Here is a 60,948-nt window from a genome sequence, read left to right as displayed (position 1 = left end):
TAAATAAGAACAACTTAAAGACGTCTTGCTGCAGGTTGACTACTTCTAGCCTTACCAGGAGTAACTTTTAGGTCTAAGAAGGAAGTCTTTTGGCTAAAGAACAATAGAGTGACCTTTGATGAGATTATTAGGCTCCCTAAAAATGAAAGGCATTATATAATTTAAAACTAGCACCAACTAGAGATTTTAATCTCAAAGGTATAAATTAGACTATGGTTAAAACAGAAAAAAAAGACTCAACAGTAAGATTCAAGTTTCATCTTGGGTGACTAGACAGGTCACAGGTCACTAACTCTGTGATCTAACAAGGAGGTTATCTATGCTTCAGTTTCCTCCTCTGGGAGGCAGATTTATGTATGCATGTTTGTTTGCTTTGGAGATGGAGCCTCCCTCTGTCACCCAGGCTGGAGTGCAGTGGCACGATGGCTCACTGCAACCTCTGTTTGAGGCAGATTTATGATGATACTTTACCACTTTGGAGGTTACTGAAAATAATACAATATTTGTGGATTATCTCTTAAATTTATAGGTTGAAAATGGAAAAGTATTAGCATATTCTCATAATTAGGATTCCATAAGTCTTACATTTCAGATATAGGAGGGGCGATCCTAAGTGGCCACACTGAAACCAGTAATATTAATATATACCAACCTCAGGGAAATGCTCCGCTTCCCCTAAACTGCTTATGAATGCTATTAAGATATTAAAACTACTGAAGTTTCACTCATTAAACCAATCCTGAAATCTACCTTACGGTGACATTTTTCCTAGGGAAGAGACTGCTACCTGTGGGCACAAATACCAGTGTTCTCACAGGCACACAGCTAGATTCCATCTCCCGGCCTCCCTTGCAGATGTGGTCATGTAACTCAATGGAATTGGGAGTGGAAATGATAGTGTGCTACTTTCACGCCACACTTTTAAAAGGAGGCATGTTTCCTTCTTACTCTCTTCTACAGGGGCTTAGCTATATGGTCATACTCTGCTTAACAACAGGGATACAGTCTGAGAAATGCATTGTTAGGCTATTTTGTCATTTGCGAGCACTGTACAGTGCACGTATACACACCTACATGGTATACCCTGCTCCACACCTAGGCTATACGGTATAGCCTGTTGTCCCTAGGCTACAAATCTGTACAGCATGGTACTATACTGAATACTGTAGGCAACTGGAACATAATGCTAAGTATTTGTGTAATTCAACACATCGAAACACAAAGGTACAGTAAAAATACAGTATTATAATCTTATGGTGCTTAAACTTCATTATCTGGCACATGGCTATAAATAACCACAAGGCCCTAGGACAGCCCTTGTCAAATAGGGTTCCAAGTGAGATAATAAAGCTCCACTGCCCTAAGGCCTCCTCCACTGTATGTACTAAATGTGAAAACAGTCACCCAAACCATTTACCGTAGGCTTATTCCTTTAGTGAACTCGGGAAGAAAAGTTTGTCCTCCAGGATGACAGAGCTACATGATTAATGGAACCTGGGTCCTTGCATAACTATGGAGAAATCCTTACATAATAAATGAAAAATGTGTCATTATGGTTTTGAGGTCTATTTGTTACAGCAGCTAATATTACTCCAACAAAGTGATCACTCTAAATTGACTCTTCCTTAAGGTAAATTTGTTCTTTGTACCCACCTTTCGGTGATTAAAAAGAAGCACACAAATCAAAATAGCCACATTTTTTTTTTTTAAGATGGAGTTTCGCTCTTGTTGCCCAGGCTGGAGTATAGCGGTGTGATCTTGGCTCATTGCAATCTCCGCCTCCTGAGTTCAAGCAATTCTTCTGGCTCAGCCTCCTGAGTAGCTGGGATTACAGGTGTCTGCCACCATGCCTGGCTAATTTTTTGTATTTTTAGTTAAAATGGGGTTTCACCATGTTGTCCAGACTGGTCTCAAACTCCTTACATCAGGTGATCCACCCACCTTGGCCTCCCAAGTGCTGGGATTACAGGTGTGAGCCACCACACCTGGCCCAAATATCCACTTTTTTTTTTTTTTTTTTTTTTTTTTTTTTGAGACAGAGTCTCACTCTGTCGCCCAGCCTGGAATGCAATGGCGTGATCTCAGCTCACTGCAAACTCCACCTCCTGGGTTCAAGCGAGTCTCCTGGCTCAGCCCCCTAAGTAGTTAAGACTACAGGTGCATGCCACCACGCCCAGCTAATTTTTTGCATTTTTAGTGGAGATGGAGTTGCACCATGTTAGCCTGGATGGTCTTAATCTCCTGACCTTGTGATCTGCCCCCCTCAGCCTCCCAGGCGGGCACCACTACACTCGGCCGACATTTGTTTTCCTCTACAAAATACAAATGGGCAATTCTGATTTGATGGTGATTTTATAATCAATCAACACAAAGTCTGACATCTTTACATTTAATGAAGAAGTAGATTATTTGAAAAGTACAAATTCAATTACAATTTCAAGAAAAAAGATGTATTAATATACCATAAATATGCAAAAATTGGACTTTGAAGCCCTAATACTTCAAAAGCATTCATCCTATTCCATGCAAACCTAGTATCATTCAGCAACAGTACTACTGATTTAAAAATAGCAAGCGAATATATCTTCAAATGTAGTTTTTTGTCTTTAACTTGTACAACTCACCAAGGTTATTTTCATCCTTAGCACCCTGGGTTCACGAGGGTGTGATCCAAAGTAAACCAGCATAGATTTTTAACAGAAAACCTTTTCCAGGAACTTCATGACCTATATTTTCCTCTCCTATGAAGAAGCTGTCCCCCCTCGCATGATTCTGAACAGTGTGTTGATGTTATTGCTTCGAATTGCATCCCGACAAGCAGTGATCACCTGGTTCTTTGGTTTTCCGACTGCATGAGAAGAAACATCAGAAAGTGAAAGATTATTAGACATGAAATTATAAAATTAGAGGCCAGTTTTAAAACAACATAAAACCAGGAGAGAAAAGAGTTATATGTGAAATATAACTAATTTATCTTACCACTCCCTAAAAAAGATAACTTGGTAAAGGAATTTATTTAAAAAACTGACTTAGAGACCAACTCAAACCTAGACATCAAAAGTCAGTTTTACAGAAAAGGATCAAAGTTCATATTCACCTGGCAAAGATTATTTCTAAAAAGGTCAAAGCATTGACCTAAAACAGCAGAATTCGGGTATAAATCTCTGGCTATATTTCTGCATCCTTGGGTTTATCCTATTGTTCTTTTTCTAAATTTTTAAGTTAGACACTTAGCATTAATTGAGTCTCTTTTTTGCTAATTGGGCCTTGATGGTTATATATATAACCATAAATATATACTACATATACCTATATGCTATATATACCTACTATATATACCCCAAAGGAAATATATAAACATAAATATATATTTATATATAATTGCAAACTTCTTAGACAAACATATATTTATGTTTATATATTTCCTTTGGGGTGTATATAGTAGGTTTTTCTTTAGAGGATGCAGGAAGATGTAGGAAAAGAAGCTGCAGGTTTTCTTTTCCTTTGAAGTCTAGAGACTAAAGCCAAACACCAGGCTGACTGAAACACAAGTGACTGGTGCCAGCTCTGGAGTGTGAAAGGTATGCTACTTTCAGCCCCAATATGAATTATTGAATGCTACCACCATCTTCAATGAGTTCCACCAGAAACATTAAAGATAAAAGTGCAGTGTTATGAAAAGAGACTTACCCCGCAGACGACCTGCTCTTTGAATTGCTTGATTTACTGCTTTGAGGTTTCCCAACAGTTCTGTGTGATTGTTACAGCGAATTTTATAACCATTTAGCAAGTCTCTATTAAGGTCATAGAGTTCCATATAACGACTCTTCATTGTTTTCCTGTGCAAATCAGTAGAAATTTGACATCATTTCATCTTGATGTGGCAAGCTTAAGAAAAACTTGCAAACTTCTTAGACATATAAAGAAAAGAAGACACCATTTTTAAAGCTATATTTTCATTAAAATGGAGTAACTGCTTGTTTGCTCTGAAAACATATTTAAGTTCCATAAAAATATTCTATTCCTTCCAAATAAACAAAAGACAAGTGGCCTTCCTTGGTTACTGGTCAATAGTTAGTTTTGATTTAGGTGGTTAAGAATGCTCAAGCCTGGCCAGGCACGGTGGCTCATGCCTGTAATCCCAGCACTTTGGGAGGCCAAGGCAGGCAGATCACCTGTGGTCAGGAGTTCGAGACCAGCCAGGACAACATGGTGAAACCCTGTCTCTGTTAAAAAAAAAAAAAAAAAAAAAAAAAAAAAAAAAAAAAGAATGCTTAAGCCCACTGTGCTGGGAGTAGGGACAAGTGAGCAAGGTGACAGCCCACCTTCCAAGTTTCAGATCAATATTCATTAAACTAAAGTGGCCTGGTCTTAAAGTATTTTTAGACAACCCAGCCTTGTATTTTATCGAAGTTTAAAAAACAGTCATAAAATTAAAATTAAAATGAGATCTATACTACACAACAATGAAAATGACTAAAGAAAGAGAGAGTTGAAGATGCCAAATGCTAGCAAAGACTTGGGGCAACTAGAATTCTCATGCATTGTGGACAGAAATGCAAAATGCTGCATCTACTTTGATAAGTGATTTGGCAGTTTCATACAAAGTTAACACACCCTGAATAACACAGCAATCCCATTGTAAGGTAAAACCCAAGAGAAATGAAAACATGTATCTGCAAAAAACTTGTATGCAAGTATTTATAGCAGCTTTATTCTACAAACCAAAGTCTGGAAACAACCCAATTATTCTCAACTGGTGAACAGATAAATATCGTATATCTCCATACAGTGGAGTACTACTCAGCAACAAAAAAGAAACAAACTACAGATACATGCAACAATATGGATGAATCTCAGAAACATTATGTAAGTGAAAGAGGCCAGACTCAAAAGGATATATAGATATAGTTTGATTCTATTTATATGGTATTTTGAAAAAGGTAAAACTATAGGAAAAGAAATAAGATGAGTGGTTGCCAGGAACTGGAGGTTAGGAGAGGTACCGATACAAACAGCCACAGAGTGACAGAAACATTCTTTTTTTTTTTTTTTTTTTGTTTTTTTGAGACAAAGTTTCACTCTTGTTGCCGAGGCTGGAGTGCACTGGCACGATCTCGGCTCACTGCAACCTCCACCTCCTGGGTTCAAATGATTCTCCTGCCTCAGCCTTTTGAATAGCTGGGATTACAGCTATTCACCTGCCACCACACCTGGGTAATTTTCTGTATTTTTAGTAGAGACGGAGTTTCACCATGCTGGCCAAGTTGGTTTCAAACTTGTGGCTTCAAGTGATCTGCCCACCTTGGCCTCCCAAAGTGCTGGGATTACAAGCATGAGCCCGGCCAGTGATAGAAATATTCTATATCTCAATTGCTGTTGCAGCAACATGATTACATAAGTTTCTCAAAACTGATCAAACTGTAAACCTAAAAAGGGGAAATTTTCTGCATGTATGAGTTATATATCAATTAATTTGATTTAAAAAATAAAAATAAATATTGACATTTTGCAATCAAATGCCTAAAGCCAGTAACCCTTTTTGACTTAAGAGAGAGATGGCCCTAGAGATAGTTGGCCAAAAAGAGCAAATATCTATCTCAGTTTACAGATGATACAAAAATATATCAGAAAAACTATAAGCTAATTAGTAAAGGGCATGTTATCAAATCAACAGATAAAAATAAACCATTCATATTTACAAACACAAAACCATAATTATAGAATAAGAGATAATGTAAAAGATATTTACACTTGTAAACATCTTGTAATTGTCTAAAAATACAGAAAATACCAAAGCATAAACTTAAGAAACATCCAGTATCTATAAGAGGAACCCATTAACGCACTCCAAAAACACACAAAACATGACTTGAACAAATATAAAAGACATGCCATGTTCTTAGACAGCAAGAGTGAACATCACTGCACTGGGGTCAGTTCTGCCTAATACATTTCACATCATCTCAATTATAACATCAATTTTTGTTGCAGAGCTATAACAATTCATGATGAAATTCATTGGAAAGAATAAACAAGCACAAGTAGCTAGGAAAAACCATGAAAAAGAAAAGCAAGAGGAGTTGGGGACAGGGGCACCTACCCACACCAGATATTGAAAGATACAAAACATCCATAAATGAAAGAATGGCACTATCAATGGTAACTGCCAGGGCTAAAGGTAAGGAAGAATGGGTAGTTACTGTTTAATGGGTACAGAGTTTCAGGTTTAAGAGATAAAGAATTATGGAGATGCTGGTGGCGGTAACACACTTTTTTTTTTTTTTTTGAGACAGAGTCTCACTCTGTCACCCAGGCTAGAGTGCAGTGGTGTGATCTCGGCTCACTGAAACCTCCGCCTCCCAGGTTCAAGCAATTCTCCTGCCTCAGCCTCCTGAGTAGCTGGGATTACAGGTGTGTGCCACCACACCCAGATAATTTTTGCATTTTTAGTAGAGACAGGTTTCACCATGTTGGCCAGGCTGGTCTTGAACTCCTGACCTCCCGCCTCGGCCTCCCAAAGAGCTGGGATTACAGGTGTGAGCCATCACACCCAGCATTGTACACATTATGAATGTATTTAATACCACTGAACTGCACACTAAAAGTAGTGTATGGTAGTTAAGATGGTAAATTTCACATTATGCGTATTTTACCATGAGTGGAAAAAAAACCAAACTGTTTCCTCTCTGCTCCCACACCACAACAATCAACACAGAACACTTCTGTGACCAACTGTGGAGATTTTTCCCACACACCAAGAAAACAATCAATTCTGTAGCAGACACCAGCTGGGTGTCCTCCAATTCTGTTCGACATTATTCACCTGGAGTCAGTGTCAGATCCCACAGATTGAGGGTTCAGTCCCACAAGACTGCTCTGACTTCAGACAAACGTCACAAGTTCAGGCTGCCAGAACTTCAGACTGACCTGCTTCAAGCTGGGGTTCCCACGATCCCCTCTCTGGGTTTGATTAATTTGCTAGATCAGTTCACAGAACTCAGGGAAGCTTAATGGTACTTACTAGTTTATTATAAAGGATATTACAAAGGATACAGATGAAGAGATCCAAAGAACCAAGTATTAGGGAAGGCACTTGGAGCTTCTATGCCTTCCCTAGGTACATCAACCTTCAGGAACTTCTATCTGTTCTGGTGTTCAGAAACTCCCCGAATGCTACCCTTTGGGTTTTTATGGAATCTCCGTTATTTAGGCATGACTGACTAAACCACTGGCCATAAGTGATCAGCTTAATTCTCGATCTGTCTCCGCTCCCTAGAGGTTGGGAAAGAGGTGGGCAGAAAGTCCCAATCCTCTAATCCTGCCTTGGTTGTTCCAGTGACTGACTCCTATCCTGAAGCTACCTAGGAGCTGCCAGCTGTAAGTCAATCATTAGCATACAAAAAGACATCACTTTGGAGATTCTAAGGTTTTTAGGAGTTACTATGTCAGGAAACAGGGTTGAAGATCAAATATATATTTTACAGTATCACATATCACAATTAAATTTCTATTTTCTTTTTTAGAGACGAGGTCTTGCTATGTTGTCCAGGCTGGTCTTGAGCTCCTGGCCTCAAGCCATTCTCCTGCCCTGACCTCCTAAAGCACTGGGATTATAGGCATAAGCTACTGCACCCAGGCAAAAATTTTTTTAATAAAAAAGAATGGCTGGGGCAGGAGGAGAGCTTGAGCTCAGGAGTTCAAGACCAGCCTGGGCAATATAGTGAGACCCTGTCTCTACCAAAAATTAAAAAAAAATTAGCTGGGTGTGGTGGTGCATGCCTGTAGTCCCAGCTACTCAGGAGGCTGAGGTCGGAGGATCCCTTGTACCTGGGAGGCTGAGGCTGCAGTGAGTTGTGATGACACCACTGCACTCCAGCCTGGCTGGGCAACAGAGCAAGATTCTGTCTCAAAATAATTTTATTTTTTAAAAAAAGAATACTATTGTCAAATGAAGAGACAAGACAGATCAATGGAATAGTACAGAAAATCCATAAATAGTTTCAACTGTGTACAGAAATATCATATATAATAAAGGCAGTATCTGAAATCATTGTGAGCATGATGAACTTTAAAAGAAGCAGTATTAAAATAATGCAACATGGCCAGGTGTAGTGGCCGACGCCTGTAATCCCAGCACTTTGAGAGGCCAAGGTGGCCAGATCACTTGAGCCCAGGAGTTCAAGATCTGTCTGGGCAACATAGCGAGACCCTGGATCTACAAAAAAACACAAAAATTAGCTGGGTATGGTGGCACACACTTGTTGTCCCAGCTACTCCAGAGACAGAGGTGGGAGGATCACCTGAGCCAGGAGATCGAGGCTGCTGTGAGCTGTGATCTTGCCTCTGCACTCCAGCCTGGGTGACACAGTAAGACTCACTCTCTCTCTCTCTCTCTCTCTCACACACACACACACACATACACACACACAAATAATAATAATAATGTGATAGTCATATGGAAAATGATAAAACAAACTTATATGAACACCAGGATAAACTCCAACTGGAACAGAGACTTAATGTAAAAAAGGAAAATGTACAAGTACTAAAGGAAAACAGGTAAATTTACTGTATACCCTGAGGGTAAAGAAAACTTTTCTAACTGTAACTCAAACTGTAAAAATATTAAGAAAATGTGGCTGGGCTCGGTGGCTCACACCTGTAATCCCACCACTTTGGTAGGCTGAGGCAGGCAGACCACCTGAGGTCAATAATTTGAGACCAGCCTGGCCAACAAGGTGAAACCCCATCTCTACTAAGAATATAAAAATTAGCCAGGCGTGGTGGCATGCACCTGTAGTCCCAGCTACTCAGGAGACTGAGGCAGGAGAATCACTTGAACCTGGGAGGTGGATGTTGCATGAGCTGAGATTGTGCCATGGCACTCCAGGTTGGGCAACAGAGCAAGACTGTCTCAAAAAATATATAAATAAATTAAAAAGTATTAAGAAAATGAGTGATCAATTTTACTACATACAAATTTTTAAAAGCTTTTACAAGGCAAAACCAACATTAAAGCAAAAATTTTTTAAAATCTAAGCAAAGGGAAAATCCAGATGACAAATTCAGAAAAACATATTTGCAACTCATATCACACATTTAATATACCCACTATGGTTTGGATGTGGTTTGTCCCCGCCAAAACTGATATTGAAGTTTAAACGCCAGGGCAGCAGGTTTGGAAGGTAGGCCTAGTAGAGGGTGTTTGGGTCATGGGGGCAGATCCCTCATTAATAGATTAATGCCATCTCTCAGGAGTGGGTTCTTGCTCATGCAGGAATGAACTAGTTCTCAAAAGAGTGGGTTGCTATACAGCGAGGCTACCCCTCAGGCTTTGTCTCTCTGCACATGTCTGTCCCCTTCTCCTTTGACCTTTTCTGCCATGTTTTGATGTCGTGCATGGCCCTCAACAAAAGTCAAGCGGACACCAGTGTCACGTTTCTTGAACAACCCAGTGCGGTGGCTGGTATATATAAGTCATTATATTCAACTACTTTTGTATGTGTTTGAAATTTTCAACAATACAATTACTTTAAAAACCATTTACTTCTGAGCAAAACCATTATCATTATTTGCCAACAATTCAGGCCTCTCACGAAAAAACACAAGCAGCACTTTGGGTAAACTGTCGCCCCTAATATATACATATAAATTTCATCTATCACTTGTTAACTATTTTACTGAATTTTTCCAGTACATTTTATTGGAAAGGTAAATTTGGCATCCTAGCAAGCACCAAGGAAGACCTGCACATACTTAACTTTTTTATTGTAAAATGTTACATATTCAGAAAAATTCAAAGAATACTTAATGAAGTCAAACAAAACATCAAGACACAAGTTTCCCAATGTATTTTTTCTGTACATAGTCCCTTCTTCTCTAGGAGAAAATACTATCTTATATGAGAATCTCTTCCCTGAATTTATTTACATTTGTACTTATTGCATGTTTCCCAAACTATATAGTTTACTCTTTTCTCTACCTATACACATGGATGCATTTAATCCAGTCTTTTAAGTCTGTCTTCTTTCAGTGTCCTTTATGCTTATCAGATTTTTTCTTGCTCTTACGTGTCATGGAGATTCATGCACTCTCACTGCTGTGTAGTATTCCACTGGATGAATATATCACAATTCATCCACTATCACTACACTGTTAATGCTAATTTGGATTGTTTCCACTTTGAGATTTTTATAAACAATGCCTTTACAAACATTCTTTTACAAATATCCTAGTTTACATGCATACATATAACTAAGCTATAACTTTCTCTAAGCTACAAACCAGGAATAGAATCGCTGGGTCATACAGGACATGCATTTTCAACTTTACTAGTAATGCCAACTTATTTTCCAAAGTCACTGTAACAAATTACACTTCCACTGGTAACATCTGAGAGTTGCTATTCCATACTGCTCACATTTTTAACCTTGCACCTGTACTAACCATGGTAAATACTCACATGTCCCTCATCAGACGAGCATCCTCAGCTCTGACCAGCAAACTTCGGATCAGATTAGAATGATCAGCCATGTCAGCACTGAGCTTCTGATGCACTGAATGATGTTCGTCCACCTGGAGACCATGGACACTCAGGAATTAAAAAGGCCTCACAAACTTCTTGAAACTAGACAGATGAAAAGACACTACTTACCAGATACAGAGACTCCCTTCTTTCCCCCGTTCACTTATGCCAATTAAGCTACTTCCTGTTATTTCAACTCTTTCTCAACAAGTTAATTCATCTGGGCTGCCTCCAATTTCAACAGGACACACCATGTGAATCCTCCACATGCTTTAGCACCAGGAGCCCCCACAACACACATAGTAATATTTTAGGGATTTGCAGTGGGAAGATTGTATACTTTGGGGCCAATCACAATCCTCTTTATTTTGCTCTTTTATTTTGAATTTGGGTTTCTGGAAAGACCTAAACTGAAGACCAAAGCAGATACTACAAATAAGATGAACAGCCAATAAAGGAAAATATTCATTTATAAATGTAACACCTTAAACCAAACAAAGCAAGCATGGTTCTCGAGAGCTAAACACTTCCTTTTATAGAAGAAATCCTCTAAGTAATAAACTTTCCAATACTCGTTCAATTTTTATTTCAAGAATTGCAAACATTCTTGAAAATATCACTATAACATAAGTTCATCAGCAGTACCATTAATCTCCTCAAACATTATTAGACTACCACATTCTCACAAATGCATCTACCGAGTGCCCTCACCTTCACTAGCACCTTTCTTAATTCCTCAAAGTAGACAGGAAAATCCGCTTCTACTTGAAGGTCTTCAATAGCAAAAAATGATGCCATTGACTGGATGACATCGCCAGCCAAATCAATATCATCAGTATTTATAGTGATCTACCCAGAGAAAAAATAGACAAGTTTAGCATCCTCAGATATTAGACAAACTTAGCTGAAATAGTACCTGAATTTCCCTACACTCAACAAAATTACTGAGCATATATTTATATGCAGTGTAGAATAAGGTAAGTTTAGCTCTCAAAAAAAATAAAAACTGCATTCTTTCCAGCAGCTAGCTAAAAGGCAAATCCTCTAGGCTCAGAAATTAAATGACAAACAATGAAAATGTTTTTGTTGACCTCTGTATTCCCAATCCTTTCCCAATTAGACAAGGAAGAGAGGAAGGGAAGGAGGCAGAAAACATCTATTCCAGATTCTACTCCAGTGTCTAAGATGGTGACAGTAACAGACCAAGTTAAAACATGTGAATAAAATAAAACAAAACATGTGGTTTTACGACCTTCACACTGATGTCCCCCACCTCACTTTGGACTGAATGGTAAATACCACCTAAGAAATCTCCCCTCCCATTCCATGATCTAAGTGGTAGAATAAGTAAATGAAAATAAACTTAAAAAGAAAAAATACATGCCCCATGATATTAAACATTACCTCTCCACTAAGTTTTATTTTTATATACAGATGGCCACCATTCCGTAAAGATGTGAAACACACTTGAAATGGAGCATTCTGAAAGTGAGTGTCTTCTGGTAACAGAAAGTTCTGACTGAGCCACACAACAACCTTAAAAATGAACACAATGAAATGAGCCTCCATTTTTAAGGTACAGACATTCTTTTTTTTTTTTAATATGCCTTTAGATATGAAGGTACAGTCATTCTTCAAAGAAGAGTTCTAGTTTTACTGTTTGTTGAGGAAAAAAAAAAAAGAATTATACTTCATCTCATACCAAGAAAACACTAAAACACTAGTCACAATCCCTTTTCTCACTTCACTTCTGCTCTTAAGTAACATTCATAATTATGCCTGGCCCTACAGCAGATGTGATTTTATATCATCCTCTACTTAGACATAGTCTTATATGCAATGTACAAGTGATTCAGGTATATTGCTGATTCTGTTACACAACAGCTCTTCCGTGGGTATAACTTGGATAATGTAGTGTGCTTAAAACTATTCCATTCTATTCTTTAAGAAATGTAAAATGAGGTATACAATGTGCACACACCACAGATACATCCATGCAATAAGGAAAATATAAGTTTTAATGTTACTAGCAGTAACACCGTGCAGTGGCTTGCAACACGGGTTCCACATGAGAATCACCCATGAGGCCTTCTGGAAGGGCCCACCTATAGAGGTTGTGGTTCCACAGGCCAGGCAGGGGCCTGAGAATCTACATGATTAAAAAGTCTCACCAAGAATTCCAAAGCTCAGCCAAGATTAAAGTACACTAGTATTAGTACTTTCAAATTTAAGAGGTGCTATTATCATGCCAATCATGTAATCCTCGGGCCCCCCCCAATAAAGTGGGTAAGATTATCCTCACCTACAGGTAAGAAAACTGAGGTTCACACTGGTGAGGGGAATTCCCCAAGATCACTAAGAATTTAATGAGTTAAGGTAGCACTTAAAGCCAAAAACGTTCTTAGCTCCAAGTCTCACTCCTTTTCATCTTGATGCAGGTTCCTCTTGAAATACTCTCTTGAAACCATAACGGGAAGAGAAGAATTAAACACTGGTAATAATTCACCGATAACCAAGGATTGCTCAGATGCTTTTTCAAAGTGAGAGAAGACATTTTAGGAATATTTTTATTACAGGTTGTAAGTCATCCCCAAGTTAGAGAATTCTTTCATATCGTACTTACTGCTACCAATATAACACATTCATGTCACTTCCCCTTTCTATGAAATAAGATCTAAAGGATTCTACCATGCAAAAGCATTGAAAGAGAAAAGTGAGATACTCACCCGCTGTGCCCGTTCTGCAATGGTAAAGTTAACATAACTGATTGGCTCGCTGGCAGAGTCCAGGCTAGTCAGTGCATACATGGAGAATCGAGGGAGCTGTCTTGTCAATTCAAATACATGAAACTGGGTGCTATGGCCAACAGATGAAACACAAGGGAATTGTTTTGTATAAAATGTTGCTTCGAAGTGCAAGGCCCAGAAAATAAAGCCACTACTGGGCTACCAATTGGTATTTATGGATTTCACTTAAGAAGAAACCCCCAAAACACCTGAGGATTAAAGTACTACAGTAATATATTAGATTTAAGATATAGAGATAGCATGAGTCTACATATATACCTGCATGCACTAAGGATTTAAAACACCATAAAGGGGATGTTAAAAGTTTCTTATCTTCTGCAAGTTTTCTTCTTCACTACCTGAGGTTATGTATGAATGTAATATAAAGGTACATCCTAACTCTTATACTTTTAGTGGCCAAAACTACAAGTTGACAAATCATCAATTAAACATTTTGTGATTATGAGATCACCTGACTAAAAACAGAAAATAATCATCTTAGCCAGGTGTGGTGGTGGTGGTGGCTGATGCCTATAATCCCAGCACTATGGGAAGCCAAGGAGGGTGAATGACCTGAGGTCAGGAGTTCAAGACCAGCCTGGCCAACACAGTGAAACCCTGTATCTACTAAAAATAGAAAAATTAGCTGGGCGTGGTGGCTGGCACCTGTGGTCCCAGTACTCAGGAGGCTGAGGCAGGAGAACTGCTTGAACCTGGGAGGTGGAGGTGGCAGTGAACTGAGATTGCTCCACTGCACTCTAGCATGGGCGACAGAGCAAGACTGTGTCTCAGTTAAAAAAAAAAAAAAAAGAACCATCTTAAATTCACATATCAGTTTTTCTTTTTCTTTTTACAGGTTTCAAATTGAGGAAATGAAAGATCATGGGAAACTTTGACTGGGTAGATAGAACCATTAAACAGTTTCTCAGGACCCCCAGAATTCACTGGGCATATGGAAAATGTATTCATCTTGCCCTCCTGTAAGAGCTGTTTTTAAATGAACTGTGACTTGCAAAGGGTCACCTGCTTCTGTAACCCACAAATGCTTTCAAGTGCAGATCCACAGGGACATCTTTGGGAGGCGCAATAGGGATGCGGATGGAACTGGAGAGGTTGTGAATGCTGGGATGTACCACGTGACTTTCACCTGCAAAAATTCCCTCTGCGAAAATCAATACTGCTCGGATGATGGTGTCTGCAGGGAAGAGGAGAAACAGTTAAAGAACAACTCCAAGATGGCACAGGTGCCTCTAAACACCAGATGTAAATACTGTCTTACCATTAGAAGTAGAAATGCACACTTCTGTATGAGCAGTTTGGGTCTCATTCCCCAAATTGACTGACAGCATGGTGTGGAGCCTGGTATTGGCTGGAATTATGCCCCGATGCCCATCAGCCTCATTCAGTGGACTGCCCAATTCAGCCTGCAAAACACCCCACCCATTTCCAGCTCAATCACCAAAACACAGAACTAATATCAATTTTAAATAATATCGCTACTCAGCTTCAAAATACATGGTCTACAGCATCTTATTAATATAGTAATCTGATTCTTTAGAATTCAGAGAATTCACCTTATTTGCACTTCCTTGCTCTGTCTGGCCCTGTGGGAAAATACCCTTGCCTCTTTCTATGGGTATGGTCCACTGCATCTCATCATGGCTTTTACGTTTTTTAAGTATTATTCTTTTAAAGAAAGAAAAGAAATTCCCATAGTACACCAACCTCAAATACAGCAACGCATGACAGGACAAATTAAAGTAACATTTCAGCCAATTTGCCGTACATACACACAGTGTTTTTATAGTTGCCAATTTTTAAATGATTTTTTTGAAAAAGATAAAAGACATTCTATACATATTGTTCTTGCCTTTTGTCACTTAATAAGACCACGGACATCCTTCCATATCAGTCCAAGTATTCATTCTTTGAACTACTTAAGATTCCCCAGCACATACTCCCTACTGCTGACGAACATTTAAGTTGCTTCCAGCTGTTTTCACTGCTATAAATAAACAGTGCTGCAGGAAATATCCTCGAACAATCAGGAAAACATTTCTGCAATTTAACCACCTGGCAGTGAAATTTCAAGATCAAAGGAAATATGCCCCCTCAATTCTGACACTGACAAAAAGGCCACACCCTGGCAATGACACTCCCATTCTTCCACATTTGCCAATCCTCCTGGTCAGTCTCAACATTTCCGCCACCATTACCCTGTCACGTTAGGACCTACCTTGCTGTTTTCCTCATAGTTACGGAGTTCCAGCAACAGATTCTGCTTCTTCTGACTCAGCTCTCGGATTAGGTCCTGCTCTACACTGGTGTCCATGAGGTTCCCCCTCGTCTCAGCCATGCCAGGCAGGTAGCCCCGGACTGAACAGAAGGAAAAAACCCCAGGTATAACCAGGTATACATTTAGGTCATCAATTAACTGCTCTTAAAAACAAAAACCTAAGTTCTCCCCAACTTTGGTGAATTTATTAGAACTAGAGGATCTCAAAACAAATGTCCTGGTATTTTGACCCAATCAAATGGAAAGTGTGACTTTTCAAGGATTTTCCTCATCTCAATTTACTTTCCCCATCCACTGAGCAGCAGATTAACTGTATGTGGCCATCCATCCTGTAATCTCCTTCTACCACACCAGCAATTGCAGAAGAAAAATTATCCTTAAAGATGACCTCCCCAGTTCGGTCACTTCGAGCATCAACCTAAAAATAAAACAAGAATTTAAAAAGTTGCTTACGCTATATGTTTAAAAACCACAAAATTTAAAAATAAAAATCAGCTTTAAAGGTCATTCAGTCTAGCAGTTTTCAAGAGTGTTCTATAAAATCCTACGACTTCTCAGGAGATACCTATAACTGCTGGGGCCAAGACGGACCCAAAGGAGCCTCAACCAGCTATGCTTTCTTCCTTTTAAATAAAAGCTGTTTTTCATACGGGCCTTCACACAATGCTTCATTTGAAGAAACAGGTCTGCTAAGAGCCAGTACATACAGTACACACAGCACAGTGCAAAGGGCATGGGCTTAATAGCCAAACTGCTCAGGTTCAGACTCTAGCTCTGACACATACTATCCACGGCATCTTAGTGTCTTAATCATTCTGTGCTTGGTCTTTTCATCTGAGGAACAATAACCAGAACATGGAGAAAATAACAGTACTACACTTCACAGAGTTATAATGAAGTTAACATATATAAACAGAGCCTGACACACAGAAGTACATAATAAACGTTAGCTCTGTATAAAAGCTGTATCTTTATTATATATAAATGTATAAAGCATGTTTAATCTGAAGTTCGAAAACTGTGGAGTTAGCCCAGTCTTCCACCACACGACCTTTTACAACCACCCTGTTAAGAGTCCCTTTTCCACATAAAAACTATTCAGATATCTTAGAGAGCTTTCCTATCCTCTAAGTCTCCCATTCCCAAGAGATAGAACAAATAAATAAATGCCTGATCAGAAACAAATGCATCTCAAAAGCAATAATAAATGACCATCACTTAAAATATGATTATGAGGTCGGGCGTGGTGGCTCACGCCTGTAATCTCAGCACCTTAGGAGGCAAAGGTGGGCAGATCATGAGGTCAGAAGATTGAGACCATCCTGGCTAATACAGTGAAACGCCATCTCTACTAAAAATACAAAAAATGAGCCAGGCATGGTGGCATGTGCCTGTAGTCCCAGCTACTCAGGAGGCTGAGGCAGGAAAGTTGCTTGAACCTGGGAGGCAGAGGTTGCAGTGAGCCGGCTCTGCACTCCAGATCACACCACTGCACTCCAGCCTGGGTGACAGAATGAGATTCTGTCTCAAAAAAAAAAAAAAAAAATGATGATTATGTTCCAGGCAAGGACACAGGTATTATCAACAACAGGCTAGGTACAGAAAATCTGGCAGAGCAATCATTTCAATGACCAATGCTACTCACTATTTTTGTCTTTTCATAAACAATCTTCTGGGAAAAACTTTGCAACCAAAACATAAAGTAGTTTAGGTCGCAGCCTACCCCTTGTCTACAGTATATCCCTGTCAAGTATCCAGGCTATTAATAACATCATGGAAGCCTGACAATTATGAATGCTAAAGCCTATGAAAGAACGAATGACCTGTATTTTTACCAAAGCACATTACTGTAACTCTGTAACTCAGACTGACTTGAACTTGCATCATTTTAGTTAAAGCCTAGCTACCTAATGGCTTCTAGCACTGCATTTCCACAATATTTAGCAAATAGAAGGTTCATTTGCTAACTAAGAAGTAGGACTACAAATTAATCTTTCTGTGGATATTCTGATCTTTTGCTTAATCCAACATGGAGGTTTTACCCCGAAAGGAAAGGATGGCCATCCAACTCATCAAATGACATACAAAAGATGAAGTTAATTGGCTAGCAGCATGTATTTAGTACTTTCACACCCGAATTCACCAGTTGGATTTGTATGCTTCCCTTTTGTATATTTCTGTTAAAGGTAGACAATCAGTTTTTCCACTTATATAATTTTCTTATCTTTTTCATGCTCAAGAACAGATTACATAATAGAAATTCCTTAAAATTTCAAAAACAATTAACTAAAAAAAATCTAGGTCAAGAGTTATATTTCAAGGTAACCTGACAAGTTTTCGAATCTAGTAGTTTTCTTTAAATCAGTCATACTAATTTATATTCCCTCAAAATATGGTCCACTGCTATGGTCTGAATGTGCCCTAACAAAGTTCGTATGTTGAATCCTAACAGCCAAGGTAATGGTATTGGGAACTGAGAGGTGAATAGGTAATAAGGGCAGAACTCCCATGAACAGGATTAGTGTCCTGTAAAAGAAGGCCCAGAGACATCTCTTGCCCCTTCCATCATGTAAGGCTTCTGTCTATGAGGAAGTGATCCCTCACCAGACACCGAATCTGCCAACACCTTGATAGGGGACTTCCCAGCCTCCAGAACTATAAGAAATAGATTTCTGTTGTTTATAAGCCACCCATGCTATGGTATTCTGTTACGGCAGCCCAAAGCAACTAAGACATCCATTTCATAGACTTTCATATTTCTTAATAAGCAACTATACAGTCTTCTAATTTTTAGTACCCATAGTAATGACAAAACTAAGTGGAAAAGCAGAAACTGACATAACAGCTCTTTAGAATCTGTCCGTCACATAACACCAAAGGAATGCTTATAAAGTGCTAGAGAAAAGTAAAGATATATCAAAGAAGAAAAGATAAGAATTTGCGCATCCCCTTCAAGCAATCCAACACTGACAGACAAGAAAGCGAGGGCAAATGGTATCCATGGAGATCTGGCAGCTACCTAGGCAGCTTCTAAGAAGACAATCCTGACTTGCCAAAAGACTGTAAAAAATTCTGATTTGAAGTTAAAAAAGGAAAGCTAGCAAAAGGATTTTATTTTAAAGTTATAGCTCAGAAAACAATATGCTAACATGATTCTTCCCATTAGTGCTAAGTTTTCAGGCAGTTCTGAAGATTTACTAGAAAAGAGCTATTCAAACAATTCCTTAAAACTCCTTTTTTACTGTCCTACTCCCTAGAATCATCCTGGCTGATGGATTCTCAGTCCTTCAAAAAAGAGATTTAGAAAGAATCTCCTTGAAGATTTCCCCTAAACAGGGCTTGTAAGACTTACACTCTCTCACTTTGCAGTTCTTGATAATGACAGCAGGAATAATGTGTCAAGAGTATTGAGTTAAATGTGAAAACACAGCCAAGGAACTGAAGTTTATATCCTAACATTATGGTTCTAAGTCCTATAGTCAATACACCTTGGACAATTATTACTTTGAATTATACCTGAACTTTGCTATTCAAACTTACCTTCCCATTGGACCAACCAGTTATCAGTTCATTCACTCCATCAGAATTAAGGTCAAAAGCATGAATGCTCATGGCATGATTTTTCGACTGAAAAAGAATTCCAATAATGAGCACAGAAGTCTCACAATAAGTATCAAGTCCCTGAATATCAAAGGCAGAATTATACTAACTTTAATTCTCCAGTATCGGGCTGTTTTTTCATAAACTCCAACTGTGCCATTGGAAAGGGCATAACCAAATCGACTGCCATACATGGGACAAAGAGAGGTGACTACCTGGAAAACAATACATAAAAACACAACATCTTTTCATTAAGGCTCAGTTTACTGTGAAGTACAGCTTTATAAGATTTCACATGCCTTGTTACAACTATGTTAAAATTAGATTTAAAGGCACTTCCAATCCATTAGTGGGGAATGTATTCCTCTTCTCTATGATACATGTCATCTATTTCAGAGTTGTATAATCAGATTTAAATAAACTCACAGAATTTGGTGTTTTAGAGCAACCTTATGTGGCAAGTTTCAGGAAATTATTTTTAAAAAACACATGAAAACTAACGGACTAAGGAAGAAATAAGCTAAGTACACAAGATCAAGAATATGCACATACAATAGATATTATATATGTTCACCCAAAAGGTTTTAATGATTATTACTTAACTTATAATGTCCTACAGTCTAAATTTTTAAGACTTACAACAATCCACAATTGAATATCTTACTTCATATGTATATTTTTCTATGACATAATTTATTGTTTGCTAGCTAGAAGTAAAAGAAAGAACACACAATCCTTTGAAAAGTAAAAACCCAAGCACATGGATCTGTGTAGTATGTAACAATATACGGAATGCATATATGATACAGAAAATAGCTATAGGACTGTTCAAGGATGTGACATCCTTAAAAGGATAAAATTTTAGGTACTGAACAAAACTTTCCTTTAAAGTTAAAACCAAAGCTTAATGATATCCATGATTCTGCAGATTACTTTCTAATTCTGCTCCTAATACAAGAGATATTAAGAAATAAATTGTATAAAGCAGAGAATAGTTATATAATTTCCTTTACACCCACAGCTTTTCTACAAAACCACCCACTTCACTTAACTATGAATACAAAGTGCTGTGTAGGATTCCAGAATTATTTAACTCAAGGTATTCTTCTGATAATACTTCGTATTGTTCAACTGCCAAACGAATCATGATTTTGCTGATCTGGGAAAAGATATTTTAACTAGGAGTAAAAACCTAACAAAGAGAACAGGAAAATGACCCTGCCAATGAACAACGTTATAAAGTCCATATCTTCATAAATTTAGCACCAGATTCCTGAGCTCCTTTAGTGCTTCCTTAGTTCACCAGTTCCTTCCTTTCATGGACTAGAAGATCAACAAGTCCCCTCAAATCCCTAACTCTATTCCAGGTTCTTATCCTCTTTTCTAGGATTTAGGAAAGAGGTGTTTCAAAGATTTCAGTCTCCTCACATCTAGTATTAACAAGCAACAGAAATCTAACAAAATCTGAATGATTCCCACCAAAGGAGAAAATATTTACCACAAATTAGAATGAAAGGGATATGAGAATGCAGGACACAGCACCTATCAGCCACGGATTCTCAAGCTGTTTTTTTTAGTGGTGGGGGAGGTTGCAAACCCCTTTAAGAATCTAATGAAGGCTCCAGGCCCTCCTCCAGAAAGCACAGGTAAGCACAGGCACACAAAACAGACTCCAGGGCCAAGTGCAGTGACTCATGCCTATAATCCCAACACTTTGGGAGGTCAAGGCAAGTGGATTGCCTGAGGTCAGGACTTCGAGACCAGCCCAGCCAACATGGCAAAACCCCATGTCTACTAAAAACACAAAAATTAGCTGGGTGTGGTGGTAGTTGCCAGTAATCCCAGCTACTTGGGAGGCTGAGGTGGGAGAATCGCTTGAACCTGGCGGGGTGGAGGTTGCAGTGAGCCAAGATTGCGCTACTGCACTCCAGCCTGGGCGACAAGAGCAAAACTCCATCTCAAAAAAAGAAAAAACAGACTCCCTGTATAGACACATATCCTCAGACTGCTCCTTTTGGCACTCATTTGTCCTCTTCATTTTTAATTTGTTCACAACTATCATCTTACATCATACTACCTATGAACATATAAAAGGTATAGCAGGACTTAGTAAAAACTGGTAAGTCTTGCTATAGGATAAATTTGTTAAAGTCATAGGTAACACTGTACATCGATATGTAGGTTTTGCTTTTTGTGTATGTGCTGCCGAAGCGAGCACAGGTTTTGCTTTTTGGTTTCCTTTTTAGTTACAGGAAAAGAAGTGACCTTCTTAGACAGCTTTTATGAGTGGCATGAAGCAAGCAATTTAAGGACAAGTGGCCAAGGTTAGTTTTGAGACCAGTGTCCTCAAGCTTTTCTCATATCGATTCCTAAATACCACATAACTAAATTTTGCAGAATCCCACCATTCTGATCTCTTAAGACTCCCTTTCACTGGTTTCTTTCTGTCCATTTACAATGTTCACAAGCCACTGCTCCTTTATCCTCTTCTTATTCCTTAAAAATACCTTAAATTTTTTTTTTTCTGTTTCAGTCTTGCCCAATCCTGAAAACTAGCAGCAAATAAATATCCTAAGTATGTCAAAACCATAAAGGATACAGGTAATCTTTAGATATATCTTTTTATTTTCTTTTTGTCTTTATTTTCCTAACTCTTAATACTGTTATTTATTTATTTATTTTTCATTTTAATTTTGAGACAGAGTCTTGTTCTGTTGCCCTGGGTAGAATGCAGTGGTGTGATCATAGCTCACTGTATTCTCAAGCTCCTGGGCTCAAGGGATCCTCCTGCCTCAGTCTCTCAAGCAGCTAGGACTACAGACATGTGCCATCATACCTAGCTAATTTTTTCTATTTTTTGTAGAGATGGGGTCTTGTTGCCCAGGTGGGTCTCAAACACCTGGCCTCAAGTGATCCTCCCACCGTGGCCTCCCAAAGCACTGGGATTATAGGCATGAGCCACTACATGAGGCCTAAACATTACTTTTTATTTTTTTTTTGAGACGGAGTTTCGCTCTTGTTACCCCAGGCTGGAGTGCAATGGCGCGATCTCGGCTCACCGCAACCTCCGCCTCCTGGGTTCAGGCAATTCTCCTGCCTCAGCCTCCTGAGTAGCTGGGATTACAGGCACACGCCACCATGCCCAGCTAATTTTTTGTATTTTTAGTAGAGACGGGGTTTCGCCGTGTTGACCGGGATGGTCTCGATCTCTTGACCTCGTGATCCACCCGCCTCGGCCTCCCAAAGTGCTGGGATTACAGGCTGAGCCACCGTGCCCGGCCAACATTACTTTTTAAAAATAAAGTTTAAACTTTTAAAAGAAATATCTCAGGTTCCATTACATGAGTAATTCTAATCACAAGTTTCTAACACCTAATTTTTTTTTTTCTTTTTAGAGCCAGAGTAACTAACACCTAATTTTCTTTTCTTTTTTTTTTTTAATTTATTTTATTGCATTTTAGATTTTGGGGTACATGTGAAGAACATGCAAGATTGTTGCATAGGTACACACATGGCAGGGTGATTTGCAGCCTTCCTCCCCATCGCCTATATCTGGCATTTCTCCCCATGCTATCTCTCCCCAACTCCCCACTCCCTGATGTTCCTCCCCTATTTCCCCCCAACAGACCCCAGTGTGTAGTGCTCCCCTCCCTGTGTCCATGTGTTCTCATTGTTCAACACCTGCCTATGAGTGAGAATATGCAGCTAACACCTAATTTTCAAGCTTACCTACAGAAATGTGCCTAACAAGTACTGAATTTGCATGAAGAAAAAAAATAAAAATCTCATTTATGCATTTCAGCCCTATTCGATATATATGATGAGGAGGAGGAGGAAGAGACATAAAGGTTCAAATGCTGACCATGACACTTCATAGCCAAGATATTGCACGAGTAACTTAACAAAAATGTAACATCAGGCCAGGCACAGTGGCTAACCCCTGTAATCCCAGCACTTTGGGAGGCCAAGGTGGGCGGATCACTTGAGGTCAGGAGTTGAAGACGAGCCTGGGCAACATGGCAAAACCCCATCTCTACTAAAAATACAAAAATTATCTGGGCATGGTTGTGACATGCGCCTGTAGTCCCAGCTACTCAGAAGGCTGAGGCATGAGAATCACTTGAACCTAGGAGGTGGAAGTTGCAGTGAGCAGAGATTACACCACTGCATGCCAGCCTGGGTGACAGAGTAAAATTCTGTCTCAAAATAAACAAACAACCAGAACGTCATGGAAATATGGAAATAATAATTTATCTTCCTATTACGGTTGTTTTAAGGATTCAATAAGTTACTTCATATAAAGTACTTAGAGCACTACCTGGCATATGATAGGTACATAATAAATAGTTGACATTATTATTATTATTTGCAGGTATTAACTAAGAAATGCCTTTATGTATTCAACTATACTCAATAATTTTTCTTTATTTAATCAGCCTTTTCAAAATATATCTTAATTTGGATTTTTACTGCTTTTCTTTCCATAACATACAGCTCTGTCTGACCCCCACAGTTTTTATCCCAAAACCATCTGGGTTGGAAGATGCCCCAGCACTCTCACTTGATGTTTCATCTAACAGTGCTGATCTATCTTGCCCAAGGTTACTGTAGTTCGAGGTGGCACTTCTTACCTCTGTTTCTGTCATTTCTGCCACAATCTCATCTTCCTTAAAAACTCGGATGTCAAAATCCTCAGATCCAACAAGAAGCTGAAAGGGAAATATCATACATGTTTAAGTAAGTGAAAACAACAAAATTTTCATAAACAAAACAAAAAGTTGCACAATACTTTCTATGCTGCTACTGCCACACAAGACTGACTACCTCCTAATAGTCTGATGCTCAAGAATGCTCCCTCTATTGGGAGGATCAGCACATTCAGTCAGTGAAGAAATAGGGGCTACTACAGCTTTTAGCCTGCCATTGGAATTGCACATCTTGCCAGAGTAAGTCATTTCTCCGAGTACCTGAAAATGCTCCCTGGATCAGCAACTTTCTCTGCCTACAGATGGAAGCCCTGTTCAAACACCAGAGCCCAGGGTCCATGGATAAGAGAGGGGCAAGTCAGTGCCCAACACAGCACTTCACACCTACTGCTCAGGAAGCTAATTTCTAGGGTAACCATAAGAATAATTTCAAAGGCTAAAAGCCCATTTCTAAAACATTTAGATTCCTCAAAAAAGTTGGCCAAAATTGAAAACTACATACTAACATGGTTTCAAAGCATGAGGAGCAATTCATGAGACTGCGATCCTCTACCCTCTCTGCACCCTCCTGAGTCTCTGAAACACCATGGCTTTGATCTTTGTATTTATTAGACAAGCACAAGTGATTTACTGTTCAAAAGAGAAGAGAAAGACAAATGAGGTCAATTAGCTCAGAATTTAGGCATTCTCCTGGCAAAATCAGCCAGGAGAATCCTTTTTGTCACTGTCATGACAAAATTTATTCAGCTAAACACAGAAGAGAGGTATCTCCTCCCCTACGTACCTCTTTCTTTCCATCACCGTCAAAGTCACACAAGGCCAAGGAATGAACATTGTCTCCAGTAACCTGAAAATGAAACCCCAAACCATTAGCTTGCCATCTTTTTTTCATTTACTCCAAATATATTAGCTACGTGAAGGAGATGATTACACAAAACACAAATGAATGTTATTCAAATTATTCATATCCTTTTTTAATATACAGAATTATAAATATTGTTCTATATTTTAATTATTCAGTAGAGTTGGTGGTTAAAAAAGAACAAAAGTAAAAATGCTTAAGAGTACCAAAAAGAATGTTTACTTCTTCATACCGTCCAAAAGAGATCACTTCCTTCATGATTGAAACCCTGCAGAGCACAGTTGCCACCAATAATTGCAAGAGGGGAAGAAATGTCTCCCAAGGTCCCCAGCACAATTGCATTTGCCCCATCTGCTACCTAAGAAAAGTAAAAGGACACATTATCTTAGACATACTCATCTGCAGGCACACTGAAGGTAATGTATATCCATATTTTTGTTTGGATACCCAAATTCCTCTGTCATTTGTGAGAAGCCAGATGGTCTCCTATGAGGGCAGCCAGGGCTATCCACTGAGACCTAACGCTGTGGCTTCTGCAAGGATGAGCACAGATGCAGGGTAAATCAGAGCCTTGGCTCTCACATTAAGCTGCTGTGATACTCTGGGGCTCTCTGGGACCACAGGTTCCAGAGGGCAAATTCTCCAGAGAATCAAGACTTATGCATTTAAGCACCCAAACTCAGAATTTGTTTTGACAGTTGTGGATAGAGATCTTTTAAATACTTATAATCCAGTTCTTTTTTTTTTTTTTTTTTTTTTTTGAGATGGAGTTTCGCTCTTGTTACCCAGGCTGGAGTGCAATGGCACAATCTCAGCTCACCGCAACCTCCGCCTCCTGGGTTCAGGCAATTCTCCTGCCTCAGCCTCCTGAGTAGCTGGGATTACAGGCACGTGCCACCATGCCCAGCTAATTTTTTGTATTTTTAGTAGAGACGGGGTTTCACCATGTTGACCAGGTTGGTCTCGAGCTCTTGACCTCGTGATCCACCCGCCTCGGCCTCCCAAAGTGCTGGGATTACAGGCATGAGCCACCGCGCCCAGCATATAATCCAGTTCTTTACTATTCTTTTAAATTTTACTATTCTTTGCACTAAAAAGTACAAAGAATAATAAAACACCCATGGTCCCACCATCCAAAATAAGCATCTTAGACTTCTTGAATAAATTACATAAGTTAATTTATTTCTGAAAGACTCAAGGAGATCTTTATAAACACCATTTATTGTATAGGAAAATAATCATTACTTACATAATCTTTAAGTAGAAAAACTATAAAGATTGGCTATACAGGAAAGAAAAGACTTCATAAGAAATTAAAACTGTTAAATGGCCAAAGAAATAATAAGCTAAAAGGTAAACAATGAAGTGAGAAAAAAAGTCCTACAATATATAAGACAAAAAGTTAATAAGAAGAAAAAAATTAGTAAAAGGCAAATAAATACAAAAACGGTAAACACCCCAACCAAAAAAATAAACAAATGGGAAATATTAGAGATGAAATACAGTCAACAAACATGAAAAATGTTCATTCTCACAATATATCATTTTTCATTTTTTGGATTAGCAGTGAAAAAAAACAATAATATCCACTATGCTAGGGTGTAATAAAACAGGAACTATCATTATTGAGAGGGGTGTGACATAACGGGTATGTAGTAACTTCATACAAAGATGTTCACAACATATTATTGAATGAAAGAGCCACACATAATAGTCAGGGAGTGGAATGTCCATTACCTGATAAACGGATAAGTAAAATGCATATGGTATATACACGCAATGGAATATTATTCAGCCATAAAAATGAATTACTGACACGTTACAACATGGATCAACTTTGAAAATATTATGCTAAGAAAAAGAAGGCAGTCACAAATGATCACATATTATATAATTCCATTATTTAAGAAATGTCTAGAATATGCAAACTTCTAGAGACAGAAAGTAGATAACTGATTGCCTAAGGTTAGGAGGTTAAAGAAAAATGGGGCATGACACCAATAGGTATGGGTTTTATTTTGGGGGTAAAAATGTTGAAAATTGATTGTGGTGAGGGTTGTACAGCTCTCTGGATACACTAAAAACCACTGAACTAGGGCTGGGCGCAGTGGCTCACGCCTGTAATCCCAGCACTTTGGGAGGCCGAGGCGGGCGGATCACGAGGTCAAGAGATCAAGACCATCATGGTCAACATGGTGAAACCCCGTCTCTACTAAAAATACAAAAAATTAGCTGGGTATGATGACACATGCCTGTAATCCCAGCTACTCAGGAGGCTGAGGCAGGAGAATTGCCTGAACCCAGGAGGCGGAGGTTGCGGTGAGCTGAGATCGTGTCATTGCACTCCAGCCTGGGTAACAAGCCTCCGTCAAAAAAAAAACACTGAACTACATACTTTCAGTAGGTTAGTTGTACATGTGAATCATATCTTAATAAGGCTGCCATAGAGTAAAAAAAAAAAAAAAAAAAAAAAAGGCTACATGTATATATGATTCCATTTTACTGCAAAATGTATTCATATATACTTGGTAAAAAATTTGGATTCAAAAATTCAAGGGTTAAGTGTTATCTCTAGATGAAAAAAATAGGTATAATTTCTTTTACTTTTACTTCTCTATCTTTTCTGTAATAAATGCGAATTACTGTAACCAATTTCATGCAAATCAAGTATTTTGGAGGCTTTCATGGTTTATACCAGTGATGCAGAACTAAGTAATTAACCCCAAAATAATAAATACAACAGTTTCAACTATTCATATTTATGAGAGAAAAGATAGGGAAGTTTGTAAAACTTCGTATCTGGGCATTAAAGTTGGGTATTAAAGTTGCAGCAGCCTGTAGGTGGCAGGCTACAGTAAGGGCTTCTCCTATAAACTATTGCACTAAAGTTTAATGCAAGTCCACCAGGAGACCTGTCTACTGGCTTCCCAGCTCTTGGCTGAATTCTCAACAGGAGATCTTGACAGACGGTAGTATCACAGATATACCTCATAAACTCAAGTGTCACCAAGCGATTAGCACGCATAACCAAATAAATAAGTTCCGAGTACATAAAGCAGATGTTAACAGCAAAATCTCCATGTTGTTTATCTACACTGTAACAGTCACATAATAAACGGATCAGAATAAATGATCTCATTTCTTCCAAGCATAAGAAATAGACATTAATGAGGAATGACAATTTTATGGTTATGAAGGTTATTACTTGCCTCTCTGTAGAACAAATCCGAATTATTGTAGACATCATAAGCCAAAAGATTAGTCTGTGTCCCCACTAAAAGAGTATCACAGCCAAGCTCAGGGTTCAATATGCCTGCAGTCAGGCAGCTGACTGCCTGGTTAATGTTGAGAAGAGAAACATCGGATTCCAGGGGGCTCTGGAAGACCCTGGATGCACTGAAATGCTGGTTCCGTGTATGAGGATTATGAATAAAAACCTAAAACAAAAACCAGTTAATTATATTCCCTTAAAATATAAAAAATTAGTATCATACTTTAAAAAATGTTATTAACACATCAACATTAACAAGAAGTCACTTTAATCTCCTATAAAACTTAAAACACTTATACATAGTTCAATGCATGAACAACTTTCAGCCATTACGAGTCATGGAAATCAGGTGGTTCTTAGCCTTGTAAGCAACAAGGTAATGAAAAAGACTAGTCACTAGTCACTGCTAGTGACTAGTCATTGCTTACCAGGCCAGCTTACATGCTAGCCCCTAGCAAGACATCAAAGTATTCTTAGAAACTAGACTTTTCCTGATCAACCTAGAATAAGCTGCTACCACCTTCAATGTGATTGGCACACACCGAGAAGATTATGGAAAACAGAATAAACACTTCCTTTATTATCTTTCATCCAAGCACCTAATGAATTCACTTCCTAGATCTTAAGATGGTCTGCTAATTAGTAAATTTGTTTCACAAACTTAAACTGAGTCATGCAAATCAAGTATCTTGAAGGCTTTCATAGTTTATATCAGTGATGTAGAACTAAGTAATTAGCCCAAAGATAATAAATCCAACAGTTTCAACTATCATAAATATAATCTGTTTGCATAAATTATTCAACTTTCCTGGACTTCATCTGTAAAAAGGAGGTTTGCACTAGAAAATGCATTCTCAAGAGGGGCAAGATCACTCCCAGGACAAGTAACTGAGTTTCCAATAGGGGAATCATGTAGCCCTTCACAGAGCCACACTATAAAAAGAGATATACAGTGTATCTGAGGTATTAGAATTTCACTGGGGAAATTTTCATGATCTAAAAAACCTCCAACATGGGCAATATAAAAAAGGAAGGGGGGATGAGAAACACTGGACTAGGAATTCCTCAAGCCCCTTCTAGTTTTAAAGTTTGTAAAATTTACATGAGCATTTCATCCCTTTTGCATAAATCCAAACAGAATTCATTTTAAATTAATACCTACCCAAGGCAGCCTCTTCAACAAAAAATAATTTTTAAAAGAATTGACTAAAAACATAGATAAGGTGTGCAGCCACATGTTCCCATCTGTGTAGCACTTTATAACATGCTTTGGTAAATGTTAATCACATTTGATCCTGACACCAATCCTTGATTTCCAGGTGAAGTCAGAAGAGTTAAGGCCCTTTGCTTAGGTCTTGAGACCGGTGACAGGGCTAAGACAAGGGCCTGGTATGCTTCAGACCCTGAGCTCCAGCCACCATATCACACTTCGTTTTATGACAGTTCTGAACAAAGCAATCCTTGCAGAGTTTTCCAGAAATCAGATATATTGAGAGAGAACAGGAGGGAAAATATCTTATGGGCTCCATATTCATTCTTACTGGAATGGAAAGACTGCGATTTTTGCCAAGAGCAGCAAGGGTCTCAGGAGTCAGATTTATCCCCAGTTCCCTCCTGCTGTTCTCTGCACCCAGAGAGTCCACAGGGGGACAAGTCTGTCCCTTCAGGCAAGGAAAGAAAACCAATCTCAGTCACACAACAAAAATGACCACTCCCAGGGCTCCCAAAGGACTGGCTGAAGTTCACACATTTGTTCTAGCTGAGGAGGTGCTATAAAGAATATAAATTACACTGACCCCTAAGTATCACCATGAGAGAAAAAAATGTCCCCAGAGGAAAACTCTAACATTCACCCTGCAAGAGATTCCTTTCATTTATTTATTTATTGAGACGGAGTCTCACTCTGTTGCCCAGGCTGGAGGGCAGTGGCACGATCTCAGCTCACGGCAACCACCGCCTCCCAGGTTTAAGTGATTCTCCTGCCTCAGCCTCCCAAGTAGCTGGGATTACAGGTGCCCACCACCACAACTGGCTAATTTTTGTATTTTTAGTAGAGACGGGGTTTCATCATGCTGGCCAGGCTGGTCTTGAACTCCTGATCTCAGGTGATCTGCCGGCCTCAGCCTCCCAAAGGGCTGGGATTACAGACGTAAGCCACTGCGCCCAACCTGTCAGTGACTTCTAACAGTAACAATAACTAACATCATGATGTGCCAGACCCCATATTAATGGCTTAACTCTGTTATATTACTTAATGAAAATGAAGCCTCACTTTTTACTTCCATATCCCGAGGCATATCATACAACATACAACATACGTGGAAGTGTCCTAAAAACTATAAATTGTTACACAAATGCTAGCTTATTAAATCCACTCTGGGTCAGACAACACGCACTCGGGCCACATTTCACACTTTTAGTTGAGTGGCTCCAAGCACTGTGTTGAACCTCTCTGAACTGCAAGTTCTAGTCAATAAAGTGAGAATCATAAAAAGAAAGTAAGAGATAACAATTAGTGACCACTTTCTATATGCAAAGTGCTTAGCTCATGATCCCATGTATTATGTACTATTATTAAGTGCCTTGCCCAAGGTCATGAAATAAATAGATACGGGAGCCAAGAACCACCATACCTATGCCATGCTGCTGCCCTTGGCCTTGCAGCAATGATATTGAGATGATTCATGTGATAAAGTTTTGTGCCTGTTTTAAGTTATTAGCCTTGTGACTACCTTCCATGTATTTTGGGCATGCCTCCATCGAATACACAGGGCTTTCATATGCCTTGTCTGTTAGCTTCTGGATATAAGCTTTCTGAAAGTAGGGACTCCAACTTTACATCTGAGTCTCCAAAATCTATACAGGAGGTGTTCAGTAGAAGTCTGGTGAATGTTAAATGATCATGTCTCTTTTATCTCTTTGACTCTCACGCCTTGCACAGTAACGGCACCTAATACTTAGTGAATAAATTATGGAGAAAGAACTGAAGGTACATGGGCAAGGATAAAAAGTGCAATCTGAATAATTTAGGAGTCTTTGCATTCTTTTGTCATTGTTCGATAAAGGAGCAGTGTGAGGGGCCGGGAGAGGTGGCTCACGCCTGTAATCCCAGCACTTTGGGAGTCTGAGGTAGGTGAATCACTTGAGGTCAAGATTTCGAGACCAGCCTGGCCAAGATGGTGAAATTCTGTCTCTACTAAAAATACAAAAATTAGCCGGGCGTGGTGGGGGACATCTGTAATACCAGATACTCGGGAGGCTGAGGCAGGAGAATTGCATGAAACTGGGAGGTGGAGGCTGCAGTGAGCCGAGATCACGCCACTGCACTCCAGCCTGGGCAACACAGCAAGACTCCGTCTCAAAAAAAAAAAGCAGCAGCAGCAGCAGCAGCAGTTTGAGAGAGTGGAAGGAATTCCGAGTTCCAAATGACAAGCTGAGGCTCTTGGCTTGAATCTGGGGTCCGTTATTACTGCTAACCCGGACCAAGCCCGTTCCCTCCGGAGACGTCTCTTCTCTAAGCTCTCTATGTCCAGGGACCCCGACCTCGCCCGACTCTAAGTGCCTGACAACAAGAAAACGTCAACTGCTCAGAAAAGCTGTTCCTCTAAGACCCCATTGTCCTCAGAAGGATGGAGCTACAGGGTGAAGGTTGCTGGGAACACGGGCTGGGGGCGGGGGCGGGGCCGGAGGCGGAGGCGGAGGCAGGGTCCCAGGGGCGCGGCTGGCGGAGGTCCTGGGGTTCCCTGGGGCCCGGGCTCCCTGACGGTGGGGGCGGTTACCTTGCCCGCTTGAGTGGCGGCCGCCAGACATGGGTGAGTCCCGTCGTAACGCCCTATGGCCACCATGCGGGGGCTGATTTTGTGGCGCAGTTTCAGGGTGAACACGGGCACCATGATGGCGGCGGCTTAGGGAAGGAGGGCTGGCGCCTCGAGGGCAGCGCAGCGGAGCCGGCCTCACGCGCCCGGGTGAGAGGTGCAGGGACAAGACCCGCCCGGGCCCAACCTCCTGAGGCCGCCCGCGAAACAACCCGAGACGAACTCTTGCAGATACCGCCACCTTCTCCTGCGGCTGCGCAGACCCCCTCCGCTCTCTCTGCGGCTGCGCGTTAGCGCCTCGGCGCCGTCTGCGGCTGCGCGGTGGATCCTCTGCTGGGCTGCTGATGCAGCTGGTCCCCTCTGCGGTAATTTACCCCCGTGGGTTGAACTCCACTGACCCTTCCACAGGGACTGTCTCCGAGCCAGTGCAACCCAGATGTTTCCCCTTCTAGCACCACAACCAAGCTGCACCTCTGCAAACTCTACACAATGCTACCCTGCTCCAGAGCGTCATTAATTAAGTAAATCTTTCTTGAGTGTCGGCTCTGTCCCTTACTTTGGTGGTTGTGTGGAGGAAAACCACACCAATGCTTAGACTCACGTTCAGTCTGGGGCTCCTGATAAAGCTCCCTATGTATTTTTAAGTGCAAACCTGCAAGATTGAAAAGTGACCAACAAAATTTCCTTGAGGGCCTATTGTGTGTCAGACGCTGTTCTAGATAATAAATAGTAGTAAACAAAAGACAAACCTCTGCTTTCCTGGAACTGACCTACTAGTCAGGGCAGCCAAGCATTAAACAAGAAATACATGTCATTCGATGGTACTAGAGAGAAAATTAAGGGAAGGAAGAGGAGAGAGAGGGTGGAGGGAATGCTGTGTTAAGTAGGGTGGTGGGAAAGAGACCTCTCTCTGAGAAAGTGACATTCAGACATGGACTATTAGGAAGTGATAGAGCCAGCTTCGATGGAAGGTGTTCCTCCAGAAAAACTTAAGGTGAGGCCCCGGGGACTCACTCTGCTACCTTCTGGAAACGGACATTCTGGGGTGAGTGATGAGATGAGCAAGGACCACCAGAGGAGACTTGGAGTAGCCAGCAAGGAAGTACAATCAGGAGAGTACAGTGTCCTGGACGCTCAGTGAAAAGAGGGTGGCCAGGAGGTGGAAAACAACTATGTCAGATGCTGCAGGTAGGTCTTGAAAAATGAGTTCTGGGCCAGACGTGGTGGTTCACGCCTGGAATCCCAGCACCTTGGGAGTCTGAAGCAGGTGGATCACTTGAGGTCAGGAGTTCAAGACCAGCCTGGCCAATATGATGAAACCCTGTCTCTACTAAAAATACAAAAATTCGCCGAGTGTAGTGATGGGCACCTGTAGTCCCAGCTACTAAGGAGGCGGAGGCAGGAAAACTGCTTGCCCCCGGGAGGCAGGGGTTGCAGGGAGCCAGATCGTGCCAGTCTACTCCAGCCTGGGCAACAGAGTGAGACTCCATCTCAAAGGAAAAAAAACGAAAGATGAGTTCTGGGAAAATCTTGATACTTGCATTTTGTAATTACAGTTATACAAATGAGCATTTTCTTTTTCAAGCTTGTTGGTGTGTCTGTGACTAATTGTAAACTTTTGGAGATAAAATCAAAATACTAAATAATGTTAAAATACTAAGTTTGATAATGTTTACTTTTTAAATGTTATTTGTATTTTATTTAGAGACAGAGTTTCACACTGTCACCCAGGCTGGAGTGCAGTGGTGCCATCACAGCTCACTGTAACCTTGAACTCCTGGCCTAAAGTAATGCCCCAGCCTCGTCCTCCCAAAGTGCTAGAATCATTGGTGTAAGCCACTACTCCCAGCCTAAATTTAAAGATCTGATGGAATATAAGACCTGCGCCAGTGGCCCTTCAGGCCCCCTCTGATGGACCATGCTTCTGAGACCCGCCTCTTTCTACCCCATCTCCACCCTCACCCTTCTGTCACCAAGTCCTGTAGCAGCTTCCTGACTAGCCCTGCCATGGAAATTACCCTGGGTCATTAGAACTTAACTTTGTTTTGTGACGTCCCTTCTCTTTAGTCACCAGATTCTACCTACACAAAGTCATCATCTCACTGAATCCACTCAGCTGTGTTACTAGCTGATCACATCTTGATCAGCCACCTCTCCCAGGAATAGCTTGAAGAGAATGACTCCCTAATGGACAACATTTCAGATCCTTTATTTTTTCCTGACAAACATTTATTGAGGGTCTCCATGTTCTAGATGGTGTTCAAGGACCTAGGGATACAGCAGTGAATGCGAAAGATATAGTTCATACCCTTATGGAATTTACATCCTCTAGGGAATAGGAAGCTATAGACACTAAACATGAATACAAGTTGGCCAGGCGTGGTGATGCATGCCTGTAATCCCAGCACTTAGGCAGGCTGACATGGGCAGGTATCACCTGAGGTCAGGAGTTCGAGACCAGCCTGACTAACATGGTGAAACCCTGTCTCTACTAAATATAAAAAATTAGCTGGGTGTGGTGGTACATGCCTGTAATCTGAGCTACTTGGGAGGCTGAGACAGGAGAATCGCTTGTACCGGGGAGGCGGAGGTTGCAGTGAGCGAGAATGCACCATTGCACTGCAGCCTGGGCGACAGAGCAAGACTCCATCTCAAACAAAGAAAAAAGAAAAAGAAAAGTAAGATCATTTCATCTGGCAAGAAGGCTGATGTGCCAGAGCTTGAGAAGGTCTCTCAGAGCAAGTAACATTTGAACCAAGAGTTTTGTGACAAGAAAGTGGCAGCCATTCGAAGATGTGAGGTACAGGCAGTCTAGACAGAGGGAACAGTAAGGGTACAGGGCCAGTTTGAACATGTTTGAAGACCAGAAAGAAAATAATATGGCTGGAGCCTAATGTGTGAGAAGCCAGGTCACTTATTGCTTTTGAGCCACACCAAGGAGCTTGGGTTTTACTCCAGCAGGCAGACAAGTCCATGGCCTACTGGATTTCTATGTAAGGCTGGTCTTGACCTCTGTATGTCTGGCCACACTTTACTTACTATTTGGATTGCCTTGGTGGCCTCTAACTTTCCGGTTTCTTTTCCTATAGGACATTACCGTCATCGGCATCAACATCATTAACATTTACGGGGCATTTTTTAGGTACTATTCCAAGAACTTGATATGCATCATCTCACTTAATCATACAATAATTCTGCAATCCTACAATCCTATGTAGGATTATTGTATAATTATACAATATTGCATGGTTATCCCATTTTATACCTGACAAAACTTTACCATTGTCACCTCCTCTCTTTATAACTCTTCATTGGCTCCCTATTTTCAGTCAAAAAAAGTCCAAGCACTTCAGCAGATTAAACAAAGATTCCCGAATTCTGACCGCTGTTGACCTCTGCAGGCTCATGTTTTGCTTCTTCTTTCTTGAGACTTGATCCTTCTCAAATGCCATGTCTAGCCTCTCTGCTCAAATTGTTCCCTCTGCCTAGAATGTCCTTCCCCTCCCTTCCTGACTTCCCCTGTCTTTGAAGACCGAGTTTAGACATCACCACTCCAGGAAATCATGTTTGACGGCCTCCCTCACTGCTATTTCCACACTTAGGAGGTAGCCACTCTTCCCGTGTGCTTCTGTCATATCCTGTATCATAATGAGAGTCCTTTTAGGATCAGCACGGATTCCTAGAAGGATAGGGAATGCCCCATCCTCCCTGCCAACCACTGATCAGGGCAGGGGACTTACAAGCTTTCCTCCGAGGAGAAAGGCCAGGGCTGCCCCACTTCTGCCAAAAGTCTAAGAGTCTTCTCTGCCTCCCACGACTCATCAGGAATCATTGATTCTTCAGAGGAGACACCTGTCACCCTCACATCTGTGAGAGCTGGGACTCCTGAGGATCTAGGCCTTGAAGGTAGGAGAGGAGCTGACAGTCAATGGGCTCTAGGGAGGCAGCACTACACAGTGGGTAAGCCCATGAGCCTCAACCACATCAGACCTGGCTTCAGATACCTCCTCCATCAGCCACTAGCTGAGACTTAGACCCATTATTTAATCCCAGTTCTCATATTTATTGAGCATCTTTGTGTCAGACACTTGACTCATACCCATTTTTTTTTGTTTGTTTGTTTGAGACAAGGTCTCGCTCTATCACACAGCCTAGAGCACAGTGGCGTGATCATAGCCGACTGTAACCTTGAACTCCTGGCTCACATGATCCTCCTGCCGCAGCCTCCCAAAGTGCTATGATTACAGACATGAGCCAACATGCCCAGCCACGTACTAACTTATTTAATCGCCACCACCCTCGGAGGGAGACACTGTCATCATCCCCATTTTACTAGAGAGGAAACTGAGTCGTGGGAGACTCCGTAATGTAAGCCTGAGGTCACACAGCTGATATGTGGCAGAACTAGGATGGCTGACCCAGGTGTTCGGGCCACAGAGCCTGAGCTCCTCACCCCTGCACTCTCCTGCCTCCTGCAGTGAACCTCCCGGAGCACCAGTAGCCTCATCTAGAAAAGAGAAATATTAGCAGTCCTCTGTCGGGACCGGTCCAGGACAGCACGTCTGCCGGGGGTCTCTCGACCTGCAAGAGGGTCCCAATACCTGGAAGAGAGAGTGCGCGGAAGAAAGGGAGACAGAAAAAGCGAGGCGTCTGGAGGGCTGGATAGGCCGTGCCTAAGCAGCAGCCTTTATTTTTCAAAGGCCAGGAATAAATACACTTTCTTTGCTCTGGTTTACGTCATTGCAAGAGGAAATGCAAATCTATACCTTACATGCCCTATACAATAGAGAAGTCAGATACACAATCAGTGGTTGTAAAAAGTAACAGAATTTCCTGTGATCACAACGCTTGTTTACATCCAGACATTATTCCTCATGGCTGCAGGTATTTCTGGTTTGATCTTGTTTTAAAACTGAGATGTGAAAAGGTTTTCTGGTTTTGCTCATCAGAATATCTTTTAACCAGATTCTCCTTTGTCTGCTCCTGACTCAACTTATCTCAACTCCCCCTATTCAGGAGTCTCTGAGTCAGGGATCAAAGCCATCCCGTATGGTGGCATTTGCTTTGCAAATATCCCCACAGTGAAACCATTATCTAGGGTACAAGGCAGTCAGGCAAGTAAAGAAAAGTTTAAAGCTATACTTAAAGAAAAAGTCATAAAAAGTTAAAAGCAGAAACTGGTTGCTGGTAGGGAGTCACTTGGTCTAGCAGCACTGCATAGTTTTAGGCCCAAATGATATCGTGGTTGATATTAGAAACTGATCATCCATCTTTCAGTTCCTTCTTCCTGATAGCTCGACTGCCTCCAACAGGAAACTCTGTTTGGGATCAAACTCACCATACATATAGTGAGACCCATGCCTTTTGGGCTTCTCACACGGGAATGTTCCCCACAGTCCTCACTCTTAAAGCAAAGCTCGGCCTTCAGTTAGGGCTCCCAGAAGTGGTTATTATTATTACCTCTAGGTGAAACTCTGCCTTTGACCGGTTAGGGTCACTGATCTAACAAATTTGGTCTTTTTTCTTTTGCTAGTAGGTATCATTGTTCCCAGTTTCCTTGGGATTGGAAAACCAACCTAGTAGCCAAGTTTTAGTGGGACTTGGTCAGGACCAAAATTTAAGATCCTAATTTCCAAGTGTCGGGGAGCCGATCGGGAGAGTGCCTGCCACCTGCCTCACCCTCTTCTTGTCCTCACATTGAGTTTGCAAAGCACCCCCACTAGAGGGTGTGCAGGTGTAAAAAACAGAGATTCGGGCTCCTTAATACTGGATTAAAGGCCTGAAGGGAGGCAACGTGGAGGGCTTAAGACTCCAGCAGCCGCAGGGCCCACCCTGAGAAGTGGACTTGGGTAGGGAGGCCATGTGGAGACGGATTTCTGCCTTTTTGTTTATGCACTGTATACGTTTATGCTATTTTTACAGCACTCTTGTTTCACTTTTGCAATTTAAAACAAAACAAAACCTTTAAAATAAAGTAGTGTAAGGGCAGGGGTTGTCTGTGGATTTCAGGATCCAAATCCAGGTCCTCTCCCCACCCCTCTTGATGCCTATAAAGGACCCCAGTCTTCAGTTTCCCCAAACTCTTCAAGGCAACTGGCAATCAGGACCACTCCTCAAGTCACAGAGGGACGGGGCCGGGAGACCCCCGGGGCAGAGCAGGACGAACGGGGCTGGACTCCCTGAGAACTTTCTACCCAGCTTCTCTCAGGCAGCAGTCCTCCCAGGCTTCCTGTCCTTCAGTCTTTCATCACTTGACTTCTTTTCTGGAATTCTTGGTAACTCTGTGACGTATCTGCTGTGGATCATGGGGGTGAGGCTGTCCATGCTGGTCTCTTCTGTCAGCTCATTTCACACTTGCAAGAAATGAAATTAAGACTCATATGTTCAAAGTCATTTTGCAGTGTGTCATATGAAAAACAGAAACAGCACCTTCCGGTCAGGAGACAGGGAAAAGCTATGACTATTACTAATAGCTAACATATGTTGAGGACTTCCTATGAGCCAGACTGCTAAATTCTTTACTTATGTGGTCATCTCAATCTTCCCAATAATCCTATGAAGGAGGTAATATTATTTTCCCCTATTTACAGATGCAGAAATGAATTCAAGCCCAAATTTTTCCTACTGCCCACATATCCCATAGAGGTGGTAGGAAAAGCGTCAGTGTTAGTTACCCCCAACGCCCACCCTCAGAGACCCATCAGAACCTTGGATACCTAGTGGTGCCAGAAAAGGGGCAGAGGTCTCAGACCTCCAGTCTTGTGTTTGCTGCAAGCAACCTTGAGATATCCAGACACATGACACCCTTGGCCAAGCTCTCAGTGATCTGACACTTTCATGGGCTCAAAACTCCCTGGAGAGGCCACGCATCCTAGTGTCTAGGATCCCCTATCCCTCAAAGCATCGTGCAGCTCTCCTCTCAGGCTCTTGCTGTACCCCTAAGCAAGGCCAGGGTCCACAGCGTTTCCTAGATGCTTGTAGATCAAGCCTGTAAATAATCTCGGACAGAGTTGCTGAAAGTTAGACTAAGTGAGAAACACGTTAAAATGGAATCACTGCACATCTAGAATATGTCCTTTACTGGCCAGGCACAGTGGCTCACACCTGTAATCCCAGCACTTCGAGAGGCCAAGGCAGGTGGATCGTGAGGTCAGGAGTTCAAGATCAGTCTGGCCAACATGATGAAACCCGTTCTCTACTAAAAATGCAAAAATTATCTGGGTGTGGTGGCACTTGCCTGTAACACCAGGTACTCAGGAGATTAAGGTAGTAGAATTGCTTGAACCTGGGAAGTGGATGTTGCAGTGAGCCAAGATCATGCCACTGCACTCCAGCCTGGGAGACAGAGTGAAACTCCACCTCCAAAAAAAAAAAAAGTGTTCTGTATAGATAGAGAATAAACAGCCGGGCGCAGTGGCTCAAGCCTGTAATCCCAGCACTTTGGGAGGCCGAGGCGGGTGGATCACGAGGTCAAGAGATCGAGATCATCCTGGTCAACATGGTGAAACCCCATCTCTACTAAAAATACAAAAAATTAGCTGGGCATGGTGGTGCGTGCCTGTAATCCCAGCTACTCAGGAGGCTGAGGCAGGAGAATTGCCTGAACCCAGGAGGCAGAGATTGCGGTGAGCCGAGATTGCGCCATTGCACTCCAGCCTGGGCAACAAGAGAGAAACTCCGTCTCAAAAAAAAAAACAAAACAAAAAAAAGAATAAACAATTCCTTACTGTTTCTAAAGCTCCCCCACTGTAGAGTTTTTGAAATTGTATTCTGTTATTCTCCATTTACCCCTCCAGATCCATCCAGTCTCTCCTCTGTCCCCATCTATGCTGAGTAGGCCAACCTTGGCAGACTTTTTGGCCCCATTCCCTTGCACTGCCAGGTGATCAGGTGATGCGAGGGGAGAAAGGACAGCAAACGGATTCCTTTCCTGCTGCTGGGTGTAATTTTGGCACTGGTTATATTCATCTACCCACCACCATTGCTCTTATTGGGCATTTCCTCAACCTTAACTCCAACTTTCCCTGGGCCCTGTAATGGCACCTCTCTCTGTCTCCTTCCTCCAGGCCCAGGGATGGCGACAGTTCCCACTGTGCTAGTCTGGGTGCTTCATCGTCTCTCCTGGGTGTCCCTAATCCTGCCCACACCTCTGTAAATTGTCCCCTCATTAAACTCTGGTTCTGTTGAAAGGTAGCAGGCTCTTCCACACCAAATATACCACTTTGGCACAAGGATTATTTTAAGCTGAAAGCAGTTGAGAAAAAGCAAATATAAGAAAACCTTTCTGTTTGCCTCCATTTGCCTAAAGCAGGATATAGGTGTCCCTCCTCCCCTCCCTTCTGGGAAGGACAAAGGTCAATCAATGAAGATGTCTTCAGGGCCTTATTAGACCAGAGGAATCTACCTAACAAATTTTACTAACCTGACTTTATCTACCATTAGTTTCGCGTATATTTGCCTTCCTACAATTTGAGGTTCCTTAGAGACTCAAGGTCCTTTTTGTCTTGTCACTTCTCTAAAAATTTATTATGTTTCGTCAAAGATACTGTATAAGCTGAAATTCCAAATCAGGTCTTTGGGAATTACTCATTCCCTGGTTATCTCCCATGCATATATGATAGATACATGTTAATACAATCTTGTTTTTCTCTTGTTAATCTGTCTTCTGTTGCAAATGTTAGCAGGGGTCCCAGCTAAGAACTAGGAAGGATAAAGAAAAAATTGCTTTTCCTCCCCTGTAAACTGTAAACACTGTACCCTCTCTTCCCTGCTGGAAACTGACCGATACACAGACTGTGCTTTTGACTTGGCCTTGATGAAGGAGGTTCTTGTTGGAGTTGAACATCAATGTTTCCTGTGAGGGTCCTGTGGATACAGCTCACCTCTACCTGCCCCAGAATGGCAGCATGGTTCAGCATCTTCTGCCAGTCTCTCCTGGTCCAAATCTCTGCCCAATCACAGTTGCCTCCCAGCAGTCTCTCTGCTCCCACTTTGCCTTCACAGAGCAGCCAAATAGCTTTATTTTTAAAAGAGAATAACTTATTTCACAAGATGTTACCATTAGAGGAAAAAGGGTAAAGACACATGAGGTCTCTCTATATTATTTCTTAGAACTGCATGTGAATTTACAATGATCACAAAATGAGAAGTTTAATTTTTAAAATTTTAAAGGCAAGCATGGAAGAAGGTCAGGGCGTAGCATGAAAGGCACTACAAAGAAAACACAGAAAGAAAACATGACTGTGAAATCACTGTGCTGGGAAAGGGAGAAGAATTATTGTCACAGTTCCAGGTGCTTAGGTGGCTGGCACTCAGTTCTAACAGTATCCAAAACTGGCACTTCAGAATTTAGATATCAGGGGGAGGTGGAGGATGGTGAATGTGTACCCAAAAAACAGAAAGAATGATTAAGACCTATTATTTGATAGCACAACAGGGTGACTATAGTCAATAATAATTGCGCATTTTGAGATAACTTAGAATGTAACTAGATAGTTTGTAATTCAAAGGAGAAATGCTGGAGGGGATGGATACCCCATTCTCCCGGATGTGCTTGTTTCACAAGCGTGCTTACTTCAACATCTCATGTACCCTGTAAATGTATACATCTACTATGCATTCACAAAAATTTAAAAATTTAAAAATAAATAAAATAGAGAAAGAATAAAGTAAAAAAAAAAATCATTTTAACTAATAAAAGAAAAACCCAAAATGTCGCTACAAGATGCTTCCTCAACATGAACTTTCAGAAATCACAGTCACAGAAACACAGCAAAGACGGTAGAGATGAGAGACTGGAGACTGGAGAATGAAGTACACCATCACCAAGGCCCCAGCCTGCCCTGCATTGGTTTCAAAAGGTCTAGAGCTGTGCTCTCCAATATGGTAGCCTGAGTCCTGTGGCCATTGAGAACTTGAAATATGGCTGGTTCACTGAAATAAGCTGTAAGTGGTAGAACCATCCCAGCAAGCTGACCACAGCTGGTCTTCCCTGGACACCATGAACCACACTGTCCAAATCTTCTTCACTCCTGCCAACAGTGGCTCTCCCCACAAACTATGAGATACTGAAGGAGGAGCATGAGGTGGCTGTGCTGGGAGTGCCCCATCACCCTGACCCCCCGACATCCACCGTGATCCACATCCGCAGCGAGACCTCCATGCCTGACCTTGTCATCTGGTCCCTGTCCAACCCCCTCTTCATGAACTCCTGCTGCCTGGGCTTCATAGCATTCACCTACTCTGTGAAGTCTAGGGACATGAAGATGGTTGGTGACCTGACTGGGGCCCAGGCCTATGCCTCCACTGCTAAGTGCCTGAACATCTGGTCCCTGATTTTAGGCATCATCACGACCATTCTGCTTATCATTATTCCAGAACTCATCTTGCAAGTCTATCAATAAATAGATCAAGAGAAATCATCCAGGCCAGGAGCTCTGCCTGTGACCTGTTTCCCACATACTCCACCTTCCATTCCTTGCATTGCCCCCGGAGCCGAGTCCTGTATCAACCATTTATCCTCTCACACTTTTCTATAGTGACATTCAATAAAGTGCATGTGTTCCTGGTTAAAAAAAATAATAATAATAAGCTGTAAGTGTAAAATACAAGGCGGATCTGCAAGAATGCACATAAAATAAGAATTGCAGATGTCTGATATCTTTTATATTGATCATATTTTGAAATCATAATATTTTGCATATATTGAGCTAAATAAAGTATAATATTAAGGTTTATTTTTAATGAGAAAAGTCATTAAAACATTTTTCAGTGTGAAAACATTTTTCGACACTTACTGAAGAAACCAAAGAAATCCTCAGAAGTATTTTGTTCCCTTTCGGATCACTTCCAGCAAAATACAAATTTGCTGTTATTTCCCCTATTGAGAAAAAAAAAGAAGAAAAAAAGCTTTCTCAGCCAAGTGCAGTGTGGCCCATGCCTGTAATCCCAGCACTTTGGGAGGCTGAGGTGGGCAGATTGCTTAAGCTCAGGAGTTCAAGACCAGCCTGGGTAACATGGCAAGATTCTGTGTCTACAAAAAAATATAAAAAGTAGCTGAGTGTGGTGGCACATGCCTGTGGTCTCAGCTACGCAGGAGGCTAAAGCAGGAGGACTGCTCAAGCCTGGGAGGCATAGGTTACAGTGAGCTGAGATCACACCACTGCACTCCAGTCTGGGTGACAGAGTGAGATAATGCCTTAAAAAAATAAAAAAGTTTTCTCTATGAATAAATAGGCCAAATAGTGTATGTATAATTCCCCTCACTCCAGAGGTAGAGCTTAACTCTTCTCCCATTTTTTAGATGGGCTGAACTTCACAACTTGAAAAAAGTCCAAAAAGTAGAATATGGAAAGGGAAAAATAGTGACTTCATAGGAGAGAGCCTGGCAGACACCATTTTAACCAAGTGACCAAGGTTAACATCAGCGCAGTAGAATTTGGTATCAAATACTCCCTGATATGATGAGATTGGAAGGGCACGTCATCTCTGTGGTTTTCTTCCCCAAATCTATAAACTCTGTCTAATCATAAGAAATCAGCAGATAAACCCAAATCGAGGGACATTCTATAAAACACCTGACCAGTACGCCTCAAATCTTCCACATTTGTGAAAAATAAGGAAAGTCTGAGAAACTGTCACTGATTGGAAGAGATTAAGGAGATGTAATTAATAATTACAATCCTGGGTGCGATCCTGGAATGGATCTGGAAGCAGAAAACGGACATTAGTGAGAACATTGGTGAAATTTGATTAGAGCTGATAGTTTGGTTCGTAATACTGTAGGAATGTTAATTTCTTGGTTTTGACAAATGTACAACAGTTATGCAAGATGGTAACTCTAGGAAGTTGGGTGAAGGGTCTGCAGATGTCTTGCCTAAGGCTGGAGATTGGGGTGGTAATAGAAGAATCAATAGTAAAGAACTTTTTGGGGTGATAAGAATGCTCTATCTGTATTTTGATTGTGGTGGTGGATACATAGCTTCATATATTTGTCAAAACTCACCAAACTGTACATTTAAAATAAGTGTGTTTTATTTGTAAATTATGCTTCAAGAAAAGTGATTTAAACTATGTTTTAATAAAAAATGGCCAAGTCTTTTTTTTAATAAAAAAATGGCTATGACTTACACCTGTAATCCCAGCACTTTAAGAGGCCAAGGTGGGTGAATTGCTTGAGCTCAGGAGTTCGAGACCAGTCTGGAAAACATGGTTAAACCCTATCTCTACAAAAATTACAAAATAATTAGCTGGGTGTGGTGGTGCTCACCTGTAGTCCCAGCTACTTGGGAGGCTGAGGTGGGAGGATGGCTTGTGCCCAGGAAGTCAAGGCTGCAGTAAGCCATGATCATGTCACTGCACCCCAGCCTGGGCAACAGAGTGAGACTGTCTTAAGAAAATAAGTTAATTTAAAAAAATAAGATCATGCCAGTCCCATATATAAAATTCTCCAGTGGCTTCCCATTACACATGGAATAAAATCTGAACTCCTAACCTGGCCTACAGAACTCTGGTGTCTGCAAATTATCCTAACATATCAAATTTGATCTTACCTCCTGGCCTTGGCACTTACAGTTCCCTCCACCTGGAATGCACCTGAAATGTTCTGCCCCAAATCTTTCCAAGTCTAGCTGTTAAGGGGTGGGTTCTGAGCCTCCTGCACCTATCTCAGCCTAAAACTAGGCACCTCGTACCTCCAGGTTCCAGATCGATCTCCTCAAGCTAGGCTTCTCCGTTCATCTGAGAATCAAAACTCAGGGATCCACCCCTGACTCCTGCCCATCCCCAGTGGAACTCACATGGCTCTGCAGGCCCTTCCAACTTTGGTTGAACTCAAAAGTCTCACTAAGTATCGCTCCCCAGCTCCACATCACATCCTAGCTCAACATCAGCTTGCCCCTCCTCCCACACTTCCTTGGCCTGGCTTCCCCTGCAAGAAACATTCTAGCCTAACGTCATCCAAGCACCTTCAACAGTTCCTGGCACTAGTGGGTGCTCTTTAAATATTTGGTGAAGAAATTTATTCCAATAAGTCAATATTCACATCTTGAATAGCTCATTTGGCAGGAGCTACTATACCACCTTACTTATTCCACCTGGAATGCTCTGCCCCTAGATTGTTTCAAACCTGGCTCCTACACTCGGATCTCAGCTCAACACTTCCCTCCTCAGAGAGGACTGCCCTGCACCCCTAGTCTCTTACTTCACCCTGTTTTGTCAATCCCAGCCTGTAGGATCTGCCTACATAACTTCTCCCCATTGAAAAGTACAGAATAGATTATCTGGTTTTGACTAATAAGCATTGAGAAATGCCGCCTCTTTTTCTTGTTTTGCACCATTAACCATCTCTGTGTCATGTAGATAACTTGATATTCACTACATGCAATCCTGAGTATGATACTGGACTATGATCCTGGAACAGAAAAAGGATATTAGTGAGAAAATTAGTGAAATCTGATTGGAGAGTACAGTTTGGTCAATAATGTTACAGCATATCATACGTGCTATGTAATACGGTGGTATCCTCAAGATTCCAAGCAACATGAGTGAGACAGAAAATGCAGAAGCAAACAAGGGAAGCCAGGGGAGAGTGATCACTGTTTGCCCGCACATGAGGACCAGGACTTCATGTTTTTTATTCAAATATTTATTTATTCAGTCAATTACTCTTAGGAAAATAAACAAGAAAGATTTGACCCACCAGGGTCCAAATATAATAGCCTTGCCAAACAATTCACTCACAGAAAATGCATTTTGATTTTTGTTGATGTTATTGTTGCTTTTCTGCCATTCTCTGGCTTTAGGCATAAGCTTTTTATTTTTTCATTTTTTACTTTATTTTTATTTTTTTTTTGAGACAGTCTTGCTCTGTCACCCATACTGGAGTGCAGTGGCACAATCTCAGCTCACTGCAACCTCCACACCTCCACATCCCAAGTTCAAGCAATTCTCCTGCTTCAGCCTCCTGAGTAGCTGGGGTTACAGGTGCCAGCCACTGCACCCGCTAATTTTTGTATTTTTAGTAGCAACCAGGTTTCACTATGTTGGCCAGGCTGGTCTCGAACTCCTGACATCAAGTAATCTGCCCACCTTGGCCTCCCAAAGTGCTGGGATTACACACATGAGCCACCACGCCTGGCCAGGTGTAAGCTTCTGATTTTGAAATGCTGTGTGTTACATGAGTTGTGATTGTTTTCAATCTACTGATAAACTCTGCTATATCTTTTTGTTGTCAGTATTTGTGAAAAACTCCTCCCACTTTCATCTCCACCTGCCTAGCCCACACTAGTAAATGAAATTGATGGGGAGGTGTGACCTGAGGTGTGCTAACAATGACAAGCCTGCTTTGCCACAGCAACGAAGAGCTGAGAAGTCTTCAAATGATTCTGAAATTCGAAGAGGCCACACCTGTATGCAGTAAGCCCAGGTCTCAAGGAGCAGAGGAACCGGCTCTGGCCCGTTCTGTCCTGGGTTCAGATCAAAGCTGATAAATGGAGTCTATTCCATTTTCCAAGGAGTGTGCTCTTTATAGCCCCCTGGAGCCATTCCTGGGTGTGACCAGCATCAGACACTGGCTCAGGCTTGACTCAGCTTTAGTAACTACCTATGTGAGTGGGAAGCCAACCTCTGGAGCCCCTGCTTAGGAAGGTTTGAGTTGTTCTACTTTGGTATGAACTCCTATGGCTGAAAGCAATATGCAGCTTTGTGGATCTGAACATCATGTCCTCAGGGGACACAAAAGACTAAAGGAAACTCCAAGTTCCATTTCCACACTCATGGCATTTCCAAGTAGGAAGGAGCTAGAGAGATCACCAGGCCAGGCTTCTGCCTGAGGCGACAATCACCGTCCTGCCCGTTTGAATACTTCCTGTGTATGGGTGGCTCGCATCTCACACAAAGGCCATTACATTTCAATGCAGTTCCCAGGTTGAGACAAGCCTAGACAATAGAGCAAGACCCTGTCTCTACAAAAAAATACAAAAAAAAAAAAAAAATTAACTGGGCAAGGTGGCACACACCGAGTAGTCCCAGCTACACGGGAGGCTGAGGTGGGAGGATTACTAGAACCCAGGAGTTCAGGGCTGCAGTAAGCTGTGATCACACCACTGCACTCCAGCCTGACAAAACGAGACTCTGTCTCTGGAAAAGAAATTCTCAGAAATGTCCAACGTATAATGAGCTGCATTATGAGTCTCTCTGTGGAAACAGCTTGGCTTCATTACTCTGCCCATGTTAGCTTCTTGGGTATTTGAAAATGTATCACCTTCCCTCCAAGCCTCCTTGATGCTAAACCTCCCATGTGGCCCCTTCACGGGATCCTGAGGAATGCAATTCCTAGTTTCTTTGTCAACCTGGGCACACTTTAGCATCACATCTTCCTTAAGGGGCCAGCTCCAGGAGAAACAGAATTCTAAAGCAGAAGTGGATGTGTCACGAGACCCCCTCCCGCTCCCTACCCTTTCTGTCTACCCACCTCAGCTCCCAGGTGCAAGCCAGAGGTAACACAGAGGTAATCGGGGCTGTGCCGACACCGTGGAACTCTCCAGAGGAAGACACCAAGAAACAAAGATCAGCACACCTTTTTTTTTTTTTTTTTTTTTTTTGGCAATTGATTAGAGATTTATTTAGCCAAGGTCAAGAACATGACTGGGAAAAAGAAACACAAGTCACAGTAGGATCTGAGACCAGTGCTTGTTGTAAAGAGGTTTTAGGAACTTTGATTTTAAAAAGGAAAGAGCAAGCAGGAGAGGAAAGGAAATAAAAAGGAGAGAGGGTAGGCAATGAAGCCAAGTGGTTACATTTTTGCGAGGCTCTGATTAGCACTCAGTGGATCTATAATACATTTTTTATGTGGAAAGAGGGAATGGGGAGAAGTCAACGATGCATTTTCTCCTGTTCAGTAACTCCCCATTTTGCATAAGATAAAGCAAGCCTGTGAAATTACAGCTCTCTATTTGGGAATAAAAAAGGCAGTTTCTTGCATGACTCAATTCCCAAACTTAACTTCCCTCCAGTGTAGTGAGTTTGGGGTCCCGAGATTCTCTTTTCTTTCAGCAGCAGTAACTATGCCCACCTTGTCCTTGGTGGTTGTGTGTCACCACTTAGCCCTGCCACCCTGGGATCCAATTACTCCCATTGCATTTAGGTTTCCTAATTCAGTGACTGCAGCTCCCACTGTAAGTTCTGGCCTGCAGAGAAATTACAGAGTTGCTGCTTTTTTTTTTTCTTTTCGTTTTTGAGACAGGCGGAGTGCAGTGGCAATATATATCATGGCTCCCTGCAGCCTCAACCTCCCAGGCTCAAGTGATCCTCCCGCCTCAGTCTCCTGAGTAGCAAGGACTACAAGTGTGTGAACCACCACACCCAGAATTTTCGTATTTTTTGTAGACATGGGTTTTGCCATGTTGCCCAGGCTGGTCTCCAATCCTGGGTTCAAGTGATCTGCCAGCCTCAGCCTCCTAAAGTGTTGGAGTTACAGATGTGAGCCACCATGCCTGGCCTCACAGAGCTTCTTAAGGATGCAGGGGCTCCCCTCACAGATTTATTTCTCACATTACTGGAAAAAATATGTCTTTTGGACCCTCCCAGTTGGTTGACTAGGTCTTAAATAACAAATCCATCAACAAAAGTGAACTGGTCGAGGTGCTGAGGCTTGATGGATCCCTGCAGAACACAGAAAAGGCGTGCTCACTTACGGAAGCTATACTCACCTGCATTAGGTGTGGTCACCTACAGAAAGCGTGCTCACCTGCAGAAGGCATGCTCACCTGTGACTGTGAAATGAAATTGACGGGAAGTTGTGACCTGAGGTGTGCTAACAATGACAAGCCTGCTGTGCCAGAGCAACGAAGAGCTGAGAAGTCTGAAATGGAGAGTAGAATTTGGGACCCCAAATAGGATGAACAGGCAACTGGAAGCTGGGACCACCTGTTTTGGGGCGACTCAGTATCTCAGAATGTGAGCTTGTTTGTTTTTTTAAGTAAATTTCTTTTTATTGGAGAAAAGAAAAAGAAACAAGCAGTATGTTGTGTATGCATAGATACCAATCAGTCAAATACCGCATTTAAAATTTTTTTTAAAATTTTTATTTCCATAGGTTATTGGGGAACAAGTGGTGTTTGGTTACATGAGTAAGTTCTTTAGTAGTGATTTGTGAGATTTTGGTGCACCCATCACCCGAGCAGCATACGCTGTGCCCAATTTGTAGTCTTTTACCCTCACCCCCTTCCCATCCTTTGACCCTGAGTCCCTAGAGTCCACTGTGTCATTCATATGCCTGTGCATCCTCATAGCTTAGCTGCCACTTATGAGTGAGCATATTCGATGCTTGGTTTTCCATTCCTGAGTTACTTCACTCAGAATAATAGTCTCCAATCTCATCTAGGTTGCTGCAAGTGCCATTAATTCATTCCTTTTCATGGCTATAGTAGTATTCCATCCTATATACATACCACAGTTTCTTTATCTACAGACTGTGAGCTTGTTTAGAGATAGGGGCTTTGCAGAGAAAATCAAGATAGGGTGTCCTAACTGAATGTATTATCCAGTATGACTGGTGTCCTTAAAAAAAGGAAAAATTTGGACATGGAGGCACCCTCACAGGAAGGCTACCACGTGAAGATGAAGACAGAGATTGGGATGGTCTTCTAATGCCAAGCAATGCCAAGGACGGCCAGCAAACCACCAGAAGCCAGGAGAGGCGTGGAACAAATTCACTCACAGCCTCAGAGGGAACCAACTCTGCCAACACCTTGATCTTGGACTTGTAGCCTCTAGGACTGTGAGAAAAGACTTTTCTGTTGTTTAAGCTGCTCAGTTCGTAGTACTTTGTTAGGGCAGCCCAGGCAAATGAATATACCATCCCCAGGTCTAAAGGAATAAGGAAACTGACTCAGCAACCCAATGAGAGGATACCTGGCTGGAGCCACCGGAGGCAGCACAGTAAGGAGGGAGCTGGGCACTCAACCCCTCTCACCTCCCACCCCTGTCTCCTGCTTTGCCTAAGCCAACTAGAAGCTGGTGAGGAAGGGAGGTGGGTGATGCCAGACAAGAGTATGCACCCACTTGGAGGGGGCGTTGTCCATGCTTCCCTTCTGACCTATCAATGTGGGGTCCTTAGTTGATGGAGCAGGAAGGAAACTCAGGAGCACCTGATCTAACCCTTTCCTTTGACCTCTGGGGAAACCGAGTCTCAGAGAGGAATGTAATAATGCAGCCAATCAATGCAGAGTCAAGGCTAAGTCAGCTCTCTTGACTCCCAGCTACGCGCTCCTTCTGAACAGCAGAGCTGCTTTTTATCATTGCTGTCTTTTTTCCTTCCACTCATCCACCTAACCTCTTTAGCAGACAGCCTTTTAAAATGTTTTATTTAATTTCTTATTTGAATAGGTAATGCTTTGATATGCCACATGCGAAAATATAAAAGCACATACATGAGGATGTGGAGAACTTGGAATCCAATCCTTGTGCATTGCTAGTGGAGCTGTAAAATGATGCTGTAGAAAACAAGATGAGTCTTCAAAAATTAAACAGAATTACCATACGATCCAGCAATTCCACTCCTACCTATATGCCCAAAACAAATGAAAACAAGGACTCAAAAAAGCACACTTGTATCAATGCTCACAAACACATTATTCGCGATAATACTTGCAGCCCAAAGACAGAAGCAACCCAAGAGTCCATCAGCAGAAGAATGCAGAAACACAGTGTGGTTGATACATTATTCAGCCATAAAAAGGAATAAAGTTCCGACACCTGCTATAATATGGATGAACTTTGAAGACATTATGTTATGTGAAATAAGCCCCCACAAAAGGACAAATATTGTATGGTTTCACTTGTGTGAGATACCTAGAGTAGTCAAATCGATAGAAATGGAAAGTAGGATAGAGCTTACCAAGGGCTGTGGGGAGGAGGGAATGGGGAAGTATTGTTAATGGATACAGAGTTTCTGTTTGGGATGATAAAAAAAGTTTTGTAAATAATGGTGGTGTTTGCACAACTTTTTGGCTTGATGTCACTTAATTGAATAAAGTAGTTAAAATGGTAACATTTACATTATATGTTTTATTACAATAAAAAACATATATTTACTTTTACTTTTTGAGACAGAGTCTCTCACCCAGGCTGAAGTACAGTGACATGATCTCGGCCCACTACAACCTCCACCTCCAGGGTTCAAGTGATTCTCCTGCCTCAGCCTCCCAAGCAGCTGGGATTACAGGTGCACACCACCACACCTGACTAATTTTTGTATCTTTAGTACAGACGGGGTTTCACCATGTTGGCCAGACTGGTCTCAAACTCGTGACCTCAAGTGATCCACTCGTCTCAGCTTCCCAAGGTGCTGGGATATTTACTTTGAGTCCAGGCATGGTGGCTCATACCTATAATCCCAACACTTTGGGAGCTGAGGTGGGTGGATTACTTGAGCCCAGGAGTTCGAGACCAGCCTGCACAACATGGGAAAACTCCATCTCTACAAAAAATACAAAACAAAGCAAAAGTATATTTACTTTAAAAAGCATATAAGGTGTACAATGAAAGAAAGTCTCCCTCCTGTCCCAGTCTTCACCACCAAAATCCCCTCCTTGGAGAGTCCCACTGAGACAGTTCCCTGAGTCTCCTTCCACAGATGGTCTGTGGTTACACAGGTAAGTCCTCTCTTCTTATACGTATGCTCTCCCTAGCTTTTGTGTACTCTGTAAATGGTAGCATACTACAGGCATGGTTTTCTATTTTTCTTTTTTCATTTAATATACTTTGGAGAGCATCCTCATTTTTTTAAGGCCACATAGTATTCCTGCACAAAGTCGTTTATTCAGGAAGTATTCAACAAATAGTTGAAAATGACAGCACTTGCATTTTAATAAGCACAGCATCTTAACTCCAAAGAATGAATTAGGAATGGGGGAATTTCAGGCCGGGCACAGTGACTCATGCCTGTAATCTCAGCACTTTGGGAGGCTGAGGCAGGAGGGTTTCTTGAGTCCAGGAATTTGAGACTAGCCTGGGCAATGTAGTGAGACCCTATCTCTACCAAAAATAAAAAATTAGCCAGGCATGCCCATAGTCTCAGCTACACAGGTGGGTGAGGTGGGAAGATCGCTTGAGCTCGGGAGGTGAAGGCTACAGCGAACCATGATCTCACCTCTGCACTGCAGCCTGGGTGATAGAGCAACACACCCCATCTGAAAAAACAACCCCCCCAACCCCCCAAAATCCGAAATGGTAGAATTTCATATTCATAAGCCTGTGAAGTATGTGTAAGCATGGGGAGAGGATAGGATAGGAATCTAGTCTTCTAGGTCAGCTTTACAAATTTTATGGGGGCCACATCTGGAAAAAGGCCCTGGCCTAGATGCTGGTACAATAAATAACAGCTAACAACTGTACGGCTCTCACCCCACAGCAGCTACCATTCTAAGCACTTTAAGCATGTTGACTTATTTCATCCTCGCAACTTGATGTTATAGGTGCTATTATTAATTACCCCCATTTTACAGGCCTGGACTCCAAGGAAGGAAGAGGTCAAGTGTCTTGCCTAAGATCATTTGGCAATGAAGGACAGAACTGGGATTGAACCCACAGAGTGGGGCTTTAGGACCCTTGTTTTTGTTTATTACATGAGCTTGCTCTTGTTAATTACACGCAGACCCTTACTGAACTTCGTGCCAAGCCCTGGGCTTCCTAACGAGAGGTATATAAAGATGCCTTAGCCATAAACCTCACCCTTGAGGAGCAACAGGGACACAGTTCACCCAATACATGGCAGACAACTGATCTGTGTTACATGAGAAGAATATATAGAATGTTCTGGAGGCTACAGGAGGGATGGTACCTAACACTGAATGCCATGTGGAGGATGTGACATTTAAGTGTGAAACTACTAACAGTCATTTGTTATATCAAATCTTGATAATTCTATTATCACATCCTTTTATAGATTTAAAATGATTACTGTAATCCTAGCACTTTCGGAGGCTGAGGCTGGAGGATTGCTTGAGCCCAAAGTTTGACACCAGCCTGGACAACATATGAGACCCAGACTCTACAAAAAAAAATTTAAAAATTAGTCAGTATGGTTGTTCATACCTGTAGTCCCAGCTGTTTGGGAGGCTGAGGCAGGAGGATCACTTGAGCCCAGGATGTCAAGGTTGCAGTGAACCGTGATTGCACTACTGCACTCAGCCTGGGTGACAGAGTGAGACCCTGTTTAAAAAAATTGGTTGGGCATGGTGGTTCATGCCTGTAATCCCAGCACTTTGGGAGGCTGAGGTGGGTGGATCACAAGGTCAGGAGTTCAAGATCAGCCTGGTCAAGATGATGAAACCCCGTTTCTACTAAAAATATAAAAATTAGGCAGGTATGGTGGCGGGCACCTATAATCCCAGCTACTAGGGAGGCTGAGGCAGGAATTGCTTGAACCCAGGAGGCGGAGGTTACAGTGAGCTGAGATTGTGCCACTGCACTCTAGCCTGGGTGACAGATGGAGACTCTGTTTCAAAACAAAACAAAACAAAAAAAGTAATTGAGGCTCCCAGAGATGCATTAAAGTGGTGGAGCTGGGATTCTTTTCCAGGATCTTCTAACCCAGAGCCGCACCTGGCCACAGTGACCCTGGCAAGGTCTTCCCCATGCTGTTCACATCTACCCTCCTCCACCGGGGATGTCTGGGTTCTTTAGTGGGGTTCGTGCGAACCACCATCCTTGGAAGGGCTGCACCAGGCAACTAACAAGCCAAAAGCACTTTGAAAATAAAATTGTCCATAAAAAGGGCTGGTTCCCACAGGTGCAGGCAGTGAGGCAGGGACAGTCTGGGGAGAGAGGATTGTGGTGACAACAACGTGGGATCCTTGAACAAGGAGGTTGAGTTTCCAGGACCTTCCAAAAATTTCCTTCTCTTCCCCCAAAGGAGGCTATGATTTGAAACCATCCCTATACAGTTTATAAAATTAATCAGCTGAGAAGTGAGAGAGAGAAATGAAAATAAACCAAGCTTTCAGTACATTCAGCATTAATCACTAGGTCACCTTGCTCCCTGACCTTTTTCCTCATGGTCATTCACTGCCCCTTGCCCCAGAATCACGTAAGCCCTGCCACCCCTTATCTGCTCTATAGATAACAACTTGAACATCATGAAACGTTGTTTTCCGTTTGAGAAAGTCTTTCAAGTACTACCTAACAGGGAAACTACTGACATCAGCTGGTCTGAAGGACTCCACTGACATCAGTTGGTCAGAAGGACACCATGAGAAGCTGACTCACCAAAGAACGCAATTTCCACATCCTGATGATTTCTTCCCTCTTACCCCAATCAATCAATGACCCCAATTTTCCAGCACCTCACCTGCCATGATCCTCTTAAAAACCCCAGCCCAGGCTGGGTGTGGTGGCTCATGCTTGTAATCCCAGCACTTTGGGAGGCTGAGGTGGGCAGATCACCTGTGGTCAGGAGTTTGAGATCAGCCTGGCCAACATAGTGAAACCCCATCTCTACTAAAAAAACACAAAAAAACAAAAAAAATTAGCCAGACATGGCAGTGCATGCCGGTAGTCCCAACTAGTCAGGGGGCTAAGGCCATAGAATCATTTGAACCCGGGAGGCAGAGGTTGCAGTGAGCTGCGATCACACCACTGCACTCCAGCCTGGGCAACAGAGTAAGAGTTCACCTCAAACAACAACAACAACAATAAAAAACAGACAAACAAACAAAATCCAGCCCAGCACTCCTCAGAGAGATAGATATATGTCTTCTATCTCCTCATTTGGTGCTCTGCAAAAACTCTTTCTCTGCTGCAAACCCTGCTGTCTTAGTATATTCATCTGTTACTGTATTGGGGACATACAAACTTGTTGGTCCTATAACAGATTGAAGGCAAAGCATTCCAAACTTCAGCATCAACCACTGTCCTCTGAATTTTGGCATAACTACATCCCACCTGTGCTATAATTTATTTAATACTATCTTCATTAAATTGACTAACTTAAAAATTATTCATCCTGGCCAGGTGCGGTAGCTCATGCCTGTAATCCCAGCACTTTGGGAGGCTGAGGTGGGCTAATCACTTGAGGTCAGGAGTTTGAGACCAGCCTGCCCAATGTGGTGAAACCTCATCTCTACTAAAAATACAAAAAATTAGCCGAGCGTGGTGGTGGTGCCTATAATCCCAGTTATTCAGGAGGCTGAGGCAGGAGAATTACTTGAACCCAAGAGGCAGAGGTTGCCGTGAGCAAAGATTGCGCCACTGCATTCCAGCTTGGGTGACAAGAGTGAAACTCTGTCTCAAAAAAAAAAAAAAATATATATATATATATATATATATATTCATAATAAGCACTTAATCTTTATAAAGTTATAACTTCAATGCACCCATAATTTCTTTTTCATATACATAAATTAAAACTACTAAAAGAACAGAAAAACCAAAGTTTTTCTGTGGATTGTCTAAAAGTTTCTCCCTTTTCGGAACCCCAGGCTAGGGCACCTCTCTCTCTGGTGAGAGAAGATTCACTAACCCCACACTTACTCTTGCTTCATGACTTTTGGCAACTTTATTTTCTTTATCTGAGCCTCAGTTTCCTTATTACCAGATTCCTTGCAGCTCTTATATAAGGAATTGGTGAAATGCAGCCTCAAGCCAGTCAGCCTGGGTTAGACTCCTGGCCCTGCCCTTTCTTGCAGTGTGACCTCGGGCAAATTATTTAGCCCATCTCTGCCCCAATTGCACCATTCTGTGAAATGGAGATTACTTCACAGGGCTGTTGAAGAGCTTTGCATCTCCTCTAAGAAGACCACCTTTGCCAGTTACAGTGGCTCACGTCTGTAATTCTAGCACTTTGGGAGGTTGAGGAGGGCAGATCACTTGAGATCGGTAGTTGGAGACCAACATGGAGAAACCTCATCTCTACTAAAAATACAAAATTAGCTGGGTGTGGTGGTGGGCACCTGTAATCCCAGCTACTTGGGAGGCTGAGGCAAGAGAATTGCTTGAAACCAGGAGGCAGAGGTTGCAGTGAGCCGAGGTCACACAACTGCACTTTAGCCTGGGCAATAAGAGCAAAACTCCGTCTCAAAAAAAAGAAAGAAAAGAAAAAGCCCACTGTGACAATCCAATTATATACATCACCTGTCGCCTGCCCTGGCAACTTCTGGGCCTCTTTACTCGTATTTTTTTCCATAGCATTTATTACTTTCTAACAAACAACTGCATGATCTAACAAACTGCATGACTGATTGGTTATGTTTACTCTATTTCTTCCTGCCCTCTCTGAGAATGTAAATTCCACGAGGGCAGGGATATTCACCAGTTTAGTTTGCTGATGCATCTATTCCAAGTACCTAGGTGGAAGACTGCCTGACCCTCAATTAATATTTCTTGAATGAAGGGAATGACTGAATGACTCCTGAGTCTCATAGGCTCCCACATGTGTTAAGAGCCCCACATCCCAGGAAAAGTCAATAAAACCCCTGACAAAGAAAGTATTTCCTTCAGTTTCATATCTAAAGGAATAGGGGCTATTAGGAAACACTCTGACTCAAAGGAAGGAGGTATTTGGGGCTTTCTAGAAGTATAAAGGATACATCAAAGGAAGTGAAATTGTCATCAAAATCAGTTCCTTTCAGCAAGTCCAGCAGATGTGGGCAGGGCTGCTGCCTTGTGGGCTTTCAAAGGGGTATGTACAGGGAGAGCCCCTACGGTCACCTGCTGGCTGTGATTTCTACCTCCCTGCTGGGTTGGGAAATTGTAGTTACTTTATTATGTGCTTGCTAAGTACCAGGGCCTTCCTATAGATTAGTTCATTTATTCTTCAAAACAATTAAGTGTTGGCTGGGTGGGCATGGTGGCTTACGCCTGTTACTTCCAGTACTTTGAGAGACTGAGGTGAGAGAATCATTCAGGCCCAGGATTCAATACCAGCCTGCACAATATAGAGGGACTCCATGTCCACAAAGAATAAAAAAAAAATTAGCCAGTCACCATGAAATGCATCTATAGTCCCAGCTACTCAGGAGGCCGAAGCAGGAGGACCGCTTGAGCCCAGGAGTTCAAGGCTGCAGTGAGCTATGATGGTGCCACTGCACTCCAGCTTGGGCAACAGAGTGAGAACCTGTCTCTAAAAAACCAACCAACAAACAAAAATACAACTGAATGTAGTGGTGGATTATGCCTATTGTACGGATGAGGGAAGAAGCATGGAAAAAGAAGTGAGCTGCCCAGGGCCACCCAGCTGACTGATTAGTAGCAGAGTCTGGCTGGAACCCTGGCCTGCTCAGGTTTAGGCTTATGGTCCCAGGCTATATCTCCTGCTCAGGGCGCTCCTCTTAAGGTACTGAGATTATAATTGTGACCCACCATGGCCAGCATACCTTATATTTTTATGGGCTGTTTAGAATTTTACCACACAGACGTATCATAACTCATTGAACCCATTCTCATTGTTGTGAACATTTAAGCCTATTCCAGTCTCTTAAAAACAAGATTGCAGTGAATGACAGCCAATGTGTAAAGAAATGTACAGAATAATCTCCCACGAGTGGAGCTGCTTTGTGAACATACATGCGCCTTTTACATTTTGAAAGCTACAGTGGTCACCATCCAGTTTGCACATCACCATCAGCACCTGATCACACCTACCTTCTCACAGCCACCCTGCACAGTACATTTGACATTTTTGGATCTGCACTGACCACATGGATTTTTTTTTCAGACAGAGTTTTGCTCTTCTTGCCCAGGCTGGAGTGCAACGAGCTCAATCTCAGCTCACTGCAACCTCCACCTCCCGGGTTTAAGTGATTCTCCTGCCTCAGCCTCCCAAGTAGCTGGGATTACAGGTATGCACCACCACACCCAGCTAACTTTATATTTATGAGGTTTCACCATGTTGGGCGGGCTGGTCTTGAACTCCTGACCTCAGGTGATCTGCCCACCTCAGCCTCCCAAAGTGCTGGGACTACAGATGTGAGCTACCAATCCTGGATCCCATGCATTTTTTAATGCTATCTGTTTCCAGTTTTAATTCTTATTTCTATCATTAAAAGTGCAGGTGAAAATCTTATCATTTGCTCTAAAAGTCACTTGTATTATTTTTTTCCTCTGTGATGTCTTCCTGAGCTTATAGGAATGGTCTGATTTTCTACCACGGACCCAGACCTTCTACAGGGAAACCCACAGTATTAATGCCAGGCTGAGCCTCTCTGGACCTCTCTGGGTGGTAGAAAGAGAAGGATCTGGATCTTCTAGTACATTTGGACCAACGTGTGTCTCATCATGTCCAGTGACTCATGTCTCCTTTCATGTTTTCTAGCTATAAACCCAACAGGGATAATTTACCACAGGTGCTGGGTATGTGACAGCAGCCCAGCCAAGGGCAGCCTCCCTGTCCCACGGGAGGCCTGTCCCGGGACGTTGCAGGGCGTCTATCTGCCCATCCCTGAGAAGTAGCCCTTCTTAGTCACTCCGGGTTTGTTTTCTCCCCACGTCTTTCAAAGCCTCGATGGGAACAGAACAGTTCATTCAACAGGAGGCCCTGAAAGGCCCCTTTGTGCAGCATCCATCCCAGGAACCAGCTCCATGTTCTCTGAAAGAAAAAAGGCATAGACAAAAGCTGGCATCTGAAGAACCCTGGAGGTCAGGCCCTTGGTAATGAGCCTCATTAGCATGCAAACGCACGCAGACCAAAGCTTCAGCTCCTCCTGAACCAAACTCTGGGCAGATGTAGATTTTAGAGGTGGGAATGTTTTTCCCTTCAGCATCTGTGGGGATGCTGCACAGGTAGACTTTTTCTAGACGTAGCTGAAACAGATCACTTCCCAGGCATTCCGCCAGCTTCTGCATTTCTGTGCCAAACAGGAAGTGGTCCCCTGGCAGATGTATTCTGTTTATAAACAAATACGTATGGTTAGCTTGCCTCCTCTCTCTTCCCTCATCCCCCTACAAATGCAGTGGTATCCTGATCTATTATCTTGACCATCCCTGCCTTGTGCGCAGAACCTGGGTTTTGGAACCAGATAGACTGAGGTTCAAATCCTCACCCTGCCGCTTCCTGGCTGGGTGACCTTGGAAGATGACCTCTTCGAGCCAGTGTTTTCATCTCAAATACGGATTTACAATAGTACCTATTTTGCAAGTAAGGTGCCGGTGTCTTGGGATGCAGAAAAGATGCAGAAATGAGATTTGGTGACCAGAGAAGAATAGAATTAGAAGCAATTCATTGGTCAAGATTTTCCTCTAAGGAGGTGAAATCAAGGAAGTAACCACTGAGCTCTAAAAAAATGCAATCAATTCCTAACATTTCCTTTTGAGTTGAAACTCAGAAACTTTCTATTACCCTCAAAGTAAACACACATACACACAACAACAACAAAACAAAAACAAAAACACCCTTGCTCTGGCTCCTAAGGCTCTGGGTGTGTGTGACTTGGCTCCTATTCACTTCCCAGCTGCCAGTCTGTCACTTGGCCTTGGGCTCTGGGGCTCTGCCAGTGTAGCCATCTCTAAGGTCTGAGACTACTTAAGCTCCCTCACCCTCCCTCCAGCCTCTGATCATGGAAGCTCCCTCTCCCTAGGATATTCTCCCATCCTCTTCTCCCTGCTGGCTAACTCCTGCTCAACATTCAGATTTCAACTGTAGCATCACTTACCCAGGACTGGGGGGTCTTAAGCCCCTAAACAGGTTATTTACTCCCGTGGCTCCTAGGGCCCCTATAAGTTCCACCCACTGCACATGGAATTTTTTTTTTTTTTTTTAAGACAGACTCTTGCTCTGTCACCAGGCTGGAGTGCAGTGGCGCAATCTCGGCTCACTGCAACCTCTGCCTCGCAGGTTCAAGCGATCTCATGCCTCAGCTTCTGAGTGGTTGGGATTACAGGCACATGCCACCACTCCTGACTAATTGTGTGTGTGTATGTTGGGGGGTGGTGTATTTTTAGTAGAGTCAGGGTTTCATTAAGTTGATCAGGCTGATCTCGAACTCCTGACCTCATGCGATCCACCCACCTTGGCCTCCCAAAGTGCTGGGCTTACAGATGTGAGCCACCACACCTGGCCATGTATGTGGAATTTCTGACTCCCTGTTTTCCTTGCTGGGCTTGCAAGCTCTGTGGGGATGTGTTTCTGGAGCTGGTCCCATGACTGGCACACAGAAGGGGCTCACTGAGTACCTGGGTGAGAAAGAAAAGGGGAACTAAAGGAAAAGACGGGGTGATGGGGGAGACGTGAATATACTGGGGTGCTCCCGGGGTTCCCACAGCAGAGGGCAGCCACTTGTTCATATGACCTCTGGATCAGGCCCCCTGGACATGGGATGAAATGAAGCATACGGTGGCTTTAAGGAACAAGCCCTTTGAAATCCCCTTCTGAGCTTTACTGGGTACTTAGCTCTTTCTTCTGCTTTGGAAAGCTTCAAAGTCATTTTCCAAGCCGTAATTACCCCACACACCATAGCCCCAGGCAACCGCCAAATGTGGCCAAACTTGGCCTCAATACTCCCAGTTGCAAATTAGAAAATTGAGCCCCAGAGTAAAAGCTTGCCTGGGGCCCAAAGAGAAAATCCACCTAAAATGTCCCTTGTTCCTCAGGAAACCACCTATGGAAGAAGGGCTGAGGGCTGAGAATTCTTTGGGCCTCAATTTCCTTACATGAATGTGAGATGTTCCCTGCTGTATAATTCCCTGATTCTTCCCTGTGGATTTACCCAGTTTAGGGGCTGCAAGGAGGTAGCACCCAGGCTTTCAAACATGTTGTGAGGATATCAATGTTTTGTTTTGTTTTGTTTGTTTGTTTTTTGAGACGGAGTCTTGCTCTGTCACCAGGCTGGAGCACAGTGGCATGGTCTCAGCTCACTGCAATCTCTGCCTCCTCGGTTCAAGCGATTCCCCTGCCTCAGCCTCCCGAGTAGCTGGGATTACAGGTGCATGACACCATGCCTGGCTAATTTTTTTTGTAAGGGTTCTTTTGAGAAATCAATGGATCTGGCAACACTGGACTCACTGAGTCCATAATTCATATGTGTGACACTGGCTGCAGTTGAGCAGTAGCTGCCTCGTTTCTACAACTCGTTTTCTCCAGTTTACCACAG

The 60,948-nt window shown here is 42.2% G+C and overlaps 1 protein-coding gene and 1 pseudogene across 3 annotated transcripts; one reads left to right on the top strand and one right to left on the bottom strand.

The window, feature by feature from the left end:
* Window positions 1–2,333: 2,333 nt before the first annotated feature.
* BBS2 (Bardet-Biedl syndrome 2) lies at window positions 2,334–32,044 on the bottom strand. 3 transcript variants are annotated; one of them, XM_074402684.1, is made up of 17 exons: window positions 31,829–32,044; window positions 27,984–28,215; window positions 25,011–25,132; window positions 24,701–24,763; window positions 23,842–23,919; window positions 19,321–19,425; window positions 19,151–19,237; window positions 15,893–16,028; window positions 15,551–15,690; window positions 14,594–14,738; window positions 14,338–14,509; window positions 13,255–13,384; window positions 11,933–12,064; window positions 11,240–11,377; window positions 10,466–10,578; window positions 3,691–3,839; window positions 2,334–2,848 (listed from the first exon to the last, which is right to left on the bottom strand). In XM_074402684.1, the coding sequence occupies exons 1-17, from the start codon at window positions 31,940–31,942 to the stop codon at window positions 2,742–2,744; spliced, it is 2,163 nt and encodes a 720-aa protein (XP_074258785.1). In that variant the 5' UTR covers window positions 31,943–32,044; the 3' UTR covers window positions 2,334–2,741. The 3 variants fall into 3 exon arrangements, 2 of the variants coding, with proteins under 2 accessions (XP_074258785.1, XP_074258796.1); XR_012518446.1 differs by lacking the exon at window positions 2,334–2,848 and having other exon boundaries at window positions 3,749–3,839; window positions 10,466–10,630; XM_074402695.1 differs by lacking the exons at window positions 2,334–2,848; window positions 3,691–3,839 and having other exon boundaries at window positions 10,465–10,630.
* Window positions 32,045–41,864: 9,820 nt separating this feature from the next.
* Window positions 41,865–42,267, top strand: LOC101051056 (interferon-induced transmembrane protein 3 pseudogene; annotated as a pseudogene).
* The last annotated feature ends 18,681 nt before the right edge of the window (window positions 42,268–60,948 follow it).

The sequence above is a fragment of the Saimiri boliviensis genome, chromosome 1 (genome assembly GCF_048565385.1).
Source record: "Saimiri boliviensis isolate mSaiBol1 chromosome 1, mSaiBol1.pri, whole genome shotgun sequence".
In the NCBI taxonomy this organism is placed as follows: Eukaryota; Metazoa; Chordata; class Mammalia; order Primates; family Cebidae; genus Saimiri; species Saimiri boliviensis.
This window is presented reverse-complemented; position numbering and strand designations above follow the sequence as displayed.

Bases quoted from the DNA above. Each gene is read 5' to 3' on its own strand.
- BBS2 (XM_074402684.1), bottom strand. From the start codon at position 31,942: ATGGTGCCCGTGTTCACCCTGAAACTGCGCCACAAAATCAGCCCCCGC. The intron at 28,216-31,828 runs GTAACCGCCCCC...TTTTTGTTTTAG, and splicing joins CCGCCACTCAAGCGGGCAAG to GTTTTTATTCATAATCCTCA. The intron at 16,029-19,150 runs GTAAGTTTGAAT...TTTTATTTTTAG, and splicing joins CTGGTTGGTCCAATGGGAAG to GTTGATGCTCGAAGTGACCG.